Here is a 70,122-nt window from a genome sequence, read left to right as displayed (position 1 = left end):
TCAGGGGATGCTGCAGATGCTGTAATGAGAAGACTCCACTCTAAAAAGACGCGGGAGCGGTGCTGGACCCGGGACACGCAGATGTGCCGCTGTGCCTTTGCACTCTGCCTGGCCGATGTCACAGGCATGCAATGCTGCGGGGCCCACTGGGCAGCAGGAGGGAGGCACGATGCGGCCACCCCTGGTCATGCCCCGGGCCTCAGCCGGGTGCAGCGAGCCCAGGCCCTGTCTTACAGCCTGGGCAGCAGAGCGGCTCTGCCGGAGAGGCCTTTCAAGGGCACAGAAGAGAAGAGGTGTTTTCATCGGACATGAGGCTGGTTTGGTGGAGGCGGCAACCTGGCTGGAAACTGGCCCCCTCACAGTCAGGCTGCCAGAGCACCATGAGAAAATTAAAATGGCCTTTGAGTCACGGAAAGTAAACATGGAGCCTATTTGCGAAGTCTCCACACACGGCCGGCTCTCTCCGGGCTGTTCCTGGCCCCCACCTGCCTGCCCAGCCCAGCCAGCACCGCGCCCCTCCCACAGGCTGCTGCCCCTTTGTGCTGAGCCGTACTGGGCCCCCAGCTCCTGATCCACATGGGGAGGTGGTGACACTCACCATCCTATCCGAACAGCCCTGCCAGAGCAGACAGAATTGCCATGGCAGCACCGACAGAAGGGAAATTTGCCAACGTGTAGCCAACCCTAACGGGCACAGGAGTGACAGCGTCCCCGGGGGGCCTGCGGCACAGCCACCCACCCGACCCCACCCCCAGGACTGCTGCCTCCCGCTGAGGACCTTCCTTCCAGTGTACAGAGGGCTCCAGCGACAGACAGACGGGCCCCTCGGGAGTGCGCTCTGATTGCAGCAGAGAGCGGGGAGCAGCCTGGATGGGAGCCGTGGAGGCTGACTCAGCAGCCGCTGGGACAGCTAAAGGAGGCACGTGGCCCCCCAGCCAGCGAGGGCTGGGGGAGAAGGCAGAGGGCGAGAGTGGCCCAGAGAGAGCAGCCACGTCGGTGACAGGCCCTCCACGCCTGCAAAAGGATCCGACTGTTACGAGGATGTGAGGCCGGCCACCGTGAGCCACCCCCCTCAGCCGCCTTCACCTTCCGGGGCCTCTGTGATGTTCAGGACACTGTTGTGGACAGGAAATGTGTTGATTGCACCGAGCTCACGCCGCCCAGGCTCTGGGCCGGACCTGGAGTCCTCCCTGCAGCTGAAACAAATCCTCCTCCTGGCGCACATGGCAGTCTGGCCAGCTTGGCCACCCTGAGTCCCCTTCTGAGAAGCGGAGCTACCCTCAGCCAATTCACAAGTCACCTGTCTGATCCCGTAAGGAGACAGAATTCCTGGGCAAGGCTAAGGCCAGGCCAGAAGCCCCCATGTGGCTGCAGGGACAAGAGCAGGGTGACTTCTTGCAAGGGCTGCTGCTGTTCCACTCTTGGGCTTCAGACCAGAGAGCCACACGAAGGGTCCTCCATCGTCTGCACAGGAAATGGCCGAAGACCCTCCTCCCTAACGAGATCTGCCCACCCACGAGACACACCCCAACCTGAGCAGCAGGCTCCGCTCCCAGACATGAGGTTGCTCCAGAGGAACGCGAGGCCTCGACGTGGGACTCTCTGGGGGCAGTTTCATCAAACAGGCTGTGACAGTCTCAGACTGGTGACAGTCACACAGGGACAGCCCAGCAGGGCCAGGGCCAGGGTTTTTTGTATTGAAGAGATCCGGGCGTGTGGGGGCAGTACAGCGCTGTAGTATAGCAGGTAAAGCCACTGCCTGTGACACTGGCATCCTATATGGCAGCAGTTCAAGTCCCAGCTGCTCCACTTCCCATCCAGCGCCATGCTAATGGCCTGGGAAGACAGCGGAAGATGACCCAAGTGTTTGGGCCCCTGCACCCACATGGGAGACCCGGATACAGCTCCTGGCTCCTGGCTTCAGCCTGACCCAGCTCCGGCTGTTGCAGCCATCTAGGGAGTGAACCAGTGGATGGAAGACTCTCTCTCTCTCTCTCTCTCTCTCTCTGTAACTTTTTCAAAGTATATAAATAAATCTTCTCTCTCTAGAAAGTTTTGGAGACATTTCCAAGCGTCACAGAGAAACAGATCACGTTGGCATTCTCTGTAGTGGAAACGACATCCTGGAAACAGCCAAGTGCACAGTAATTAAGTGAGTTTCGGTACGTCTGTACAGTAGAACAGCACTCAGCCCTGACAAAAGGCCTCTGCGCTGTCCTGACGTGAATGCTAGTGGCTTGTTGCTGAGCAAACATGTAGCTCACACACGCTTGCAGGTGCACACAGGGTTGCGAGCTGAAGCTGCTTCTGAGAACAGGACTGGTGGGGTGGGGGCTCCTCCCTGCAGGGGAGCTGCCCCAGACCCCAGCAACAGCACTCGTGACCTCCGGCAATGCTGGGTTCTGTGTCCCCGTGAGCACAGCCCTCCCTCTCGGGGGCGGCAGCAAGGTTCACATGAGCTGGCATGCACAAGGCACGTAACACCATGCCTGGAGCATGCTAGGCAGTATATGAGGGTTTGCTGTTTCCAATTAGTACTATAAAAATTTTTTCACCACCAGTTTGAACAGCTGTTATAAGAAGCAATTAATACAAGAATCAATCACTTTTGCTAAATGTTCTCACAGCGTGTTTACTTGGAACTATGTCTACAGTACAGTCTACAACTGATATTCCCTTTATTTTTTTATTTGAGAGATAGAAACAGATAAATAGACACAAAGGAAGTACCAGCCACTGGCTCACTCCCTAAATGCCCACAAGGGCCAAGACTGGACCAGAACAAAGCCAGAATCTGGGAACTCTGTCCTGGTCTCCTACATGGATGGCAGGAACCCAACTACTTAAGCCATCACCATGCCTCCACCCATCTGCATTAGCAGGAAGGTGCGACCAGGACAAAGCCTGGACTAGAATCTAGGTACTCTGGGGCATGGGTGTCTTAGCCACTGGGTCAAACACCACCTCTGGGACTCCCTTGATGTGAGACGTACTCCAGCTGGGCACTGCAGGCCGCCCCTCCACCACTGGACAAGGATGCAGCATGTGATGGCCCTGGCCAAACAACTCCTGCCTCCTGCACATCCCCACTCTTCCTCTTTGCAACAGTCGGGTTCTCCTGGGTTCCAGCAGCCAACCTTGTCCCCGGTCACCCCTGACTTGAGCGAGGAGGCAGCAGGGGACTCAGGACTCTGTCTATCCCATCTCATCTTGTCCAGAGCCATAGTGTCCCCAACTTGAGGGCTTTGAGCTCCATGTATCATGGACACACAGCCACTGTCTACACTCATGGGGTCTTGTGGGGTTTCAGCTAGGCACAGGTTGAACCAGGGTCATATCAGGGTTCTCAGCGTATCCTTCCCATCCACCTGGATCCCTTCTTTGTGGTGAGAGCATTCAGGTCACAGTGAGAGGAAGCGTGAGTTCTGGTTCTATCACATAGTAGAGACTCTACAGTGAATAATAACATGGGTCTGTTTCACATGAGGGTTTTTGTGGACATAATCACTTTGCTCTCTTAAGCTTTTTTTTAAAAGTAGGGCTCATTAGGAACAATTTTTTAATTGGCAAAATGATGAAGTGAGCATTTGTTGCTTCAATCAAATTCCAAGGCATTAGAGCTATTCTGACATCCCTGGGAAACAAGAGCTTTGGGGGCTCCAAAAGCAGGCACAGCTTAACCCTCTGGGGGTCACCTGCAAGCAACCCCAAGGCCTGAGCTGGGCATAAGCAAAAATCCCCTAACCAAGAAGAATGAGACCCAGGGACAGAAGGCGACTCCGCTGACTTCAAGGTGGCATCCAAGCAGGCCAGCAGGAGACCCGTTTGGCTTTGATCAAAATTATGTCCCTTAGTTAGACAAGCTCTTCCTGTGGTCCTGAGAGAGAGAGACCCATCAGCCGACGTGGATCTCCTGCTGTGTGGGCCTCCAGAGAGCTTTAAGACCAATTCTCTGTTCAACTACAGCAAGCGTGCAGGACACTGCAGCCTAGAGGTCTTTATTTGTGATTTCCTGCAGACCTTCGTCCCGGGGTCTGCTCTGCATTTGCCTGGTTCTTGCATATCTATGGTGCTATTTACATTGGGAAGTGTCCATGCTTTCCACCAACTCCTTCCATTCATGCACCTGCTGCTTAGTCCCTAGAGACCATCTTCCCTCCCCACAGGTGCATCCCCACTCTCCTGCACAGGTGCATTGGATGCATCCCCCTCCAGGCACAGGCAGTCTTGCCAACACTTTGGGGAGTTCTTACTACACTGCCGTGGAATCAGTCAGTGGATCCCCCCCTCGTCTCCTAGAAGGTGGGGAAGGTGGGCATCAGGGGGAGCAGTGCCAGAACACACCTGGGTCTTACCACTGACGGGATGAGGGGGAGGCAGGCGGGAGAGGACGCTGAACAAAGGACAGAAAAACCTGCCCAACGGCCGGCACGCGCTTCTGCCTCCACTCCTCGCCGCGGGAGTCTTCACCAGCCAGGACTCCGCCTCCTCCGCACAGGGAAGCCCCGTCCACTGCATCCTGAGCTGCACCTCGGGACAGCTGCCCGTCGATGAGTAAGGGAAACCTACCCTGGAAAAGCCTCTGTTACCTGACCGCCCCTCGAGGCTCTGCTTGGCCAGCAGACGAGCCACGTGGAAAACGTCACCATAGCAGGGCAGTGCTCATCATCATGACAGGAAAGGAAACAATAATAATGATAACAGCGGGGGCGTCATCACCACCAGAGCTTCCCAACGTGTCTGTTGCTTTTGTCCACACCTCCGACCACCTGTGCATGCCTGGGTGAGCGCCAGCACGGCAGTTTCTGAAAGTTGCCCTGATTATAAAGCAGGATCCGAGAGTTATGGAGAAGGAAGGGTCATTTCAAGCTGTGCATAGATTTGTATGATTCACGTATTGGCCCATTCTGTGAAGGGTAAGCAGCTGCCTTGGTGGCCAGGACTCCTGGGTGCTGGCATGGTGGTCAGGCCACCCACACCCTATCATCCCCATCTGCAAGGCTTCTCAGCAAACATCTTGGCAGCAGGCAACATCACTAGACCTTCCAGGCTCGGGACAGCCAGGGAGAGCGTGTCTTTCCATTGTCATGCCAGGCTCATTCCTTCTCCTTCTCACTGGCTCTTTAATCAGTCTGAGCATCAGTTAATGATTCTTTCTGATCCATTTGATTAAAACACACAGTCGGTGAGGCAGCAGCAAATTGGATTTTTTCCCCTGGCCCTAGTGCATTGCAGTAATGAAATCCATGCCTCCCAACCTCTGCCAGCACAGAGCCGGCACGTAGGGTGGGAGCGCCAGGAAGCCTCATCTGTCTTGTGGCTCATTTCCATGCCGAGGGGCCCTCCAGGAGCTTTGTGTCTCTGCACCAAGCACTGTGCTGCCAGCGCTGAGGACAGAGCCTCCGCCCAGCATTATCCTCACAGCGGCAGAGAAGTCGTTTGAGATACAACTTCATTTCTCTAAGAGCAGCTGCAGCTTTTATTACTTGGATGAAATCACATCCCACACACTAATTTAATAATCTCTTTTAAGCTTAGACAGAGTCCCTGCCTGGGAAAGTGTGTGTCTGTGTGCCACTGGCCAGAGTACTGAATAATTCCCATCTATAACCCCAGGGAGAGAGAGTCGTGACGCTTGCGAACAAGGCGAAGCCAGCCACCCAGCAGGATATTCTGATCACACTTCACAGAGGCTGCCGGCCACACGGTGTGCTTATAGAAGCAAGGTGAGCATCCAAGCCTGGTCATTGCAATGCACCAAGAAAGCAGTCCCCGCTCCCCGGGTCAGGCTTCTGCCCCGAAGACCTCTCATCCTCTACCTCACTGCCTCAGGCCCCAAGGCTGCCAATCCTGGGCAGAGCCGGTCTTCTCAGAGCTCAGCAGTAGGTCTGCTAGGGGCGGTGGTTTGAAGTAGCTGCCCCCAGGAGGGCGGAGCCTGTGGCCCACCTATTCCCTTTTGCAAATAAGCGAAAGTAACAAATGGGTGCAATCAATTCCTTATAAGCAATGAGCTTAAAAACCCCTTATTATTGATGCTCTCAGAGACTGTTATGGGCTCATACACCTGACTTTGTATTTATTCATTCAACGAAAATGCATTGTTCTCTACCACGTATCAGACACCGGAGCTGCATGCCTAAAAATAGAACAGAAAAGAGCCCATCTCTCACAAGGCTTTTCACTGTATGATAAAACTATGCCCAACATTATCTAAAGTGACGCAGTGGTAGTTCCTTTGTGTGTTTGCAGTCTATCCTAGGGATAGTTAACCCACTGTGTCCTAGACAGCCACCCAGCTTCAGCACCACGGGGCGGACAGCTCCATGCAGCCACGGAAGTGCTTCTGATGAGCCGGAGCTGCCTGTGTCCCATTGCACCCAGGGAACTTACCACTCATCTCCCCTGTGTCCTGGGCTGCCCTTTCCATATTTGTACAAATGATACAAAAAAGTTCATATTTGGATGCAAGTGATTTCTAGTAAGTAGAGGCCAAGAATGCCGAAAATGCGTAGGACGTGCCGGCACTGTGCACTGTGGCGTAGTGGGTTAAAGCCGCAGCCTGCGGTGCCGACATTCCATGTGGGTTCGTTGCAGTCATTTGGGGAGTGAACCAGTGGATGGAAGGCCTCTCTCTCTCTCTCTCTCTCTCTCTCTCTCTCCCTCCCTCCCTCTCTGTAACTCTGTCTTCCAAATAAATAAAAATAAATTAAAAATAAAATAAAATTAAATGCACAGAACAGACCCCCACAACAAAGAATGATTTGGCCCCAACTGTCTGTGGTGCTAGATTTAAAGATCCCTGAGTATGAACAAGATCTCCCTGTAGAGCAAAGGTCAGGTGCCCTCAGTGCCCATTGTTAAGTGACCCGGGCCCCCTAAGCTCCGGCGTCTCCAGCTACAATGCACCTGCGGTTGTGCAGGCCTGCCTTGCCTCAAATTCACAGGACTTGGGCACAAGGAGAGCTGCTGTGCCTATTCAGTAAGTACCTTTGTCTCTGAGCCAGGAGTGTCGTGTCTCTCACCAGCATCCGTGAGACCCTGAGATTGTACGTAGGGGAGCGACTCGGACCTCTGCAGCCTTGACATTCCTCTGGAGACAACTCTGCCCTTGGGACCAGCTCTGTCAGAGCCCACTGATGTGCGCACTGCAGGGTCATTAGGTCTCTCACTGGGCCAGGGGGAGTCAGCTTTATGGCCAGGCTGCCTCCCAATCCCTCCACATTTACTGGTGACCCAAGCAGAGACAGGGCTCTCGGGGGCTAGGCCCAGTCCTGATGCAGGAAGGAATTCTGCTACAGCTCCCTCTGAAGCTACCAAAAAGCCAAATGAAACCAGAGCTGCCGTGGGTGACTACATCAGTCTCTGGAAGCCATCAAGACAATTCAATAACTCAGTGTCACATGCCCGATCTCAATTCATTTTTCCAACAGGCATCTGTTCCTATGTGAACTGGGAAGAGGGAATTGGATAAGGCAAGCTAGCGCTGGGCCTTGTGTTAGCCATAAGCCAGGAAGCTGCAGCCCAGCCAAAATCCAAAACCATGCACAAGGGTTCAAATGCATGGACAGGTTTCCACTCTTGAGTGAAATAAAGGATACATCAAGAGGTACAAAGCACAACCGGAGGAAAGGAAGATTATAACATGCTGAATGTTCAAGTGATCCAAGGGGATCCATGACACATTCCAGACCAGAAGTGCGCAAACCAGGACCCCAGGGGAAGATGTGGCCATGCTGTCCACTGGCCTCTCTCACTGCGGTAGCCAGGCGGAGTAGCTGAAAGACTGGAAATGTTTTCCCTGTGGCCCCTTTAGGGAAAAGCTTGCTACAGAGACCAGACTTACCATGTCCCAATTCATGGTCCACAGGTGGGACAAAGTGGGCCTGCAAGCCACAGACCTTCAGTAGGGTGGGTGTGGGAGAGGCAGGGGCAGGCACGGAGATCCCAGAGCCCCCTCCTCACAGCGGTGCTGGCATCTTTGTGGTCTCAGGAGTAACTGCCGGCAGAGCAAGGCTCTATGGCGGCAAAGCACAAAGACGCCGCCTGATGAAGGGCAGCTGTAAGAGCTCATCAGGCTCACATCTTCCCAGAGGAGAAACCCTCAGGAGAGGGGAGTCAGCACCCAGGCTGGAGTGGAGCGGAGTGAAGAGGAGAGAGCAGGAGATGCCCGGAGCAGGTGGGAGAACCACAAAGAAGCTGAAAATAAACTTGACCTTCTCTTGAATGTCCGTAAATTCCCAAACCCTGGGATGAGGGTTTCCCAAGAGACACCCCACGAGGTCCCAGACTTCCAGGTCAGTCCCAGCAGCTGGAACCGCGTGAGCAGGGTGTGCCTTCTGGAGATCCACTCTGGATTGTAAAAGCCCTCCGGCAAGTGCTGCAGCAAAGCCCGGCCAGCCCAGGGCTCCCCACCCAAGTTCGTCCAGGAAAAGGTGGACCTTAGTGCCAGTTGCTGTCATTTGCAACCCGCACTTACGTGCCTGACCTGATCCTTTGGGGCACTACTTTTTAGCCCCACCCACTCCCTCTGCAGACAGGACAAACCCCTCATACCTCGCCACACCTCCCAGTCTACACGGCCCAGCCATTCACAGAGAGGGGCTGACCGTTGGTGGGAAGAGGAGGCTGGACACCAACACCAATGAGCTCAGGAGTCCCACCTCCAGGAGCAAGCACCTGTGTTCCAAGTACTCCAGTGTCAGCAAGATGATGACACTGTCTAAGCTTTCAAGTGGTGACAAGTGTCAGGAAGCCACACCACCATCCAGGACTCAGTTCTGCCATATGTCCCTGCCCCAGAACCACTTCTGGTCACCGTGTCTCCAGCTGAGGACAAGAAGGCAGTGAACAGGGTGTGGAGAGGCAGTGAGGCTCACTCTGGTCCCCTTTCCGCAGGCCGAGAGATGGCTGATATTCATCGTCACCAGACACCTGCCAAGCCGCAGGCGCTAGGGGTCCCAGGTGTGAGCTGTGGGTCACAGCTGATGGGGCCCTGTGCCAGGAAGCAGGCCACTCAGGCGGGGCGTGGGGAGGCCTGTCGATTTCCACCATCACAGGCAGTCGGCTGCTTGCGAGACTCCCTTTATTAAACAACAACGGTGCGGAAGCAAGTGAATTAACACCTGTACCTTGTCGTGGGATCTGCCCTTCTGCGGATGTCATTCTGCTTCGGAAAGGATGTTTTTAAATTCTGCCTGTAAGGAAATTTTGTTAAATTGCTTTTATTTTCATTGAAAGATGGTGAATGCAGATTTTGAAAAGAGTAAAAACTTTGCGGAAAATAATTTCTCAATTTCTCTCCCATCTGCAGGTCTCCCTCCCCCCTCCACCATGTGAAACAAAGACTCTCACCAAGTTCTACCATATTTCAGGTCACCCCTAAAAAACAATGAATCCGACTACTCGTCTCAGGAAATGTTTAGTTGGGGGAGGAACAAGGAGCCAAGGGCCCTTTCAACCAATGTGCACATCTCATTTCACCTCACAGTGATGATGGTAGGATTCCCTCTACAAAGAGCCTGGGGGGTGCTGGCATTGTGACAAAGTGGTTAAATTGCCGCCGGTGATGCCCGTATCTCATTTGGGCACCGGTTCAAGTCCTAGTTGCTCAGCTTCAGATCCAGTTTCCTGCTAACACCCCTGGAAAAGCAGCAGCAGATGGCCCAGTGCTTGGTCCTTGCATCCACCTGGGAGACCTGGGTGGAGCTCCAGGCCCCCGGCCTCAATCTGGCCCAGCCCTAGCCATTGTGGCCATTTGAGGAATGAACCAACAGATGGAAGATTGCTCGCTCGCTCTCGCTCTCGCTCTCGCTCTCTCTCTCTCTGCCTCTCCCTCTCTATCTGTAACTCTGCCTTTCAAATAAATAAACACATCTTTTTAAAAAGAGCCTGAGGCCCTAACATTCAACTGTCTCTGATCTCTTCATCACTTGGCTTTTGTTCCAGTAACGAAACACCTGCAACTAACTGTGGCTCCCACAGTTCCACATCGTAACACTCACACATCTGGCCCAGCTGTCTCCCCAAATCTCCCCAAAGCCTAGGGACTTGAAACATCATTTATTTATTTTGTTTTGCCATTTGGACAATGCTCAGCAGGGACGTTTGTCTTGGCTCCAACTGGGGTGGCTCAAATGGATCCTCTTCCAAGTTGGTTCCTGAGTCTCCTCCATGTGGGCCTCTCCGTGGGGTGGCTCAAACTTACTCAGGATGTGGTTGGACTCCCAAACTGAGTGTCCCAAGAGACAGGAAGCCAAGTGCCCCAGTCTCCTGGACAGCTGCTGCCCTGTGCTCTGTTGGCGGAGCACTCCGGAATGCAGCGGGGCCACAGGTGCCCCGCTGTGTGGAACGACTGTCAGAGAATCTCATGGCAACATGGTTCTGCACTTCCACCATTGTTAACACCAGCTATTCACTTGCCATATTGTTTATTTCTCCATTTATTATTTAAAGATTGTGTTGAGCATTATTAAAATTCTCACTCACTGCAGATGTAACACTTGGAACCTGTTCAAATATTAGCAGGAGCAGCTCTGAGAGATATGCAAGAAGACAGATGAGAATTCTCCCAAACGCCCGTCCCAGGAGCTTCTGGGTGGTCACTGAGAAAAACCCGCTAGCCTGCTGGTCAGCTTGACCCTCCGCAGGTGAATTAAGAGCCCGCTCTGTTTGCTCTGAGTTTGGACACACAGCTCAGCACTTCGCATCGCTTCTGAAATGAGCTGGAATCAGAGAAGCTGGGACTGGACCCGCGGACCCCGTCGCAGAAGGGATTCCAGGTTCCAGACCTCCCACGACCTAAGGGCCGTGCCCTTTGCTGAAGCAAACCCTCCACAGCCTCGGCTCAGGCATCGGCACTTCCTTCTCGCAGCCTCGGCACCTACAAGCAAGCAGGTGTGGCTGTCACAGAAACGCAGAATGGCTGTGCACATCTCGGCCGGAGAGAGCCCACCAACGCTTCAACCAGATGCAGGTCCACAGGCACCTGACACTGCTCCCGCTCAGAAGGGCGCCTGAATCTGTTTGCAGTGGCTTTAGAGGACTACCTGAGTGGGGTGGGCATGGGCCGCGTGGGAGAGCCAGTGGCCACGGTGCCCACATCCCACGTCAAAGTGTCTCGCTCTGATGCCCACCTCCTGCTCCTGGCTCCGGCCTCCTACTCCTGCAGGCCCCGGGGAAGCAGCGGAGATGGTGCAAGGAGTTGGGACCCTGCTGCCCACACTAGGTGGGAGGCCTGGCTTGCGTCTTCAGCACCCTTGGCTGTTGCAGGCAACGGGGGAGTGGGCCAGAGGACGTGATCTGTGTGTATGTGTGTCTTATTCTGTCTCTCAAGTGAACAAACAAGTTTTGTGAAAAGTGCCTGAGACCGGGGGGCTTATTTAGAAGAGGGGTTTGTCTCGGCTCCCAGTTCCGGGGTCTAGGAAGCCCAGGAGCACTGCACTGGCACCTGTGTGCACTCTGGCAAGGGCCTTGGGCGGTCTCGAGTCACGGCAGAGAGCAGAGGAGCAGGCGGGCACCTGCGGAAGGAAGAAAAGGAGCCAGGCTCCGGGGACCGCTGGCCCAGTCTCCAGAGAAAAGCACTGATCCCCTCAAGGGCACGTCACTGCGTGACTCGAACGCCACCCACCAGGCCACCCCTCCCAGCACCCCTGCACTGAAGAGCTTAAGTGTCTGCATGAGCTGCCCCGGGACAAACCACGCTGAAACCACAGCTCAGAGAGCCGTCCCCCTCCTCCCACTTGGAATTCCCTGCACATACACGAAGGAGGCACACGCGGGCACACATGCACACACACATGTCCCGTACACAGATACAGGATCACACGTGTGTGCACATAGACACACACAGGAGGCACACACAGGGACCCACGCGCACACGCGCGCGCACACACACACACACGCACACTCGTGCTGCCGCTCTGCACTTTGACCCTCACCTCTGTGCTTGTGACCAGGGGGTCAGGCACGGAAGCCAACCCAGGGGGCCTTTCCCCAGGCTGTGGCTGAAGCTCTGCACACGCAGATCTGAGTCACGGTTTACTGCAGGCTTCAAGCTCTGTGTGGTGGACGTGTGGGTGCTTGTGGAGGGATGGGAGACAGGAATAAGGAGGGAGAAAGAGTGAGATCGGGAAGAGCAGGAAAGAGTGAGGGAGAGGGGCCGGCTGTGCAGCATAGCAGATAAAGCCGCCGCCTGCAGAGCCAGCATCCCATATGGGCGCTGGTTCGTGTCCCGGCTGCTCCACTTCCAATCCAGCTCTCTGCTGTGGCCTGGGAAAACAGTGAAGATGGCCCAAGTCCTCGGGCCCCTGCACCCGCAGGGGAGACCCAGAAGAAGCTCCTGGCTCCTGGCTTCAGATCAGCTCAGCTGCAGCCATTGCAGCTAACTGGGGAGTGAACCAGCAAATGGAAGATCTCTCTCTCTCTCTCTCTCTCTCTGTCCCTCCCTCTCTCTCTCTGTCTCTCTCTCTGCCTCTCCTTCTCTCTGTGTGTAACTCTGACTTTCAAGTAAATAAATCTAAAAAAAAGAGAGCGAGGGAGAGAGAGAACCACAAGCACACCGGGAGCAGGTGGCGAGCAGGGCTGGTGAGTGATCTCCCGCTGCCGTGATGCACGGCGGCTCAGGTCTCCAGACTTGCCGAGCATTCTCTTTGCACGTGTCGTTGACACCATCAGGCACAAAGCAAGTCACCACATACATTAAGTTAGTGACGGGAATTCAGCCCTCGCGTCAGCTCCAAGTGCAAAGAGCTGGCTGCTGCTGCTGCTGTGTTTATTAAACCAGTGGCGAAGCGGAGGAAATCAGTCGTCTTTATATTACGAGGTTTCTCGGCTTTTTATGCTGTGTCTATTCTCTTTTAACGACAGTTATCAAAAGTCACTCGCAGGAAAGAGCTTTGAAATTAAATCGAAAACGTCTCGCACATTTACTTTTTCTGAAATTCAGATGAGATGCTCGCGACACCCGAAAGGCAGCGTGCAAGCCTCAAACCCTCTCTGGGGAGCACGGACGGGGCTGGCTGTGTTGGGAGGCACCCAGCAGGGACCCAGTCCAGGGATGCAGCCCAGCGGGGTCTTTAAGAGTCTCACCCTGGACAGGGCAGCCCCACAGGGCAGCTGGGAGGAAGGCCAGCACCGAGCAGGTGGGCTGTGGCCCCTCACGTCCATGAAGGACCCAAGTCACGGAGCACAGCAGACTCTGGGCCAGGAGGTGGGTGTTGGTGGGGGGGCAGGAGGGGGCGGCAGGTGGTCAGGGTTCGGGACCAGTTCCTCCTGCAGGGGAAGCCTTGGCCAGCTCTGCAGGTGATGCGGGACATGCCCTGCCTGCTGGCCCTCCAGCCTGCCTCAAGGATTCCACCCACTGCCCGGAGACCAGCCGAGGGATGCTCTGCCTCTCCGTGTGGCTCTGCAGCACTGGACACACTGCACCAGCCCTCGGCCTCTCCATTTCCTCCCCAGCAGCAGCAGAAGCGAGTGTCCAGGCCCCGGCCTGTGGGGGAGGCGCCCTCTGCACATCCCTCCCTGGGCCACGGGGAGGAAACAGTGTCACCCACGCAGGGAACGGGGACCAAGTCCAAATGTGCAAGGCCGGAGCTTCAGGGCGGAAGATCCCTGGGGCACCCTGCAGCCAGAGCGAGGCCTCTGACCTGCCCCCGGCCCTGGTACCCCAGAGTCCACCAAGGCCCTATGTGAACAGGGACCCCACAGTCCCCTCAACTCACTCCAGGCACAACTAAGAGCAGTTCTGCCCATGACCTGGAGCCGGGGGTGGCCGGGGCCGGAGGGTGAGTTCAATCTCAGGAGAAAGGGCTCAGAAGCGGGCTGAGTGCAGAGCCAAGGTCAGCGGGGCCGCATTAAAATGCCCCCTGTGGATGCCTGCAACACAGCCCCCAAGAGGAGGCGTCAGGGGTGAAGTGGGAGGAGAGAGAGAAGTGAGAATCTTTCTTCCCCACTTTATCACTGTCCGGCCCCCTCCCCCATGCAGTCCTCCCACTCCTCAAAGTGCATCTAGGACCCAATCCCAAGCCCTGCCTCCCCCCAACCTCCATCGAGGCTCTGGAAGCCCCCTCCCCCCGCTCCGCAAGCCCCACCCCCTCCCCAAGCCCCGCCCCCCCCAAGTTCGGCAAGCCTCCCCTCTGTTCCCCCCAGACACCTCTCTTTCCTTGGTCCCGGCAAGAGCCATGGTGTCAGCTCTCTAACTGCTGCCCCCAGTGACGCACGCCCACCATCCTCCCAGGACCCCAGCACCCACTTGAAGGGCAAGACTCAGGAGGGGGCACCACGCTGATCTGAGGGGCAGCCCACCTCACCTGCAGGCTCCTCTCACCTTTTAGAACAAGCCCTGCGGCCCAGCCAAGGACGCGGCTCCCGGGGCAGGGGTCTGCTCCGTGGCTGATTATGGAGCAAACTCAGCAGGCATCGCTGCCTGCCAGGCCCCGGGCGAAAGACTTCACAGACGTCCCTCTCATGGGCTCTGCCCGGGACAGTCCACAGGTGTGACAGATGACAGGTCACACGGCTCATGGGAGGTGGAGCTGGGATCAGAGCCCATCCAGGCGGCCCCAGAGCCTGTGCCCAGGCACGGCAGGTGGCCTCTGCTCCCTGGCCTGGGGTCCCCTTGCCTAATTGCACGTGAAGCTTAACCCGAGCTCAGACAATTGTGAGGTAAGAACAGGTGCTGTTGCAGTAGCCACAAGAGACGGGCAGGGAGCAGAGTCCACGACGCAGTGGGAAGGGCAGCTCCATGGTCAGAAGAACGGCTCCATATGGCTGCCTCAAGGCTGTGCGACCTGGGCGACGTGCTCAGCCTCTCTGAGCCTCCTTCTGCTTCTGAAACACAGCCTCTCCTCTGGGACCACCACTGGTGCCCCTCGCGCAACACGAGTGTGGGTTATTTTATTGACCTGCAAGGGGCCGGAGAGGGAAAGTGGTGAATTTTTTTTAAACCTGGGACAAAAATTGTTCATTGTTATCAACTTATACCTCCCATTAATGCCTAGCCAAAAAAAAAAAAAAATTCTTGAGTTTCCACCAACATTGCTTTTCGATAATCCTTGACCTGCCTTTAAATCCAGGAAATGCGCCACCCCCCCCCCCCCAGGAGGCAACCAGGAAGCTGGGGAGAACTTCGCTGAGTCCTGGCAGATATTCCAGAAACAGAACCCTGGATCCATCGGAGCCTCAGGAGGACACAGACGGGGCCCAGGTTCGGCCTCCAGGGACACCACGGGAAGCCGCCTCCACGGGCAGGCGGCACAGCCGGCCGGAAGTGGTTGGGCCTTCCTGCCATGGGGACCACGGTCACAGAAGCCCTGATGTGCCTGCAGAAGCCACCGTGCTTTCCTGTCCGCCGCTGAACACTAGAATTTGTGGACATCTCGTGGTTGGGAAGGCACCCCCGGCAGAGCACGGCATCGTGTCAGGAGCAGGTGCACCTGCTGAACCCCGACATGGGGCCAGACCCCAGGTGCCCAGCTGCTTGGTCATGGGGCACCGCAGCGCCTGCCTCACAGGGATACTGCAGTGCAGGCTGGGAAGAGGCAGAAGTGCCTCGACCGCCGTCTTCCCGCCTCTCACCTCCTGATGCTGCTGCCGGCTGCCCCCTAGGGCAGGGACGGGTCCACCATCACTGCAGGGTCTTCTCTCACCCCATAGCACATCAGCCACTCCACTGCTCCCCTGCTCCCCGTCTACACGTTTGCCTAGATGGTGAGGTTTTGGAAGTACCTGAGTAGCAGTAATTCTCCTAGGAAACACTGGCATTTGTTCAGCCTGCCCAGGCTGGGGCTGCCCAGGCCTCCCCACCCTTGAGCCAACCCCACAGGAGAAGGGAGGAACTGGACACCGAGAGATCAGAAACAAAGCAAACACCAAGCTGAGCCCTGTGGCCCGACGCCCAGGGAAAGCACCTCCGTGAGCGTAAGGCCTGCTGCAGAGACAGCGCTGCCAGGGCCTGGAGGGGGCATCAGTGCAGAGACCCCGAGACAAAGATGAGCCGGGGAACCGGGCGAGGCCTGGGAAGGCAGTGCAGCTGCAGAGGGCGGGAGCTGGGAGCTGTCCAAGGGACAGGCAGCACTCACCCATCAGTCTCTGAAGCCACGGCAGAACGTCTTCTACCCTCGCTGAGAAGCCAATGGGTGGATTTAAGCAGGGAGTGAGTGGGCTGTCTGCATTTCGCAGTGTTGCTTTTAGAAGGCGCTGGCTGCTGTTTGCAGGATTACGTGAAAAGCCATAGAGAGAATAACATTTCCTGGTGACAGCAGGTGCGGTGTGTCCCAGGTGGGCTGTGGTGTAGGTAGAGAGAGGAAGGCAGGCTTGGGGTGAGTTGAGAAGAGACAGGCAGCAGCACTTGATCAACTGGGAGGGGCCAGGTTAGACCGAGTCCTTTACCCCTGTCCATTCCATCCCCGCCCCCAGGGGGAGCACATGTCCTTCCCAATTCACCTTGGACTTGGCCCACGGACGTGGATGAAGCAGAAATATGCCCGAGTGCTGGCTTGGAAGGCAGCACTTGTTTGTGGGGCCATTGCTGAGTTCTCCCCTGCACCAGCGTACCACACACCCGAGGCAAAACAGCTCTGAGTGAGAACACGCAGTGTCCCAAGGGGAGCCCACCTGAGCCCAGTGCGGAGCAGCAGAGCCCAGAAATCCATGGCCGGGCTTCAGACCTTGAGCGAGAGACAGAGGCTTGCAGCGAAAGCTATAGAGATTTCACCTGCAGGAGATGCTAACACGACAACTGGCTAGACTGCATCATGGTTCTTTTTTTTTAATATCTATTTATATCAGAGAGAGAGAGAGAGAAATCTCCCAACCACTGGCTTCTAGATTTGGGTCTTGGAAGACCCGCAGGTTCTGTGCATACAGTGGCTCAGTTTACTGATTTGGGAGTGTGGCAAGTGGGAGCAGGAAGCGAGAATCAACACCGAGTCTTGGACGTTGAACTAACAGGAACACGGACTACAGTGCAGAAGCTACAGTTCAGCTGTCCCCTCCTGGCACTTGGAGAAGAACCTGATGGTTTGTGCCTGGAATTTAACAAGTCCAATAAATGTTCAAATCCTTCCCATTCAACCTGTTGTCACACGTTTACCCCCAGGAATTGGTGGATTCATGTTCACTCAGAAGGAAACGCGGGGACAGACATATGGCACAGCAGTTGGGTCGCTGCTTATGACGCTCCCATCCCATAGCTGAGTACCTGTTGGAGTCCGGGCTCCTCCGCTTCCAGTCCAGCTCCCTGCAAAGGCACATCCTAGGAGGCAGTTGATGAGGCTCAAGTATCTGGGTCCCAGCCACCCACATGGGAGATACGGATGGAATTCCAGCTCCTGGGTCTGGGTTGGTCCAGCTCTGGTTGTTTCGGGCATTTAGGAGTGTGAACTAACGCATGGGAGCTGTGTGTGTGTGTGTGTGTGTGTGTTGTTCAGATAAAAATTAAAATGAATAATTACTTTTTTAAAAAGAAACCATATTTAGAGTAAAATGCACTTTCTCCCGAGAGGTTCTAAAGAGCTTGGAGACAGACGCGGGACTGAGGACGGTTGGCTCCTCCCACTGGGCTCCTGTTCATGCCGGTGGTTCTGGGGGCGCACACCCATGAGCCCGGGGAGGGAGAAGCTCTCCGTGTAGTCCCCCAAATCCCCAGAAGGAAGGAGCCTGCAGGCACGGTGCCGAGCAGGCACAGCCGTCTCCCCAGGAGAGCTGTGCGTCTTCCTTCCCGGCGGATCAGAACGAAAACACCTGACCGGGAGGAAGAGGCAGCTCTGTTTGGGAAGGCTGGATCTGGGGCAATCTCACTTGCCTGGTTTTGCTTGCGGGGTGAATGATTTTGTGACTATTTTAAAAGCACTTTACACGACTGAAGGTGAACGTCTTCTCATCTGATGACTGGGCATAGCCGGTGCCTGTTTCCCTGCTGTACTGTGGTCTTTGTAAATTTTTACTTGTTGAACTCTTTACTAGATCCATTGAGCCTTGGACTACAATGTCAATTAAAACTATGCCATCACTAAAACAAACTGTAAAAACAGCCCCTCTGCCTGGATGGGTGTTCAGGGACACTTTTCCATCGCGCTCCATTCGTTGGCCATCATTCCCCACGTCATCACATCACCTCCACGTGAGCATGTTAATAGCTGCCGAGTGATGAGACAGGCCACTGTCAATTTTGAATCTTTTTTGTGATGCAATTGCTCCTTCCAAAAAAAAGGTAGACACCTATGGAAATTAGCTAAGGATGCATTGTTAAGAGAGAAAGGCAAAATCTGCAGAGTACTGTCCTTTGTGAGATACCACTAAAAGGCAATGATGAGCGATTACACACAGATGTGTTCATATTCACCCTGGACACAAAAACAGTAAATCGTAAACAGAAGGTGACACTGTGGGCGTGGGTTTTTTTTTCACTCATTTTTACATCATCTAAATTTTTGATTTATTTATGTTGGTTTTGACGTACAGGCAGATGAAGAGAGATTTTCCCATCCACTGGTTCAGTGCCCAAATGTTGGCAACAGTCAGGGCTGGGCTAAGCCAAACCCAGGAGCCCAGAGCTCAGCTCGGGTCCCCCACGTGGGCAGCAGGGACACAAGTACCCGAACCCTCACTGCTGCTTCCCAGGGTGTACGTTAGCAGGAAGCAGGCTCAGAGGCTGAGCAGCCGGACTCGAACCAGGCACTCAGAGAGGAGATATGGACATCCCGAGAAGCAACGGACCTGCCGCTCACTCACTCCCCATTTAAACTCTTTGTGATGAGCACATGGTTTTTCTGTAATTAAAAAAATCACAATAGCAAAGATAGTTGCACATAAGAAGTATGAACGTATCTTTTTCATTCCAGAAAAGCCGGAGGAACGCAGCCTGATGCTACTGCACTGCAGCTAACAGAGTTGGGGAGAGCATCAGTAGCAGGACTTGGGTCCATGGGAAAATGAAGACTCCAGCTTCATTTTATTTATTGTTTTATTTATTGTTTATTTTACAACCCAGCAAATCTCCTGGCACTTGAACACACCCTTGCTGCTGCTTATTTTACTTTAATACGGATACAGTATTAATATTTTATGTTCTTCCTATTGTTCCTCTCTGTTTGTATCTATAGCTTGAATAAACAAAGCACCGACCAGAGACATAAAAGCACACAGCTAAATCCATGTTTCCTCTTACTGTCAGAATCACGGGTGCCTTCAGAAAGGATGGCTGAGGAGGGAGGCACACGCCATGGCTTTGATCTGAGCCATTTCCACATTCAAAGGACGCTGTGAGTGTTACTCAGGGGCACATCGTGGTGCTGGGAGCAGAAAGTACTTAGTGCCAAGGGAACGCTCGGTCGAGTCGACTGCAGACGCACAGGGCTGTGTCCCCGACTGGTGGACCTAGCCTGGGGTCCCCGGGGTGCCAGCGCAACGACCCGCTGGGAGTGGGCTATGCAAGGTCTGGGAGGTGCCGCCCAAGCTCTGCACATGCGCAGTGAAGGGAAGGGCCTCCCCTACCCCCGTCCTGGGGCTGCCTCTCCTCCCCACCCACCCCGACCCCCACCTCACTGGAGGCAAGCAAGGCAAGCTCAGCCCTGTGCTGGGTGCCCCCCCCCAACTCTGCCTTTGGCACTGGAGTTTGAAACCAAAAGGTCACCCAGCGCTTCCGGAGGAAGTGCTGAGTCTCACTGGCGGCTGAGTCAAAGTCTCCCGATTTAGCCCAGCGCCCTCTCCAACGCTGATTCACCGCGCTTTGCGCTGGGTGCTGCCAACAAGGCCGGCTGGCTGGCAGGGGAGGCGGGAGCAGATCCTCCAGCCTTGCCAGCTTTTGCCTCCTTTCGAGCCTTGAAGGACTGGGAGCTTTGCTTAAAAGAGACAAGGACGAGGAAGGGCTCCCAAGGGCCAGGGCCACCTCTCCTTTTTGACAGCATCTCCCAGACCAGCGTTACCCTCAGGGCAGCCCACCAAGAGCTGCCACTCGGGCCCCACGGCACCCTCTCAACTCTCCCGGCTGGCGGCTGGCTCTGGAGTTGCTGTCTAAAAAAGACTCTCCTTCCAGGTTGGCTCAGAAAGATTGGTCTTCTATTTCGGGGGCCTTCAAGCTTGGAGTCGGTGCCTTCTGGCGCTTTTCTGTAACTCGTTCTCTGTTAATGGGAAACACCCAGAGAGGTGCGTGATTAAACATTCCGGAAGCAGCCTCCACCAAGCTGCTTGCTCGGCAGCCTAGCCGTGTCCCCAGGCCATGAGGGGACACCTCAGCCATCATTTCATGAAGATGACATGGAGGAGTCCTGTGCCCAGAGCTCTTGGCAGAGGCGTATTTGTTGCCACGGCCACAGCGGCAGTTCTTTGAACCAGGAGGCTGAGGCCACGCCCAGATCCATAGCAGTAGAAGTCCCACAGGGGGCGGTAGCGCTGCCATGCGGTCAGCTGCTTCAGGACCCTGGTCAGTGGCGACGCTGCCATTCACCTCTGTCCTGGTGCTGTAGGCTCCATCCTTGGGTTCAAGGTGTTGGGCCAAGTAAGCAGGAGATTAATTTCGACTTTGCAGAGTGTGGAACCTCACTGGAGGGCCCCAGGTTCTAAGGGCTAATTGTAGAGAACGAATGTGAGAGTGTGGGCCCAGGAGAGTAAGACGAGAAAAGTAACAAGAGGAGGCTTATGCAACACAAACCCGCCCGGCTGGGAGCTCCCCTGTGCCCAGGAACACAGGAAAGCCAGAGCAGGCAGAAGCCACTTGGTTTTCCCGGAAGCCAGCAAGAGTTGGCTTCCAGCCACGTGCAGGGCACAGAGCTGTGTTCTCGGGCTCTCCTTGAGAGGGAATCCGAGCATTCAGGCTCTCGTCTGGGTAATTGCCTTTTTGTAAACTTCCATCAGATAAAGCCACATAATTGAGAACCGAAAAGAGTGTTATTTTCTTCTTAAATTATCTGTGTAACTACTTTAACGTGCCATTTCACTTTGCGTATACAACTGTCACTTCACTTTTTCCTTTTGCACGGTCAGCATGAGCAAATTTTCCCCTCATAATCTGCAGCATTGAGCTATTGCTGCATACGCAAGGCAACATGACTGGTATGGGGAGGAACGGTGACCAACCATCAGAAGCACACTTGGGCAAGTGTCCGGCCTCCGTGAGCTCGCAGCCTGCTCCTACACGAAGGAAGCTCACAAGATCAGGTGGGAGAAAGGTTGGGGATGGAGGACAGTGCCGCATGGAGGAGGGAGGGGGAGGAGGAAGAGCAAGCACCGTGCAGAGACCGGAGACAGAAGTGCCGCCGTGCCGGGAGGGTCACGTGAGGGCCTGGCTGATGGCAGAGTAAGGAAGAGGGACCCAAGTGGTGGTCCCGGGCTGTAAGCAGAGAGCTGGAGCAGCCGGGACTCACACCGGCACCCACATGGCATGCTGGTGAACAGGCGGAGGCTTAACCTACTACACCACAGCGCTGGCCCTGCCACTTCCTTTACTGAAGAAAAACATTATTTATTTATTTAATTACTTATTTATCTATGTATTTATTTGAAAGATGTGTGCTCCGGTGCCGCGGCTCAATAGGCTAATCCTCCGCCTTGCGGCGCCAGCACACCGGGTTCTAGTCCCGGTCAGGGCACCGGATTCTGTCCCGGTTGCCCCTCTTCCAGGCCAGCTCTCTGCTGTGGCCCGGGAGTGCAGTGAGGATGGCCCAAGTGCTTGGGCCCTGCACCCCATGGGAGACCAGGAGAAGCACCTGGCTCCTGCCTTCGGATCAGCGCGGTGTGCCGGCCACAGCGCGCCGGCTGCGGTGGCCATTGGAGGGTGAACCAACGGCAAAGGAAGACCTTTCTCTCTCTCTCTCTCTCTCTCTCTCTCTCACTGTCCACTCTGCCTGTCAAAAAAAAAAAAAGAAAGATGTGTGCGTGTAGCAGCTCTGGCTTGCAGAGGGCACAGGACGGCACTGGGCTACGGCTATGATGCTGGGCCGTGCCAGGGTCAGAGAGGCGGGAGCTGATTGGCCAGGCCATGGTGGCGGTTGGGGGTGGAGGGGTGATGGATGAGGCTCAAGAGAGCCGGTGCCCAGCCAGGGCCCCGCTGCTGTCACGACCTGGTCCATGGGCACAGTGGTGCCCAGGGTACCTGAACGACATCACGTTGCTCTTCCAGGCCCAGCAAGAAACTGCCATGAGCTGGGTGGCTAAAACAACAGGTATTTGTTCTCTCAGCGTTCTGGAGGGCTCCAGTCCAGAAGCGAGGTGTGGGCAGGGATGAGCTATGTCAGGAGGCCGGAGGGCAGGTTCTGAGCCGGGTCTCTCTTCCTGCCACTGCTGTGGCTGGCAGACGCGTCACCAATCCCCACCTCCGGCAGCACCCGGATCCCCACTGCACCTTCACACGGTCCTCTCTCCCCTGTCAGGGACACTGATCATTGGAGCAGGACCTCGTCGAGACTTGGTGACACCGGCCAAGACTCCATGTCCAAATATAGCCACACGTGCAGGCCTGTGGGTCACGGTTTCAACTTCTCTTTTTGGGGCATGTGACTCAAGGCATAGAAGGTTGGTGCTGGGCAGTCTGTGGGAGGTGGGGGCAGAGGAGAGCTGCAGCCATGGCTGGGCTGGCAGAAGCTGGGGCCTCATCTCCATGGGGCTCGGACAGCGGGCAGCACCGCACACAGCTCTGGGCTGCCAGCAGCCGAGGAAGCGCAGGGGACGGCTGGTGCTGCACCTGCTGCCCGTGCTGCTTCCTTCTGTTTCCCAGAAGTCCTGGCGGCTCCCGCTCAGCCCTGAGAAAAGGGGGTCCCTGCCTGAGCTCCTGAGGCTGAGTCCCAGAGTGGAACTGAGGCCATCTTCCCCTCCCTTCCCATGGGACAAGTCCCCAAGACGCATGCCTCAAATCAAAAGCCAACAGTCTCGCCATTCTCTCTCTCCCTCTCTCTTTCTCACTCTCCCCCTCTCCCCTCGCTTCCACTTCAGTCGCTCACCTCCTGCATGACGCCTTTGAGCTCCCACATGCGACGCCGCTTGCTTCCCAGCCGTTGCTGGAAGCAAGGAGGCCAGGCTGTGCCCCTCAAAACTCCCAGGTACCACAGTGGCCACGTGGTGCCACAGTACACGTGGGCAACAGCAGGCCCTCAGTCTGCGTTTCTGTCTTGCAGTTTCGTGTTGCTGATTGCCTTGTTGCATACGAGCTTCTAGGAGCAGGGAAGTAGAACAGATTTGCTGAAGCATTGGAGGGGTGTTCAATAGAACTAGCCAGCCTAACACCCGCACCTGGTCCCTGCACAGACTGGCCCTGGAGTTAAGCGTGCTGGGCAATGTTGACAGTTGAATTAAGCAATGTTAAAATATACAATACAGGCAGTCAGTGCTGTGGCATAGGGGGTAAAGCCACTGCCTGCGGTGCCAGCATCCCACATGGGCACTGGTTCGAGACCTGGCTACTCCTCTTCCAATCCCGCTCTCTGCTGTGGTCTGGGAAGGCAGTGGGAGATGGCCCAAGTGTGTGGGCCCCTGCACCCTCGTGGGAGACCCAGAGGAGTCTCCTGGCTCTTGGCTTCAGATCAGCCTGACTCTGGCCATTGTAGCCATTTAGGGGGTGAACCGGCAGATAGAACACCTATCTCTCTCTCTGCCTCTGCCTCTCTGTGACTCTGCCTTTCAAATAAATAAATAAATCTTTAAAAATATACACAACACATTGTTATTAACGGGTGGTCACACAGCAGAAGTCACCAAGGCTTACTTCCATCCAGTCTGAATGAAATTTGGGTGACGGACATGCTAACTATCTTGACTGACTCTTTCTAGAAGATACGAATATCGCATTGTATCCCATAAATACCCAAAATGATTAGCTGTGAATCAAAAATTTAAAAAGAAAAAAGTATAAGAAAGTGAATGCGTTCTCTCTGGCACGCGACACCTTTATGTAAGGGACACGGCTCGTCTGTGTAGCTTCAAAATCATGGCACTTGCTAAACTGACCAGTTAATAATGGCAGAATAGGGCTGCGTGGCGCAGCAGGGAGTCTGTGAACTACTCAATGCTTTGATCTCACTTTTGCTTTCAAAATACTTCTGACCGCACGGCCGCCCTCTGACGAGCCACAGCCGCGTGGTGAAAGTGCCGTCCTCTGGCCAGGATCTGCCCGTCACTAACGCAGGAGCTTCCTTCCGGAACTGGGATTCCGAAACAGCCTCAGCAACCGGCGGAGGGGACGGAGGGAGAGGTGGGGAGCAACGCAGACTTGGGAAGAGCCAGGCAACGTGAAGGGGCTGTACTCCGCCACGGGGGTGGCTGTGCCTGTGGCTGCGGGTGCTGTCGTGGTTACCGCTGTCCTCACTGCTGTGCCTGTGCCTGTGCCTGTACCTTTAGCTGTGGCTGTGCCTGTGCTGTGCCTGTGGCTGTGCCTGTGCTGTGCCTGTGCTGTGCCTGTGCCTGTGGCTGTGCCTGTGCTGTGCCTGTGCCTGTGCCTGTGCTGTGGCTGTGCCTGTGCTGTGCCTGTGCCTGTGCTGTGCCTGTGCCTGTGGCTGTGCTGTGCCTGTGCTGTGCCTGTGCCTGTGCTGTGCCTGTGCTGTGCCTGTGCTGTGCCTGTGGCTGTGGCTGTGCCTGTGGCTGTAGCTGTGCCTGTGGCTGTGCCTGTGCCTGTGGCTGTGGCTGTGCCTGTGGCTGTAGCTGTGGCTGTGGCTGTGGCTTTGCCTGTGGCTGTGCCTGTGGCTGTGCCTGTGCTGTGCCTGTGCCTGTGGCTGTGCCTGTGCCTGTGGCTGTGCTGTGCCTGTGGCTGTGGCTGTGCCTGTGGCTGTAGCTGTGGCTGTGGCTGTGGCTTTGCCTGTGCCTGTGCCTGTGGCTGTGCTGTGCCTGTGGCTGTGGCTGTGCCTGTGGCTGTAGCTGTGGCTGTGCCTGTGCCTGTGCCTGTGGCTGTGCCTGTGCCTGTGCCTGTGCCTGTGCTGTGCCTGTGCTGTGCCTGTGCCTGTGGCTGTGCCTGTGCCTGTGCTGTGCCTGTGCCTGTGCTGTGCCTGTGCTGTGCCTGTGCTGTGCCTGTGCCTGTGCTGTGCCTGTGCTGTGCCTGTGCTGTGCCTGTGGCTGTGCCTGTGCCTGTGGCTGTAGCTGTGCCTGTGGCTGTGCCTGTGCCTGTGGCTGTGGCTGTGCCTGTGGCTGTAGCTGTGGCTGTGGCTGTGGCTTTGCCTGTGGCTGTGCCTGTGCCTGTGCCTGTGCTGTGCCTGTGCCTGTGGCTGTGCCTGTGCCTGTGGCTGTGCTGTGCCTGTGGCTGTGGCTGTGCCTGTGGCTGTAGCTGTGGCTGTGGCTGTGGCTTTGCCTGTGCCTGTGCCTGTGGCTGTGCTGTGCCTGTGCTGTGGCTGTGCCTGTGGCTGTAGCTGTGGCTGTGCCTGTGCCTGTGCCTGTGGCTGTGCCTGTGCCTGTGCCTGTGCCTGTGCTGTGCCTGTGCTGTGCCTGTGCCTGTGGCTGTGCCTGTGCCTGTGCTGTGCCTGTGCCTGTGCTGTGCCTGTGCTGTGCCTGTGCTGTGCCTGTGCCTGTGCTGTGCCTGTGCTGTGCCTGTGGCTGTGCCTGTGCCTGTGGCTGTGCCTGTGCCTGTGCTGTGCCTGTGCTGTGCCTTTGCCTGTGGCTGTGCCTGTGCCTGTGCCTGTGCTGTGCCTGTGCTGTGCCTTTGCCTGTGGCTGTGCCTGTGCCTGTGCCTGTGCTGTGCCTGTGCTGTGCCTTTGCCTGTGGCTGTGCCTGTGCCTGTGCCTGTGGCTGTGCCTGTGGCTGTGCCTGTGGCTGTGCCTGTGCTGTGCCTGTGCCTGTGCTGTGCCTGTGCCTGTGCCTTTGCCTGTGGCTGTGCCTGTGCTGTGCCTGTGCTGTGCCTGTACCTGTGCCTGTGCCTGTGCCTGTGGCTATCTCTGTCACTGCTGTTCCTACCGTCACAGTTGCTATTGTGCTGTTGCCACTGCTGTCACTGTTCTTGCTGCTGTGGGTGTCCTGGTCACTGCTGTGGGTGTCATGGTCACTGCTGTGGGTGTCCTGGTTACTGCTGTGGGTGTCCTGGTCACTGCTGTGGGTGTCATGGTTACTGCTGTGGGTGTCCTGGTCACTGCTGTGGTTGTCATGGTCACTGCTGTGGTTGTCATGGTTACTGGTGTGGGTGTCATGGTCACTGCTGTGGGTGTCCTGGTCACTGCTGTGGGTGTCATGGTTACTGGTGTGGGTGTCATGGTCACTGCTGTGGGTGTCCTGGTCAGTGCTGTGGGTGTCCTGGTTACCCCTGTGGGTCATGGTTACCACTGTGGGTGTCATGGTCACTGCTGTGGTTGTCATGGTCACGGCTGTGGTTGTCCTGGTCACTTCTGTGGTTGTCCTGGTCACTGCTGTGGGTGTCATTGTCACTGCTGTGGGTGTCATGGTTACTACTGTGGGTGTCCTGGTTGCTGCTGTGGTTGTCCTGGTCGCTGCTGTGGGTGTCATGGTTACCGCTGTGGGTTTCATGGTTACTGCTGTGGGTGTCATGGTCACTGCTGTGGGTGTCATGGTCACTGCTGTGGGTGTTGTTGCTGTGGGTGTAGCTGCTGTGGTTTGTGGCTGCTGCCACTGCCCTTGCTCTGTCTGTGCCTCCCTGGACAAGATGACCGAGGGTGTCCCTTAGCAGGTCCCAGGGGGTTTCCTAGCAGGATGCCCAGGTTTAACAAACATGCTCAGTGCCTTAATGACCACCAATCATGTCAACTCCTTGTGGGGAAGACTCTGGCCTGCGCCTTCCTCCCCAGGGAGACTGAGGGACGGAGGTCCACCAGGGCAGGAGGAGGAGGGGGGAGCAGAGGTTGGAACTCAGTAGGGGAGGAGCTCCGTGGGGTGAAGAGCAGGGTGCGGCCCCTCAGTGAGAACTGAGGGCCACAGGAGCCCAGAGCTCAGCGGGGCGGGAGGGAGCTGGGTAGCGAGAGTCCAGGAGGGCTTGAAGCTGCCAGAATGTGTCTCCTCGCCTTTCTCCCGCCCTCTCACTACTCCCTTAATGACCCACCCTAGGAACCACAGGAAAAGTGCGGCCAGCCTTGAAATGAAAACAAGACAGAGAAAAGGAAGGGGCAGTCCCCAAGCGGTGGGCTCAAAGGACAAGCCACGCCTCCATGGCCCCTACCTCCCACCACTCAAATTCAATTCCAGAGAGAGTAAATCGAAAGCTGGAAGGATAAAGCTTTATGAGAGGGAAGAAGTGCTAAAACCACAGCAGGAAAAAGTTGACAAACCGGAAGACTTGGACGTGAGGACTTTCAGTCCTCCAAAGATACCCGTGACAACAGGACGGTGGACACATGGAGGGAAAGGTACTCCCAACACGGACGTTCTGTGGAGGTCTTGTATCCAGCATGGAGACAAAACCACACGTCGATAACAAAATCCCATCAAACCCAGACAATCCCACTCAAAGAAACAGGCAGGTGGCTTGGCCAGGCAGCGCAGCAGGGGGCAGCCCCGTGGCCAGTGGCCCCATGAGGGCATGGTCAATGTCACCCACAGCAACGGAGCACTCTCCGCACGGCAGAGCTGCCACGGTGAGGATGCTGACCCCGGCTGTGGATGGAAGGGGACAGCGTGGCCATTACAGTGTACCACCAGCGTGCACGCATCTGCTCGGGCACAGCGGTCAGCACCATCCCCTGATACTGCCCCAGCCCTGGGCGTTCACACACAGCTCTGAGCACGTGTGTTCATGGGGTGCGAGTCCTCACATGGCCTAGCAGGGGCCCAGTGCCCAAGCCACAGTGTGTTGTGTGAGGGGACCACACCACAGTGAGAACAAACGCACCCAGCTGACCACGACCAAAGGGACTGCTCCCACAGCTCAACAGTGCGCAAAGGGGCTGATGCTCCAGGGCACACACAGATGAGGCTCAGCGCCCGGCTGTCAGGAGCTGGACCCGCGGGACCCTGTGGAGGGCAGTTGTGACCCACAGGAGGACTTCCGAGAGGCGCTGGAGGTGCCGTCTCTTCACAAGTGATTTGTGGACCTGTGTGTCCAGCGTGCTCCGTGCATAAGATTTCTCCATTTCCCTGACACCTGTTTGCAGTGGGCTGACCCGTGGCTCCAGGGTAGCTCAGCCCACATCTGAGTTCCAGGAATCTTGAGGGGCAAAAGACCAAACGCTGCCCCACGTGGCAAAAGTTTGGCACACGGGTGCTGCCGATGCTTCACTGAGACGGAGATCCAGGGAGACACTCGGCCTCCTAAGTCCCCGGGGACAGGCCCTGGGGGGGAGGGGTGCAGAACTGGGCGGGGCAGCCCAGCCGGATTTTCAGGCCGCAGAGACCCTTGTGGGGTGGGCAGCCGGGAGTCTCAGAATGGGAAGGCAGCTGGCTGTGTAATTCCCTCCTGCTGTGCTCAGCCACTTGGGCCAGATGGGTGGAGCTCATCGGAGCTGGGATGTTTCCAAGCAGATTATAAAATACAGGGGCGAATCGAGGCTGCTTGAAAGCAGAGACTGTGTGACGCACTGCAGAGCCCTAGCCGGGGAGGAAGGCAACCAAGGATGGGGGAGCCGGGCGGGGCAGTGTGGTCAGAGGAGCGAACCAGGGGCCCCGTCCAGGGCATCACCACGGGAGACAGCAGTGGAAGCAGGAAGCCAGGCACTGGGGGGCCCCGGGAGAAGGTGGCCGAGGAGGGGCGGGGGTAGAGGCCACAGGACAGAGACCAGGATCCCCCAAGAGCCCAATGATGCAAAAGTGGCACCAGGAAGGGCAAGAGAAGGGACTCTGCGACCCGAGCCCGCATCTGAGGGGCCGCTGTGTGCTGGAGGGGGCTGTGGGCATTGGGGGGGGGGGCAGCGAGCAGGGGCCTGAGCGGATTCCTGGGGAAGCAGCTGAGGACACAGCAGCACGACCGGCACCCAGGTCTGTGTTCCCTAAAGAGAAGGGCGCCTGGGCGGACGCGGGCTACTGCACCTGCTCGTCCTCCCCCGGCCGAGGGTGCCCCTGCACTGCCCGGGGAGACTCCCGAGCCACATTCTCCCGGCCCCACCCCCAGCAGCCTTCCTGGCTTCCAGCCCCGGGTCCCAGAAGGCCCCTGCAGGTGAGGTGCAGGCGGGGAGGGCTGCGGGTGCTTTAGCTGCTGTGTCTGGGGCCAAGTTGGGACGGGGTGGATTCTGTGGCTCGGCTGGGCCAGGCTGAAGGATGCCCGGGTGGGTGCATGTGGGAGGGCCCTTCCAGGAGAAGCCGGCCTTAGCAGCAGCTCAGGGAGTATGGGTGAGCCCCACCCGCGTGCACGGCGTTGTCCCCTCCACGGAGGGCCTGAGCGCAACAGGAGGAGAGGGGACGCGCTCTCTGCTTGGGGGAGGACAATCGTCGTCCCCGTTCTCGCACCTTCAGGCCTGGGCTGGACCACACGGGCAGCTTCCTGGGCCAGCGGCTTGCAGTCTGCAGATCAAGGACTCCTGGGCCTCAGCCTGAGTGTGGGGAACCCGCTCCCTCGGACCCCCACACCACGGAAAAGGACAAGTCTGCAGGCTGGGACCGGGCGTGGGTGTGAAGGCTTCCTGCCCGGCTGTGGCACAGGGTTTGTGCTCACAGAGGCGCCGTGGGGCCAGAGCGCTTCCTCCACGGTGTCCCCGCTGGGTACCCGCTCTGTCCTGGCTGGGCTCACCCCAGCGTCTGCCCTGGGTTAGCAGTAAGTGTTAGCTTCCTTCTTCCCCACCTCGCTCTTTCCAGTCTGCCACGGAAGCCTGACTCAGGGGGTCTCTGAAGTACAGGGATGGGGCGGGGGGAGCCGGGGAGGGAGGAGGAGGAAGGGGGGGTGAAGAAGGAGGGGAGGGGGCAGGGCATCAGAGATAATCAGACATGATCCGCCAGGATACAACAGTGGAAGAGTGAGGTTGCTTTGGAAGCTCCTGGATGGGGCTGTACACTTTCTCAGCACAGGTGAGTGAAAGTCTTCAAAACGCAAGACGGGAGGTGTTGACACTCGTCTTGTCTCGTTCCTGGACAAAATGACCGGGCCCTTGCTGCCAGCGGCCAGACAACCATTCCACCAGCAACGGAGCTGGTGAGAGGAAAGTCTATTTCCAGGAGCACACGCCTGCCCCAGGGAGGACCGCTGAAGCTCTTTCCCACCCAAAAAAAAAAAAAAAAAAAAAAAAAAAAAAAAAAAAAAAAAAAAAAAAAAACACCAGCAAATGGGTTTTTTTTTGGTTTTTTGTTTTTTTTTTTTTTTGACAGGCAGAGTGGACAGTGAGAGAGAGAGATAGAAAGGTCTTCCTTTGCCGTTGGTTCACCCTCCAATGGCTGCCGCGGCCAGTGCACTGCGGCCGGTGCACCGCCGATGGCAGGAGCCAGGTACTTATCCTGGTCTCCCATAGGGTGCAGGGCCCAAGGACTTGGGCCATCCTCCACTGCACTCCCTGGCCACAGCAGAGAGCTGGCCTGGAAGAGGGGCAACCGGGACAGAATCCGGTGCCCCGACTGGGACTAGAACCCGGTGTGCCAGCGCCGCTAGGTGGAAGATTAGCCTATTGAGCCATGGCGCCGGCTAGCAAACGGGGTTTTTGAAGGGAGGGGGAAGCTGCAAGAGGAAGCTGGAAGCCCAATGCGTCCCTCCATTGGTGTCAAGCAGGGGCTCGGGCTTCATCCTGTGGCCCGTCGGCATGGAGGGACCTTGATGATGGAGCTCACTGTCTGCGCCTGTGGGCTGCACACCCCCTCTCCCCCCCCACTAAGTAGGTGTGAGGTCCGCCTGTCCAAGTCCCCTCCCCTCAGCAGGTCCCCCGTTCTCCAGCACAGGTACCTCACATACCAGCAGCCGGCCCTCGACGGCCACAACAGCAAAGGCGGGGGACGACAGCTCATTCCCCTCCGCGGTCTGACCCCGAGTTGGCCCAGCACACTGGCCAGCCGGCACTGCCCAGCCCCTGCAGAGCGGAGCGTGCACCAGTGTGTACGAAGCGACTTGAGCTTTTGGAAGCGGAAGCTGCCCGAGCCCGAGCTCCAGATGTCAGGTGTGCCTGGGAGGACGTGTGGGTTAACCAGGAGTCGGGCTGGGGGCTGGGGTCCGGGCAGCACAGAAACCAACACAGACGCTTAATGAGAGCATCAGCCAAACAGGCGCAGGTCGCTGCTGGGTGAGCCGCGCTGGGAGCACCTGCCCCAGGGAGGACCGCTGAAGCACCTCCGGGCCATCGTCATGACAACGGCTGGCTCCCCCCCCCCCGCCCCCCAATCCCCTGCCATTCCTCTCCCTGTGGGGCTGGGCCACACCCGGGCCAACAGGCAGGTTTGCAAAGCCGTCAGCCCACCGCCCACAGCCAAGGGCCGCGCTGTGCGCCACTCCGTGCCTTAACATCCAGCTCCGTGGGCAGCTGTGTCAATGACCCTTGGGGACACTGAGGCAGGCCAGAGCATGCCCACAAGGCGATAACCACCAGGGCACAAACAGGGCACCGTAAGGCAGCTGTGCCTTCCTCTGATGACACCGCAGCCGCAGAGGGAGAGGGGGCAGAGTGGGGGGAGCCATTCCCCAGCCCCTGCGTGAGGGGGGAGCAGGTGGGGGGGGTCACAGACAGAAAGAGGAGGCAGGAGGGCTGCAGCCTCTCTGTGCCCATGCAGCTCCCCAGCCCTGGGGGAAAACCTGCAGACCAGGAAGGCAGGAGCAGTGGAGGGCGGGCAGGCGGGCGGGTGAACCTGGGGAGAGCTGGAAACAAAGGAAGTGTTGCCCTAATGAGGCCCCTGGCTGTGCCGGCGCCAGCTGCCCAGGCCAGTGAGCACTGTGGCTCCCGGATTCACCCAGCTGGGCCTGGGGAACCCTCCCCCGTGGCGGGCCAGGGCCACCCCTGCTTGCTTTTCCAGTCTGACTGCAGGTGGGGCTGAGCCGCTTCTGGGCCCTACATCAGACCTCTACAACAGACAAGGGCATGCAGGAGCCAGCCAGGGAAGGCCATGTCCAGGCCTGGGATGGGGCCGTGGACAAAGTGACTGCCTGCAGCCCAGGGACTTGGCTCCAGGCCTTGCCCCTGACCCTGTCATCACCACTGTTAGGATCCAGCCTTCCCAGAGCGGGGTCATGGCGTCACCAACTCCTCAGTCCCCCATCTGTGCCGAGAGTGGGAGGCAGTGCAGCCCATGCCTCGGGCTCCCCCCGTCAAAGACCCCCACAGAACCCACTCACAGCGCTGCATGTGGGACACGTGGAATCCGCAGTCAGCCTGAAGCTATTCCTGCAAGGACTCCCGTGGGCTCTGGGCGAGTGGGACCCCAGGCCGTCCTCCCTTGCGAACGCGCCCCAGCGGCCCCGCGGCCGGTCTGACAGCTCCACCTGCAGGGCCCCTGCCTCTGCCTGCCCCTGGGCTAACGGCTGCCTCTGTGGTCAGCTTCTCGCCACCCTGAGGGAGGCCACTTCGTTGAGAACAGGGGCTCGCGTGGCTCACAGCTCCAGACGGGCGATGGCCTCGCAGCTGGCAGAGTCCCGAGGCGGCAGAGGGTGTCACGCGCAGGAGGTGCAGGCACCAGTCCCACCTGCAGCTCTGCGGTCCCTGCCCCTCCCGATGGAACCAGCAGGATCCAGTCACAGGGGCCCCACCCTGACGTCTGATCTCAGCCCGCCAGGCCCCCCTCCCCCCGGAAGCATCCACCCTCCTCCCGCGTTCACAGAAGACTCTGGGGGCTGAACTCCTGCCTGAACGCGGGGGCAGACCAGCCTCTAACCCTAGCGGACTGCAGGAGCCGATCCTGGGGTGGGGGAGCACGAGACCCTGCTCTGGCCGATGAGATTCCAGCAGGTGTCCTGGAGGGAGACGGCCCTCATAGAATAAGATGGCAAAGGCTCCAACGAGAGCCCTGTGTGTGCCCACCGCTGTCTTTTCCCCTCCTGCCTGCAAGGCAGACACGATGTCTGGAGGTGCAGCAGCCATCCCGTGATGTGAAGACAAAGCCACTGGCCAGGAAGGCAGGTGAGCGTGGGTCCTGATGGATGCGAGTGAGGAGCCACAGCTGTTCTGGGCAGCCAGCTTCGATTTGCTGCCCCAGGAGAGAAATTAACCCCGTTTTCTTTTTAGCTCATTGTTAGCTCATTCTTCCCTAATTTGCAGCCAACCTACACAAAACAGTAAGGGACAATAAAGATTGCAACAAAAGCATACTCACACCTCCTCCTTGCACATGCACACAGACACATGCACACCACACGGACACAGATAACTATTTTCAGTGTGCATTAAAGTTACTAAGTGAGATAAGTTATGTGAAACTGTTTTTAAATGTTAAAGTATTAACAAGACCCCATGGAAGACTGTTCTCTCCAGAAACCATCAAAACTTCCAAGAAAGGAACTATGCTCCAGGCCGGCGCCGCGGCTCACTAGGCTAATCCTCCGCCTTGCGGCGCCGGCACACCGGGTTCTAGTCCCGGTCGGGGTGCTGGATTCTGTCCCAGTTGCCCCTCTTCCAGGCCAGCTCTCTGCTGTGGCCAGGGAGTGCAGTGGAGGATGGCCCAAGTGCTTGGGCCCTGCACCCCATGGGAGACCAGGAGAAGCACCTGGCTCCTGCCTTCGGATCAGCGCGGTGCGCCGGCCACACCGGCCATTGGAGGGTGAACCAACGGCAAAAAGGAAGACCTTTCTCTCTGTCTCTCTCTCTCACTGTCCACTCTGCCTGTCAAAAAAAAAAAAAAAAAAAAAACACACCAACTGTGCTCCCGAGTGCTTTGTGACAGATCCTAGCCTGTCTCGTGCACGGCTCCTTAACTCCTGGGCAGGAAAAGGCTTTGCAGGACGTCACTCGGTCACAGAACCCACAGGAGCCAACTGCAGGAGCAGGACAGTCAGCAGAGGGGTCAAGAGCAGAGCAGGAGGGGCACGAGGAAGGGAGACAGAGGGGACGCGGGACAGCCTGGGCAGCGACTGGAACACGAGGGACCTGGCCCAGCCGCCGCTTTGCTGGCTTCGGATGCTGAACCAGACGAAGCTGTCTACAGAGCCAGAAATAAATCCCGCGTAGGCGCAGCCCTTGCCTCCCCCGCCCCCTCTGCGTGTTCAGCCACCCTTGTCGCCTGGCTGGGCAGCACCCACATCACGGCCGCAGCCTCCTTCCTGTCTTGAGTTTGCGTTTGTGCAGGGAAAGTTTACAACGAGAGAATGACCCAAGTCACAGGTGCAGACCCTAAGCCGGGGGCCCCGTGTCCTCTGCATGTGTGTTTTGGGGCCCGTGGAGGCTCCTCCCCACTGTGCTCGGTCTCACTTCACAGAATCGGTGCTCAGGGTCCGTCCGCGAAGATGTGCTAGGAGGCGTGGAATAGAGAAAAGGAGAGAGACGCCATCTGGGCCCATCCATCGCCAAAGCGACTCAGTTGATTGACGGCTGTTGACTGATTGATTGCTTCCTCCCCCATGTCTCGGCAATCCAGAGAGCAAACCTTGTCCCCATCAGCCCTGCGTGGGGAAGATGCCCCAACCAAGCGCAGCCCCAGGCAACACAGCAGGGAGCTGGCCACGTGGGAATCCACACGGAAGCCTGTTGTTCTCCAGGCCGAGCCCAGGCTGCCCCCTCAGCAGACAGCTCTGGTCAGGCCTCAGGACCCTGGGGGTCTCAGTGGGCGACTCCCAAGTCAGGGCAGGGGGTGCTGCAAGGGGGATGCCAAGCAGTGACTCAGCGAGGGGCCCATGACTCAGCAGGAGACGGGGCCTGCCTGGGCGGGTGCGGGGAGGGCGCCTCCCCCAGTGCAAGCCCAGGAGGGCAGGGCCCGGCTGTTTCTAACCTGGCACCTTGGGACGCCCCTGCCTGACCATCCAAGGCCTTGGCTCCTGGTCGCTTGGCCCTCTCGAGCCTTCTCCAGCCCCACAGTTCATCTCGGACAAGCGAGCACAGCCGAGTGGTTCAGCCCCTGTGCTGCGGTTCTGGAACTGCAGAGTTCTGAAGCCCAGCACCGGGCGTGGACAGTGCTGAGACAGAGGGAACTTGGTGCAGCCCGGTGCTCGGGAGGCATGCCTCGCTGGAGGTCCTCAGGCTCAGGCCAGGGGTTGGCTGAGCCGGGTGGGCCTGACTGCTCTCCCTGCTTCCTCCCGGCTCGCCACAAACCCCTTCCTCTGCCCGTGCTGTGCCACTGCCGTTGCCACCGTCACCAGAGGCCAGACTCACGAGGCCACTGACCTTAGACTTGGATCTCCAAAACCATGAGCTTCATAAACCTCTTCTCTTCTTGAAGGTAGCTGCCTTGGGCATTTTGTTGTAGTAGCAAAAACAAAACACAAAAAACTAACACACCAGAAAGGTTGAGTTTCTATTCTGACAACCCTGATGACTTGCCATCACGTTCATTCTGCAAAATCCCTGAGGCAGGGATGCGCTGTGGATGGTCAGGGAGAGCTGGACCCGGAGCCCCCGGCAGCAGCCAGGGGAACACTGCACTCTGCCTCCACCTGAGGGGGGGTCCCAAGGCACGAGGGCTGTACAAAAGCTCGGACTAGAACATACACCTGCACTTCCATCCTTTGTGTCTGGCAGGTGCTGACCCCAAGAAACAGCCCCTGGTACTGGAAGGGGTATTCTGGTATTCCTGAAGTGGCCAGCCAGAGCCCGCGGCTCATGCTTCCTGCAGAGCCCTGTACTTCCTCGCTCACAAGCAAGGCACCGAGCTCCACACGCAAGCATCAGCTCCAGGGAGCAAGTTCAGTGCTCACGGGACTGTCCCCTGCAGGGCTTTGCTGAGCCCACGAGATGGCGAATGCTCCATGCGTCCCCACCCATGGCCCCCCAGGGATGCCGCCGTGCCCATCTACGTGTGGCTGGCTGCCTCCTTGTGCTCTGCCTGATCATCCCGCTCATTGCAGCTGGTCCTGCCCTCAGCAAATCCGCACTAATGAGGCGTTGACTGACGAACGTAAGTGTCAACCCCCCACACACACAAAGAGGCCCCACCTCCTCAGATGTGTGACTTCTGCCACTACCCAAGATGTCTCCGCCTTATCCCCAAGTGACAGGCCGGGTGTCTTGTTTGTCCCTTGTTGAGACATGCAAGTCTCTTCTTCCAAAAAGCTGAAGAGGGTCCTGTAGGGCAAGCGAGATGAGCCTGGCTCCCGTGTCTACTGCCCCCACAATCCAGTGTCTGCTCCAGGCCTGGGTCTCCACTCCTCCCCACCTCTGCTGGGTCGCAGACACGGGGGGTGGGCAGTGGGCCTGGGAGATGGGACGCTGAGCTGGCCCCTCTGCAAGGCCAGACCTGCTCCAGGGCCGGGGTGCTGGGTCAGCCAGCTGCTCCCCGAAAGGTGTGTCTGCCCGAGACCTGTGAACGTCACCTTACTTAGAGAAGTGTCTTTGTAGATGTAAGTGGAAGCCTCGAGATGGGACCACCGTAGGTTTTCTGAGTGGGCTCGGAGTTCAGTGACAAGTGTCCTTACAAGAGACCCAGAGGGGAGGAGAGGGCCACGTGAGGACCGGGGCAGGGAGTGGCGCAATGCAGCCACAGGCCAGGGATGCAGGAGCCCCAGGACAGCAGGAGGCGGAGCCTACCCTCCCCTGGAGCCTGCAGACGAAGCCGACCCTCTCCACACCTGGATTCCTGACTTCCGGCCTCCGCAACTCAGTGCTTGTCTCAGCGGCCCCTGGAGACTCCCACGCAGCGCCACGCGAGTCCTTCCCATTCCGAAGGTTCCTTCCGCAGAGGATGACCTCTGACCTCTGATGAGGGCGACGGGAACCCTCCTGGAAGTCAGAGCAGAAACTGGGTCATCAGATAGTCTCTTAAATTTACTTTCCACAGCTGCTCTGCAAACTGTTTTGCGGGAGGATGACATTGTACCTGCAAAGTATTTGAAGGGTCTTGGATGAAACAGAGCTACCAGGATTGAGGGCCGAGACATGGCATCTTTGAGGTCCTTTTTCTGCTGACCACAGTTAATATGACAAGTCAGGGACACGACAGGGACAGCATAATAGGAAAAGCGATGGAAGACAGCACATTAGGGTAAACTGAGAGAAATACACTGAGTGTGAGGGCAGAGCTCAGCCTTGTGCCGGTCGGTTAAGTGCTACTGAGGATGAAGCCACGAGGCTGGTTCCAAGGGGCCTCCCGACACAGGCAAATGACCCAGTGGCAAATCATGCATCCATCCGGCCTTCCACAATGAGGACAACCTTGGGGGCTCTGCCCATGGTTACTCTGGTGGTCCCATAATGTGCCACACCTCTCATGGTCATGGGCTAGCGCCGACCAACAGGACAGCAGCAAGTGAGAGGCAGGCAGGAGCCTGCTTACCACGCTTGCTTTTCCAGATAACGCGCTCCTGGGACTCTCCTCAGAACCCAACATTCTGGAGACTCCTGACCCGGCCACTGAGCAGGCGCACAAGCAGGGGAACCACCTTGCCGCCAGGGGAGCGTGCCCCTCGGAGGTGCCAGCCCCACGGTGGGAGTCCCAGGTGAGGCTGGAGGAGCACACGGCCCCACGCAGGCCAGACCACCCCAAGGGGTCACAAACAAACAGCGAGTGGTGTGTAAGCCACCGAGGCTGGCTTGTCTGCCGGGGAGACAGGGTGTGGCACAGTGAGAGATAACAGAAGTAACCACTTTCTAACTTCTCTCCTGTGGCGGGGCTCAGCAGAGCGCCTCTCTGGCTACAGGCAGCTGTGGCCAGACCAGGCACTGAGGCCCCACTGTGCAGAATTCAGTCTCCCATGTGGCCAGCAGCAGGACGAGGGTGCACAGGGCAGCTCCTCACTTGGCCCTGCCCACACAGGCCAGCCAGACTGTGGGTGAGAGAAGCATCTTCTAGCTGAGCTTTATGCTGGGCCTCTTACAGCGGTTTTGTTTCTACTCTGATAGAAGAACTATTTGACTTGTAATTTTTTGTAAGTAATACAAGAACATGCATTTAAAATTCTTTAGGTGTCGGCACTGATGTACAGTGAGTTAAGTCACCATCTGCAGTGCCAGCATCCATATGGGCACCAGTTCAAGTCCCAGCTGCTCCAATTCTGATCCAGCTCCCTGCTAATGCACTTGGGAAGGCAGTGGAGGATGGCCCAAGTGCTTAGGCCCCTGCCCCTGTATGGGAGAACTGGATGAAGCTCCTGGCTCCTGGCTTCAGCCTGGCCCAGCCGTGGCCATTGCTGCCATCTGGGAAGTGAACCAGAGGATGGAAGATACATCTCTCTCTCTCTCTCTCTCTCTCCCCCTCCCTCCCTCTCAAGGAAATAAATAAAGCTTTAAAACAGATTTTTTTTGTTAAAAAGGCAATGAAAACTAGAAGTACAATAAGCCAATGATGATGCCTGGTATATAATATTCTGTAGTTTATAGAGGCCTGGAACAACTGGTAAATAGATTCCTAACTAACTAACTAACTAACTCATGATAAAGAGTCATTTTAAGGCCAAATAAAATGAGCACATGGCTGTGCCCTTTGTGGGCCAGCAACATTCTTCCCATAATAATAGGCAATAGTAAATGCATATTCAGATTTTCTGGAAACAGCTGGAACTTGGTCAGTGACTGTGCTGAGGCCCCGGACAGAAGAGGTGGACATGCCCACGAGCACGTTCCCCACCCGGGAGGACCTGGGTGAAGGCAAACGGGGTGGACCAGAAGCCCTGCAAACAGCCTGCCCTCACAGGCTCCAAACAGGCTGAGGACCGAGGACGAGGATGGGTGCGCAAGGCCATTCAGAACTTTGTTTCATCTGCACTGAAACCTGCAGGATGGTCTGGGAAGATCTTTTTAGAGTCAGTGTCAGTCAAGATTCCATCTGCTGAGCTCCCAGCCCCCAGAATTCCCGGTGACAGAGCAGAGCCGGGCCATTTGCTTAGTTTCATGAGCGCGGAGCCTGGGTGACATCAGGAACTTCCAGGTGGACACACTGGGAAGAAAGTAAAAGTGAGACTGCAACCTTCAACTTCTGTCTGGTCCCCAGATCGCTTACGATCTTTCCCTCCATCACAACTAGATCGACGGAAGACATCTCAAATACCCAGACTTCCTTGCTACGTAATTTGAGGCCAAATGCGTGCATCTGTTGGCTCCGTAACTGGCTAATCGCTGACATCCCCTGTTTTGTCTCAGGCAGAGTGGCAAGTGGAGGGTAGGTGCGTGAACAAGGCTGGTCAGGCCTGGCTCCTGGCCACCACAGTACTGGAGGCAAGACTTTTCCCCTGTAACTCTCGGTGCTTCACACTTAATGCCAAAGGCAAGATGGACAAAAGGACCAGTGCTGGTGCTCAGAGAAACCCCCTGTGCACCACAGCCTGAAAGACAGGGAGCAGGTAAGGAGGGGAGGTGTGAGCACAGATTTCTGGGAAGGAAGGCACCAGGTGGGCTGGGAGAATGGCTGGGACTGCCTAAAAGGGTGAGGAAATGGAGTAGTTAGGAGTGGCCGCAAGGGACAGGAGCAAGGACGGGGCAACCGGGAGGAGGGTGGGGCTGCATGCTCAGGGCAGCGGGGTGGGTAGACACAGGGGGTCGCTTGGCTGGGAAGGACAATGAGTCCAGCCACAGGCACGCTGTTCTGATGCTCCTGGGGGTGGCCACGTGGAAACAGGGAGCTGGGTTGTGCACGTGGAAGGTCACGTAGGACTGTGTGGGTGGGGGTCAACAGATGAGCCTGCCCAGGCAGAGTGAGAACGGTCCTGGCCGCTCTGTGGGAGTGTGCTGTGCACTTGTCGAGCGAGGCAGGACCCACGCAGCTGCTCAGCTGGGAGGCGGCCCAGACTCAGTGTTTGCACAAGGAAGGTTGCCAGTGTCCTTCAGAGATGGCCTTGGAGAAACCTCCTCCAGGTAACAGCTTGGGGAACGGAGACCTGGACCTAATGTTACTGAACAAACTTTTTTTTTTTTTTTTTTTGACAGGCAGAGTGGACAGCGAGAGAGAGAAAGGTCTTCCCCTTGCCGTTGGTTCACCCTCCAATGACTTCTTTTTAGAGTAATGTTTCTTGGTCCTCTTTCATTATCAACACAGGCAGATCTGCATTCTCTTATTTTTAACCACTGCGTAGGAACTAGCGAATGAATGCACCATAATTTATCTAAGCACTGGCTGGAGCTTCAAGTTGCTGCCTTTCCTGTCTTTTCTCTTACTATACACAATGTAGCAATGAACTTACGATACACAATGTAGCAATGAACTTATTATATACAATGTGACAATGAACGTATTACACAAAGGTGACAGTGAACGCAGCCCGGCTTCTACTGTGCACCTGGTTCTTATTTGTGAAGGCAGGCACCTCTGCTCAGGGAAGTAGCCCTTAGCCACCTGTGTACTAAGTATTCTCTTAGTTTCTCTTTCAAGTGGATGATTTTTTTAAACTCATATTGGTCCTTTTGTGCCCTTTTTTTTAAACGCTTCTATAACCAAGTGTATCAATCTTTTCCATTGGAATTTCTTGGGTTTGTGGCACAGCTAACAAGTTTAAAGAGTAGCACACCTGCAAGCGGACATGGGCTGTCCATCACAGGTCTCCCTTAGAAACAGCAGCTCTGACGACCACCACCCCCAGGACTCAGATTGCTGTCATCCTTATGTTTTTAATTAATTTTTATGGAATACAAATTTCATAAGTGCAACTTTAGGAATATAGTTATTCTTCCCTCCCACCCATAATCTCATCCCTCCCCCTCCTCCTGCTCCCCTTCCCAGTCCTATTCTCTGTTAAGATTCATTTTCAATTAACTTTGTACACAAAAGACCAACTCTTTACTAAGTAAAGATTTCAAAAATTTGCATACACAAAAAAAACTGCTTGAAAACAAGTTTTACTGTTTCTTGTTTTAAGATTTTATTTATTTATTTGAGAGGTAGAGTTACAGGCAGTGAGAGGGAGAAACAGAGAGAAAGGTCTTCCTTCCATTGGTTCAGTTCCCAAATGGCCACAACGGCCAGAGCTACGCTGATCCAAAGCCAGGAGACAGGTGCTTCTTCCCAGTCTCCCATGCGGGTGTAGGGGCCCAAAGACTTGGGCCATCTTCCACTGCCCTTCCAGGCCACAGCAGAGAGCTGGATTGGAAGAGGAGCAGCCAAGACTAGAACCAGCACCCTTAGATAAATTCCAGGGAGTGGGATGGCTGGGTCATATGGTAGGTCTATACTCAGATTTCTGAGATATCTCCAAACTGTCTTCCATAATGGCTTTACTAGCTTACATTCCCATCAGTAATGGATTAGGGTATCTTTTCCCCCACATCCTCACCAGCATTTGTTGTTTGTTGATTTCTGTATGAAAGCCATTCTAACTGGGGTGAGGTGAAACCTCATTGTGGTTTTGATTTGCATTTCCTGACAGCTAGTGATCCTGAGCATTTTTTCATGTGACTGTTGGCCATTTGGATTTTCTCCTTTGAAAAATGTCTGTTTAAGTCCTTTGCCCATTTCTTCACTGGATTATTTGTTTTGGTGTTGTGGAGTTTCTTGATCTCTTTATATATTCTGGTTAGTAATCCTTTATCAGTTGCATAGTTTGCAAATAATTTCTCCCATTCTGTGGGTTGCCTCTTCACTTTCCTGTTTCCTTTGCAGTACAGAAACTTTTCAATTTGATGTAATCCCAGTTGTTAAATTTGCCTTGACTGCCTGTGCTTCCAAGTTCTTTTCCAAGAAGTCTTTGCCTGTGCCTATATCTTGCAGGGTTTCTCCAATGTTCTCTAATAATTTGATGATGTCAGGTCATAGATTTAGGTCTTTAATCCATGTTGAGTGGATTTTTGTGTGAGGTGTAAGGTCAGGATCTTGCTCCATACTTCTGCATGTGGAAATCCAGTTTTCCCAGCACCATTTGTTGAAGACACTGTCCTTGCTCCAGGGATTGTTTTTAGCTCCTTGGTCAAATATAAGTTGGTTATAGATGCTTGTATTGATTTCTGGTGTTTCTTTTTTGTTCCACTGGTCTATCCATCTGTTTTTGTACCAGTACCAGGCTGTTTTGATTATAACTGCCTTGTAGTAAGTCTTGAAATCTGGTATTGTGATGCCTCCGGCTTTGTTTTTGTTGTACAAGATTGCTTTAGCTATTTGAAGTCTCCTGTGCCTCCATATGAATTTCAGCATCATTTTTTCCAGATCCGAGAAGAATGTCTTTGGTATTTTGATTGGTATCACATGGAATCTGTAAATTGCTTTGGGGAGAATGGACATTTTGGGGCCGGCACTGTAGCTCACTTAGCTAATCCTCTGCCTGTGGCACCAGCACCCCAGGTGCTAGTCCCAGTTACTCCTCTTCCAGTCCAGCTCTCTGCTGTGGCCCAGGTGGGCAGTGGAGGATGGCCCAAGTGCTTGGGCCCTGCACCCACATGAGAGACCAGGAGGAAGTACCCGGCTCCTGGCTTCAGATCGGTGTAGTGCCAGCCGTAGCGGCCATTAGGGGAGTGAACCAACGGAAGGAAGACCTTTCTCTCTGTCTCTCTCTCACTGTCTATAAATCTCTGTCTTTCTCTCTCACTGTGTTACTCTGCCTGGCCAAAAAAAAAAAAAAAAAAAAAGAAGAAGAAGAAGAAGAAGAAAAATGGACATTGTGATAATATTGCTTCTTTCAATCCATGAACATGGAGGATTTTTCAATTTTTTGTATCTTCTATTTCTTTCTTTAATATTTTGTAATTCTAATCACAGAGATCTTTGACAACCTTGGTTAAATTTATTCCAAGGTATTTCATTTTTTTTTCTGCAACTATTGTGAATGGGATTATCTTAGAAGTTCAATCTCAGCCTTGACATTGTCTGTATATACAAAGGCTATTGATTTTTGTGCATTGATTTTATATCCTATTTTACCAAACTCTTCTATGAGTTCCAATAGTCTCTTGGTGGAGCCTTTTGGATCCCCTATATATAGAATCATGTCATCTGCAAATAGGGATAGTTTAACTTCCTCCTTCCCAATTTGTATCCCTTTGATTTCTTTTTCTTGCCTAATGGCTCTGGCTAAAATTTCCAGTACTATATTGAACAGCAGTGGTTACCGTGGGCATCCCTGTCTGGTACCAAATCTCACTGGGAATGCTTATAACTTTACCCCATTCAATAGGATGCTGGCTGTGGGTTTGTCATAAATTGCCTTGATTGTGTTGAACGAATGTTCCTTCTACACCCAATTTTGCTTAGTTTTCATCATGAAGGGGTGTGGTATCTTGTCAAATGCTTTCTCTGCATCTATTGAAATAATCACATGGTTTTGTTTTTCAGTTTGTTAATATGATGCATTAAACTGATTGATCTGCAAATGTTGAACCATCCCTGCATACAAGGGATAAATCCCACCTGGTCCGGGTGAATGATCTTTCTGATGTGCCATTGGATTTGACTGGCTAGAATTTTGTTGAGGATTTCTGCGTCTATGTTCATCAGGGAAATTGGTCTGTAGTTCTCTTTCTCTGTTGCGTCTTTTCCAAATTTAGGAATTAAGGTGATGCTGGCTTCATAGCAAGAATTTGGGAGGATTCCCTCCCTTTCAATTGTTTTGGACAACTTGAGAAAATTGGAGTTAGTTCTTTAAATGTCTGGAGAATTCAGCAGTGAAGCCATCCGGTCCTGGCTTTTCTTTGTTGGGATGGTCTTTATTACTGACTCAATTTCCGACTCGGTTATGGGTCTGCTTAGGTTTTCTATGTCTTCATGGCTCAATTTAGGTAGGTTGCATGTGACCTGGAATCTATCCATATCTTCTAGGTTTCCCAGTTTGTTTGCATACAACTCTTTGTAGTAATTTCTGATGATTCTTTTTATTTCTGGGTGTTTGTTGTTACATTTCCTTTTTCATCTCTAATTTTATTGATTTGGTTCTCCTTTTTTTGGTTACTTGGGTCAATAGTGTGTCAATTTTATTTTTCAAAAAACAGCTATTCCTTTGGCTGATCTTTTGTATTTTTTATTCAATTTTGTTGATTTCTTCTCTAATTTTAATTATTTCTTTTCTCCTACAAATTTTGGGTTTGGTTTGCTGTTGTTTTTCTAGATCCTTGAGATGCATTGAGAGCTCATTTATTTGGTGCCTTTCCTATTTCTTAATGTAGGCACAAATTGCTATAAACTTTCTTCTTAACACTGCTTTTGCTCTATCCCATAAGTTTTGATATGTTATCTTGTTTCCAAAAAATTTTTTATTTCTCTTTTGATTTCTTCTATGACCCACTGTTCATTCAGGAGCATGCTGTTCAATCTCCATGTGTTTGCGTATGCTCTAGGGATTCCTGAGTTGCTGATTTCCAGCTTCATTCCATTGTGGTCCAAGAAGATGCACAGTATTTATATTTTTGAATTTTCTGAGATTTGCTTTATGGTCTAGTATGTGGTCAGTCCTAGAGAAAGTTCCATGCACTGGTGAGAAGAATGTGTGTTCTACAACTGTAGGATGGAAAGTTCTGTAGATATCTGTTAGAACCATTTGGTCCATAGTGTCAATAAACTCTGCTGTTTCCTTGCTGATTTTCTGTCTGGTTGGTCTGTCATTGCTGAAACCAGGGTATTGAGATCCCCCATTACCACTGTACTTGAGTCTATGTCTCCCTTTAGGTCCTTTGTCAGTTCTTTTAAATACCCAGGTGCCCTGTAGTTAGGCGCATTACGTTTATAATAGTTACACCTTCCTGTTGAATTGACCCCTAATCATTACATAGTGCCTTCTTTGTCTCTTTTAACAGTTTTTGTGTTAAAGTCTATTTTATCTGATATTAAGATGGCTACATCAGCTCTTTTTTGGTTTCTGTTGGCATGGAATATTTTTTTCCATCCTTTCACTTTCAGTCTGTGTGCATCTTTTTTTGGTGAGATGTGTTTCCTGTAGGCAGAAAATAGATGGGTTTTGTTTTTTAATCCATTCAGCCAGTCTGTCTTTGAAGGTTTAAGGTCGAGGCCATTTACATGCAAGGTGACTATTGATAAGCAACGACTTTGCACTGCCATTTTTCCAAAAATATTCCTATTTTTTACTTTGAATTTCCTTTAAATTTTGGGAGGTGTTCCTCCTTTACCTTCTTTTGTAGTGATGACAATGTTTCTGTATTTCTTTGTGCAGCACATCCTTAAGTATCTTTTGTAGGGCTGGACAGGTGGTGACAAATGTTTTCAATTCCTGTTTGTTATGGAAGATCTTCATTTCACCTTCATTCATAAATGAGAGCTTTGCAGGGTATAATATTCTGGGTTGACAGTTTTTTTCTCTTCAGACTTTGACTGTATCTCACCATTCTCTCCTAGACTATAGGGTTTCTGATGAGAAATCTGCTGTGAGTCTAATCAGAGATGCTCTGAAAGTAATCTGGCATTTCTCTTGTGCACACCTTAGAATCTTTTCTTTGACTTTGGTGAGTTTGATTACAATGTGTCATGGTGAAGACCTTTTCTGGTCATGTCTATTAGTTCTGTGTGCTTCCTGTACTTGGATGTCCCTTTCTTTCTCCAAATTAGGGAAGTTTTCTGTTGTTATTTCACTAGTAAGGCCTTCTAATCCTCTCTTTCCACGCCTTCAGGAACTCCTAGAACCCGTATGTTGGGTCGTTTAATGGTATCCTGTAGATTCCCAACAGTGTTTTTGGTTTTCTAATTTCTTCTTGTGTTTGGTCTGACTGTATACTTTCCTGTGCTTTGTCTTCTAAGTCAGATATTCTTTCTTTTGCTTTACCAGTGCTGTTGTTAAGGCTCTCCACTGCATTTTTTTATTTGTTCTATTTAATTCTTAATTTCATTTTGATTTCTCTTTAAGATCTCAATTTCGTGGGAGATTTTCTTTCATGTCCTGTACGGATTTCAGTAGTTAGTGCATTTGCTTCTGATTACTTCCATGTAATCTTATGATCAATTTTTGAATTCCACCTCTTGCATTTCTTCAGTCTCATCATCTTCACAATCTAGTATTTAAGTGTTGTGTTCTTTTGGGGACATCATGTTGTTTTTCTTACTCTTGTTTCTTAAATTAGCGCATTGATTATTCAGCATTTGTGGAGATACTCGTTGGTTTCTTTGTTTTTTTTTTTTTTTTTTTTTGCTGTGGTGGCTTTTATCTTTGTGCTATGCCTCTGTAGATAAGTGGAGTGAATGTCTAGAGGCATGAGGTGGGTGTGGGCATGGAGCTCTGTTCAGTTCTCCAGGGTGAAGGGCATGTCTAAGGTGACACACTCAGTTTTGGCACAAGTCTTTTTTCTTTTTAATCAGAAGGGAGGTTTATTCTGCTCAGTTGCGCTCCTCTCCTCCAAGGAGACCAGTTCCTGAGCACTAACCGCAGTGGGTATAACAGTCGTCCACTCTGCCCCAAGGACCACACAAAGGGTCTGTGCAGTCTTCAGTGTAAGCTCAGATTCCCCAACAATGTCCCTCTCCAGGTAGCCAGGATGCCCTGAGCATGTGGAGTGGTGAGTGCCCAGAGTTCCAACCACACCATGAGTCCTCCCACCAGCCCCTAAGTTCTCCCCACCAGAGTCAGGAGTCTCCATTCAGCTGGTTGCTTGACGCAGACACGAGCTGGCTCAGAATTTTATTTTATTTATTTATTTATTTATTTGACAGGCAGAGTGGACAGTGAGAGAAACAGAGAGAAAGGTCTTCCTTTACTGTTGCTTCACCCTCCAATGGCCACTGCAGCCGGCGCGCTGTGGCCAGCACACCGCGCTGATCCAAAGCCAGGAGCCAGGTGCTTCTCCTGGTCTCCCATGCAGGTGCAGGGCCCAAGCACTTGGGCCGTCCTCCACTGCACTCCCTGGCCACAGCAGAGAGCTGGCCTGGAAGAGGGGCAACCGGGACTAGAACCCCGTGTGCCGGCGCTGCAAGGCAGAGGATTAGCCTATTGAGCTGCGGCGCCGGCCTGGCTCAGATGTTACATCGCCCAAAATGGCACCTGCTCTATCAGCTTGTTACAGGACACTACTGTAAGGGGATCAGGGTGAAACGTGTCCCTCTCTTTGTCTCCTCTAGTTTGGCAGGTACACTATCCTCCATGGGACTCCAAGCCAGGTCCCCTCCGGGCTCTTCCTCAGCTTCATCACCAGTGGCTCGGGCTGCTGCAGTCTGGTCTCACCTCACTCTCCAATGCTGGTGTGGAGGCTCTCGCCTGCTGGGGTCCTGAGTTCTGGGCATCCGCACCCTCCCTGTAGGTCCACCATGTCCCTCTAATTAGCATAGTTCCCTCTGCTGTTTTCTCTCTAACTTTCCTGAGACTGCACTCTCTCCACTTTTTTAAAACTATCTTCTAGACTAGAGCAGTGAGCTCCCTCCCTAATCCACCATCTTGAAACTCTCTCCAGGTGTCATCCTAAAGAGACAACAGGGAGGACACAGCACAGAGGTGGCTACCTGTAGACCTCAGAAGAAACCAACTCTGAAACTACCTTCCCCTGGACTTCCAGCCGCCACAACCATGAGCAAGTAAGTCTGCTGCATGAGCTACCCACTCTGTGACACCGTCACAGCAGCCTCAGACCAAAGCAGGCCCAGAATCGCTGGGAGGCAGCATTTAACAGGGCGGATTCCCAGCCTCTGACTCGGAGGTTCTGGATGGGCACCTGCCCATCTAAGGAGCCATCATGACGCAGGGGACTGCAGGTCAGCCCTGGGATGCACTGTGCCGGCACCAGCTTGGGCTCAGAAGCAACGCGGCTCTCAAGTTCCCCCAGCCCTGCTCAATCAGGAGCTACAGCTGAGCAGAACCCGTTGTCCACCCCAACCTGTAAGGCTGAGTTCTTCAGCATTTGTTACAGCCTCTACAAAGAGGTTAGAGGAAAAACCAGAACGTCGCAATGTGCTTTAACCTCTTCTTCTTAAATGCCTGGAAAAGAAATTGTGCTATGAATATTTTTAAAAAATTTATTTATTTCTGGAAGGCAGAGTTAAAGAGAGAGAAAGGCAGATAGAGAGGTCTTCCATCCACTGGTTCACCCCCCAAATGGCCACAATGACCAGAGTTGTGCTGATCTGAAGCCAGGAGCCAGGAGTTTCTTCTGGGTCTCCCACATGAGTGCAGGGGTCCAAGGACCTGGGCCATCTTCTACTGCTTTCCCAGGCCACAGCAGAGAGCTGGATTGGAAGTGGAGCAGCCAAGTCTCGAACCAGTGCCCATATGGGATGCCAGCGCTTCAGGCAGCAGCTTTACCTGCTTCGCCACAGCGCTGGCCCCGCCTATGAATCTTACTAACACTCTGTAAAGGTAGTAATCGACTGTGTTTATAAGATACACTCTACTTTCCTGTAAAAATGCTATACAAATGATTACACAGAATAAGCCAAGTAAATACTTCAGGACTTTATTATATGATAATCTCATTGAAATCATGAAAACATGGCTGCAGTTAACACAGTCTTTATGCACCACCTTTGAAAAAGTAAACTACAAAGCCGACTGAAGTACTTCCCACAGTAAGCCCACTTTTTTTTTGTTTTCAATTTTCTCTTTTCTTCTTTTCTTCGTCTGGTTTCCTGACACCATCACAGAATGGAACAGAAAGTCCACAGAGAACAGCATCAAGTGGAAGCTTTGATTTTCCAGTCCTAGCAACTGCAGGGCGCCCCTTCCCGTGCCCTGCGTGCGCACAGAGAACCAGAGGTCGCGCCCCGCGAGCAGGAGCCACCAGGCTGAGGGCTGCAGGGGCAGCGGGGGCTCAGGCCCTGCCCTCCTCTAGCCCCACCATCCCACAAAGGCAAACGGCAGGGACGGAGAGGCCAGGGGCAGGGCTGGGGCCCAGGCCCCGGTCGCAGCCACGGCTGGTCCACAGGCACGGCGATTCCGAGGTCTCGGAGGGATGCGCCCCGAGGGCACGAGGCACTTAGGAAGGGGGGTGATCCTCCCCCCGGATGCTTCGATACTTAGCCATGTCCTCCGGAAATACTTTAGAAAGCTCTTGAATCAACAGGCTTTTAAATTTCTATGAAGAAAAATACACACTGTCAAAATATCTTCGCTTAGGACTCCTCATCCGAGTTACAGACCAGTGCACCCCTCCTCCCCAAGGAGCCCGCCCACTCAACAAGACCCCCTACAAGAACGGAAGCCAGGCTCCTTCCACTGGAGCTGAGGTTCCTGGCTGCCTGCTCACCTCGCCTCGCCTCGCCTCCCACAAACGCTAACCGAGGTGAGCCCAGCCCAAGATCACACACAATCGTGTTCAGGGCACGTGGGCAGCTATCTGAAACAGGAACACGCGTGTGAAAACAGCTTCTTTCCTCTTGGCCCAAGTGAGAAGCAGCAAGGACCTCTTGCAGAGAGCCAGCCACACAGAGGGAAATGACCTTTGTGGGCAGCGTGCACAACAGGACTTAGCCACTATTAACGGAACCACCACGAGCTCACTGTGCCACAGCACTCCCTGGAAAGCTTTCTCTACTCCCAATGCCAGAGCTCCTACCCTGCTCGACCCCAGCTCAACGCCTGCCAGCACCACAAACCTTGTTTCTCATGCGCCATCCCATAAACACACAGTACAGACGGAGACATGGAAACGTGCAACATTGCAAAGGGGCTCCTCCCTCCAACGCGACACAGATACTTAGGTTCAACTGCCTGGCCCACCAGGCAAACGTCAGCCACAGACTGCGGCGGGGGACCTTCCCAGACCTCTGATGTGCGCACCACTGCCTGCCGGGGGGCCCTGAGCTTGGCGAAACCTGGTGGGACTGAAGCCATGCACCTCGTGGAGCGACCACTGTGCTCATGGACAAAGGTGGTTTCCGCTGGACACAGCTCACTCGTCTTCCTCGGCCACACTGAAACCATCAACAGCTTCACAACGGGTGCCGCTGAAAAGCTCTCGGACACCCTGAAGGTGAGGCTGAGTTCGACAACTGCTCAATCCCAAAGTGAACAGGAGAGATGAAGCCACAGGTGCCACACGGCCGACCTGGACAAAGCATCCTATGCAGGGCCTGCCAGTTGGCACCTACAGGACGGCCGGGCGGGGCCCTGGGAAGCCCTGCCACTGTGCAGGCCCTGCCTACACAGCAGACAACACCGAGCACACCCGTCTGTGCCAGCCTGGCCTGCGGACATGAGCCGCAGACACCAGCAGAACACCCAAGGTCCTGCTGATCCAGAAATAGGTGGCCACGGGGAATATAGGACAGATAAAGAAAGGAAACGGGGGAGTCTGACCAGCACTGCCCAGCGAAGCAGCAGCAAAGGCTGGTCAGAGGCCTTTCACCCGAGGGTAAGACCAGCGGAGCCTAGGAGACAGCACACTGTGAGCCTAGGAGACAGCACACTGTGGCCTGGCTGGGCAAGTGGTGAGCTCTGGGCGGGAGAGCAGGCGAGCCCCCTGCTGCAGGCCGAGGTGCAAGTCAGCCTGGCGACGGGCCATGGAGATGGAACAAAGCGAGAAAGCAGCAACCTGAGCCTCACGCGGGTCAAGTTTAAAAAGTGACGTCTCTCACACACAGAGTTCCTCAAGTCTCCTGAAGACCAAACTGGAGGAAGCTGTCTGGAGACAGGACAAGGGAGCGGGCAGGTCAGATGCGAGGGACGGACAATGGAGAAAGGCAAGAAAATAAGCCTTCCAGAACCACCTAATCAAGTAACCATGATTACAGAAAAGCTTTCAACCACAGGAATCAATAAAGAAATACAACAGAAACCACCAGTACAACCCAATGCCAACCTGAGACGTCAAATAAACGGAAACAGCCAACGGACACTAAGTCACACAAATTAACCTGGATCTCCTTAAAAGCGAGGCTACCGTTGGTCATGCTTCTGATGCTACCACACGGCCGACAACTGAGCTTCATTAATCACCCAGGACAATTCAGGACTCTCGAGCGTGGGATGTCATAAAGAAGGCGATGTCCGCCCAAGCGTGGGAAAGGACAAAGTCATTTGGCACAGCTGCCGAGCGTCTCTTCAATGCGAGTCTTACCTTCATCGTGTCAATCTTGCCTTTAACTTGTTCATTTTTGGCTAGAGCCCTCTCCAAGCACTCTTTGGTGTAGAGCTGGGGGTTTCGACCTTGATCTATATATCTGGAAACATGAAATATCTCAATTAACACTCTCCTGGCTGACACCTCCTCTCACAGTTTTCTGGAAACAACAGCAAAAAAACACGAAATACTCATAGGCTAGCTACCTATAACCTCACATGGGCCCACTCTGGTGAAACTGAGTGTAAGAACCAGGAAAATTAAGAGCCCTCAGGGTCGGCGCTGTGGTGCGATAGGCTAAGCCTCCACAGGCAGCACGGGAATCCCAAATGGGCACCGGTTCATGACCCAGCTGCTCCTCTCCCAATCCAGTTCTCTGCTTAAGGCCTGGGAAAGCAGTGGAAAATGGCCCAAGTGCTTGGGCCCCTGCACCCAACTGGGAGACCAGGAAGAAGCTCCTGGCTTCTGTTCGGCTCAGCTCTGGCCATTGCGGACATTTGGGGAATGAACCAGCAGATGGAAAACCTTTCTCTCTGTCTATCTCTCTGTCTGCAACTGTACCTCTTAAATAAATAAGTACATAGAGCCCTCATTTAGAGGCTGGCATTGTGGTACAGCAAGTTAAGCTGCAGCCTGCCATGCTGACATCCCATATGAGCATGGGTTCAAGTCCCAGCCGCTCCATTTCCAATCCAGCTCTCTGCTACTGTGCCAGGGAAAGCAGAGGATAATGGTCCAAGCACTTAGGTCCCTGCCACCCATGTGGGAGGGAGTTCCAGGCTCCTGGCTTTGACCCAGCCCAGGCCACCACAGCCATTTGGGTAGTGAACCAGCGATGGAGGGTATCTCTCTCTCTCTCTCCCTTTCTACTTTTTAAAGATTTTTAAAGATTTATTTATTTACTTATTCATTGGAAAGTCAGAGTTACAAAGATAGGGAGAAACAGAAAGGTCTTCCATCCACTGGTTCACTCCCCAAATGGCCACAATGGTCAGGGCTGGGCTAGACTGAAGACAGGAGCCAGGAGTTTCATCTGGGTCTTCCACATGGGTGCAGGGGCCCAAGCAGTTGGGCCATCCTCCACTGATTTCCCAGAAACATGAGCAGGGAGCTGGATTGGAAGTGGAGCAGCCAGGACTCAAACCAGTGCCCACACACAATGCCAGTGCTGCAGACAGTGGCTTACCCTGCTGCACCACAGCAATGGCCCCTAAACAAAGCCCTCATTTAAGTACAGACCATCTAACCTCATGTTCTCCTGACGGCTTGCTTCACAAGCCGTTCCATTCCATGTGTGTTGGCATTTGTATCAGTCAACACGCCCTCACGCTACTGCTTTCTGATGCTCTCATACCCTGTAAGGGAAGGCAGCTCTCAACCAACAGAGAAACTAAACGCGGGCCACGTTCGGGGCCTCCACAGTCCGCACCCTGAGCCTGGGTGACACGGGAGGGCCCAGGGAGGACGTGGCTTCCCCTCCAGGGACCCCATCACCTCGAAACCCTTGGTGCAGGAGCTTCCTGGGCTGCAGAGGGGAAAGCGCAGAGGAACCACAGGCAGACTTGGCCCAGCCCCCGGGGGCCCAGCACTGTTTCACAAGACAGTCCACTGCTTTAGAAGAGAGGTGCGAGGCTCGACACCACTCTACCCAGTCTAGCTACGTGACCGCAGGACAACGCTCTCCAACTGTTTAACAAGGACACAGCTGCTTCCTGAAATGTTCAACACTTCTACCCAAAACAGGCACATTATCCTCAAGATTTCATAAAACACACTGCCTAGAGCAATAAAATAACTTTGTGTTACCAAAGGTAGGCCACTTGCCCACTTCTGTACCCTACAGAAAACTAAAATTATGACTGAGCTAGAACTCAATTATTCATTATAAAAAAAATGTTAAACCACAAAGCCCAATTTATTTGGAGTTTTTTGCTGAAACAAAAAAAATCATTTCATTTTACATATTCTGTTAGATGACTGTAAATTGTATGAAAATTTGACAAAGAGCAAAATAAATACATCAAAAATTCAACAAATGCTATTTTATTCTGATGTTTTTGAAATGACATGATGAAAGAAGCAAAATGACAGTTAATTTTTGTCCGTTTCTTGAGAAAAACAAAAAAGCTGACAGGCTCAGAGGCCAGGGTTAATCCTCTGATCACCAAGGCCCGGGCTCCTCAAAGGCGCAGAGCGAAATCCCCGGGGCAGGGCACCAGGGTGTGGCTCTACAGTGTCTGGGAAAGCTCCTGCCAACAGGGCCCCGGGGGCCCGGAGAGCCGTCCACACTGAGCACTGACCCCTCCACTGCGCACTGACCCCTCCACACTGCGCACTGACCCCTCCACTGCACACTGACCCCTCCACACTGCGCACTGACCCCTCCACTGCACACTGACCCCTCCACTGCGCACTGACCCCTCCACTGCACACTGACCCCTCCACACTGCGCACTGACCCCTCCACTGCGCACTGACCCGGGTCTGCAGCGGAATCCAGCCGCGCCTGTGGGGACCGCGCGTGCACCCATCTGTCCCTTCGCCCACCCCCTCCTGTCCCTAAGCAATCCCTCCTCCGCCCCCCGCCCCCGCCCCCTCCCAGGCCTCAGGGGTCCCGGCACCCGCCGCCCGGGAGATCAGGAGCGACACTTACTCGAAGACTTCCAGAGGCACGGTGATGTCGTGCAGCTGCTGCCTGCACTTGTCGATATCCTGTAAGCCAGTGACAATGAAATTCCTAGGGCCGGGCGGAAACGGGGGCTTCAGGCGCGCGCCCCACCCACGGCGGGCCCCTCGCTCAGCCCCGGCCGGCTGCGGGGCCCCCACACCCTCCCCCGTCCACACCCGCCATGTGCGGCCCCCGGGGGGCACCGACCACCCCGAGACTCTGAGCTTCGTCTCACGCCCCCCTGCCTCGGGCGCGCCCGGAGCTGCAGGCCGCGGCCCAGCCGGCCTGGCGTCGCTCGCTCCCGCCGCAGCCTCGCCGGGCGCCCGGCTGGCCCCACGGCGCTGCAGCGGCCATCACCGCAGGGCGCCGCCTCCCCGCCACCCCAGCCCGGGTCCCCCGCCACCCCAGCCCGGGTCCCCGGCGCGGGCCGGCGCGGCAGGTGTCTCCGCGCGCACGGCCACGGCTCCGGCCAGGTGGCCCAGCCGGCGCGCAGGCGGCCCGGGCCGGCCTCCCCGCGCCCCGGGCGCTGCTCACAGCTTCTGGTTGAGCCCGGCCTGGCTGCTTGGCTGGAAGTCGCTGACGATGATGCCGAGCTGCCGGATGTTCTCCACGAACTTCTCCAAGTGCTCCTCCAGGTGATCAAACTTCTCCGCCATCGCCCCGGCCCGACCGCCACTCCGCGCCCTCGGCCGGCACCGCCCCGCAGCGCCCGGCTCGCCCACTTCCTGCTTCCGCCCGAGTCCCCGCCACTTCCGTTTCCTCCGCGTCGAACGCGCGGCTTTCGGGGGCGGGGCCTGAGTGCTGGGGCGGGGCCGGCCGCCGTGGGCGGGGCAGGCCCGCCTAGATGGGGCGGGGCCTCGGGCGTAGGCGGGGCGGCCCGCTTTGAGCCTGGACTGCAGGTGCAGGCTGCGCCTCGCGTCCTGTGGGCTGTGTGGAGCCTGGAAGTGGGAAGCCGGCTTGGGCAGCCTAAATGAAGGCTTCAGTTCAAAATATAGTCAGTGGATAAATAAGTGATCAAGAAATCGCATGCCCCAGAAATGTCCAGAAAGGAGTGAGGCGGAGAAAGAGGGTGAAAGCGAACACGGTGCCATTCCTTCTCCGGCTGCACTGGGAGCTGGGAAGATGAACCAGAGAGAAGGCTGGGGATTGAAAGAGGAATCCGGCAGACGCGCCCGCCCGGGGCAAGCCCCCTGCGTTGGCAGCCAGAGCGGGACAGCAGTGAGGTTGCAATGAATCCTGAGACGCCCAAAATCCAGCCTGAGAAACACCAGGACAGAATGAATCCCAGACTTGGAGGAAACTAGCCAGGGGGGGCTAGAGAGAGGCGGGAGCCCCGGAAGCTCCCGACGCTCCTTTCTGTAAATCACTGAGGAAGGGATTCAAACCGCACCAGAAGCTTCCAGAGGCCAGAGAAATAGGAAACAGCCCAGCTCGCTGCGAAAGGGGAGCGTAACTTGGATGTGAACAGACAAGGCCAGTGCAGGAGAAAATATAGGTCACCATCCCTCATGAGAATAGATGCAAAGATCCTAAATAAGATATTAGCAGATGGGGCTGGGTGTCCAGGCACCGTGGGTTATATGCTGCTTGGGATACCTGCAGCCAATATAGGAGTGCTGGTTCGACTCCCGGCTCCTCCACTTCTGACCCAGCTTCCTGCTAATGCATCCCGGGAGGCGGCAGGTGCTGGCTAACGTGCCCGGGCCCTTGCTACCCATGTGGGAGACCTGGGTGGAGTTCTGGGCTCCTGTATTCAGCTGTGAGGATGTCTGGGGGAAGGGCTCCGTCTGTCTGTCTTGGAGTGGGTTCTGCTGCCTCCTTTCACCGGGCATAGGCTCCGATTCTCAGAACGGGTTACACTGAGATCTTCTGCACTGCTGTGCCTGTCCCCCGGGTTGTCCCCTCCTGGGTCTTGGCTCCCTGCGTTCGTCGAGGTGGGCCCCTTGTGTCGGCTCCGTGAGGATGCTGTGATGGGGCCACAAACCCAGAGGCTGGCCCAGCACACGTACGACCTCAGGGTGCCTCACCCTGGAAGGCCAAGGTCGGGTGTCAGCTGTTGGAGTGTGGGCTGACCTCTTCTGCTCCAGGGCCCCCCTGGCTCTGGTGCTGCCTGAGACCCTGGTGTTTCCTGGTTTGCAGAAGCATCGCTCGGTCTCCACCTGCCTCTTCGCGTGGCTTTCTCCCTGGATTCATGTCTGTGTGCAAATTTCCCTTTTTATAAGCTCTGACTCATGCTGGGTTAGGGTTATTTTGGCTGGGTTACCTCCAAGAAGACCCTGTCTCCAAATAGGGTGGTGGGGTTTGGGGCTCCAACACGGCTCCACCGGTAGCTCCCAGCTCAGGAGCGCTGGCACTTGGCACACGCGCTGTGGCCACAGGACCAGGTCGTGATGAGTGTAAGTATGGGACGAGTCCCTACACCCTCGTGATTTGAGGTTAATCAGCTCCAATCATCATTTCCATCAACTTGCCCCCTATTGTCACCAGCCAGAGTGAGAAGAGAAACAGAAGGTCCCAAAGCCTTTTATTCTTTTTAAGATTTATTTATTTGAAAGGTAGACTTACAGACGAAGAGTGAGAAGCAAAGATCTTCCGTTCTATGGTTCACTCCCCAAATGACTGGGACTGGGCCAGGCCAAAGCCAGGATCCCAGAACTCCTTCCAGGTCTTCCATGTGGGTGCAGGGGCCCAAGCACTTGGGACACCTTCTGCTGCTCTCTCAGGTGCATTAGCAGGGAGCTGGACTGGAAGTGGAGCAGCCAGGACTCCAGGCGCCACTATGGGACACTGGTGTCTCAGGCGGTGGCTTAACCTGCTGTGCCACAGTGTTGTCACCAGGGAAGTCCGACTTTCAAAGCCATCGCCAGTGGAGCCACTGAGGTCCCCTGGGCACACAAGGCTTTCCAACCACTTATAAAGCACTCGTCTCCCAGTTATCCAAAACCACGGCTCCGCGGACTATTGTCCTCTCCTGAAACCAAAGCATTTCAAACCCACTTAAACCAGTGTTGAAATTCTCTGTCCACCCTCAAACAGCTAAGTGGTGCTACTTTTTCCTTTAGTTAGCATCCTAAACGCTGTCGGCTGGATTGGAGAAACACTCGACAATTTAAGCACTCCAGGGCTGGAATGTAAATGAAATTAAGCTGGAAAATCCCAGCAGGTCAGAAGGCATTGCTGCTAGGAAGCCGGGGGCAGCAGGCCGGCAGAGCAGGCTGACCGTGTGCCGGTCACCTTGTCTCCCCTGCGGCACTGGGACATTGCCGCCCTTGTAACGCTCGTGACCTTGGACTCCAGGCTGTTTCCCTGTTTTTTCTTCATTTTCATTCCCATCATTATTGCTCTGTCAGCACCCAGAGCCCTTCATGATGCATTTGAAACATGTTTTTGCCATCCAGTCTAATTTATTCTAAGAATCAGATTCAGCTTAAGTCTCAAAAAAATGCAGCCACCCTCAGAGAGGGCGGAACAGCTGCTTTCTGCTTTTCACTTTGTGTTTTTTCAGCACATTAGCGGTTCCCGCCGACGGGAAGATCTGCAGCTCTGTCGCCTAGAGGGGATGGTGGTGGTGAGGAGGAGGAGGAGGACGATACTGACATTTTTCTGAGCGTATTATATAGATTACCTCATTGACTATAACCCTAAGAGGAAGCCGCTATACTTTCTACCACATATGGTCAAATGTAAGCCAAAACTGTTTCCCTAAAGAGAGGAGCGGGAGGCAGGATCACTCCTGCTCGTAGAGAATGCTGACACTGGTTTTCCTCAAGAGCCACACTGTCCCAGGGATGTCCTACGTTAGCTTCCCTGGAGGGGTCTTCAGCCTAGTAGCTAAGACACCCCGCGTTCCTGACCAGAGTGCTCGGGTCTGACTCTCAGCCCTGACTCCCAACACCAGCTTCCTGCTAATGTGGACCCTGGGAGGCAGCCTTACGTCTCAGGTGACAGGGTTGGTGCCATGCACCTGGGAGACACGGGTTGAGTTCTGGTCCTGGCTTCAGATACTACACTTGATACTACACTTGATCTTAGCCAAAAGGCCGAGAAGCGATGGTGCCTGTCTTCAGGCATTCGGCAAGTGAACCAGCAGGTGGAAGTGTGCTTCTGTCTCTCTCTCCTTGTCTCCCTCTCTCTAATAGAAATGAGGTTTCCCATCCATTCTGTTACACTGACATATAAAAGCACATGACTTGTGCAACAGAAAATAAATTATGTTTATTATTATATTATAAAATTATTATAATTATAAAATTATTATGTTGTTATAAGAACAAGCATTGAGAAACAGCGACATTTCTATTTCCTCTTACACATGTAACAGCTGTAACTGTACATGGAGTTCTGTGTAACGTGCCTGTGTGATCAAGATTTCAAGTGCAAACAGATGAGATTACCTTACTGCCTGCATAGCGGCACATGAACCAATCACATGCAGCTGACTTTTGCTATCAAGTTTTGCTTAAAATTTGCCACAAGTTCAAAAGACAAAGCAGACTAGCCTTACAGAAACAGGGGTGAGATGAGACCGTGAACTCCTTGCAAGCTATGTGCACAGAGAAGTACAATCAACTTTTTCAGACTTCATAACCATTTTCGCCTTGCTGGTTCCTCCAGCTCACTCGTTAAGTCCTGGTATCTCACAGCCCGTTAAGTCCTGGTATCTCACAGCCCGTTGTACAGTCAATGACGTTCAGCTGAAACTGAGATTGTGTTCAGAACCCCCGAGGGAAACGAGCCGTGCCCGAGTGTGCTCTCCTCATTGTGATGATTCACAAAACAAAGTCTTGCCTTGCAGAAAACCGCGGAGCGCGTGGGTCTGAACACCTGCTCTGGTGGTGATCAGGAAGACAGATAACCAGGAAGCCATCCAGCAAGGAGCATCTGAAATAAGCAGAGAGAAAGCAACTTGTGCCAGAAAACTAAATGAGAATGTGCTGAAACTGTTCAGCCTGGAATCTCACAGGGACCGTGATCCAGGTCTACGCTGCCCTGAGCAAAGACGTGGCTATTAACGTCCAGGTCATGGGAACTTGGTTAATTTCCTTCGCATTCTAGAAGGGGCTGTGGTTGTGTTTGTCCACGACCCAGGAGCAGCAGATCTCAAAATGGGATTAAATGTGCAAGGCCTTTTGGGAGAAATACATGTGAGAGAAGACATGGAGGGAGACAGAAGAGGCTGGAAGAGGCATGGGACAAAGACGCAGATCTCACCCCAAGGGAAGGTGAGAGACAAGGAGGAAAGCAGGGAGTGGGAGGTGGATTCCAGGAGCATGTTTGACTGCAGCCCGGTTCTGAGACCCCTGAGGGGCACTCCAACCAAAGTCCCTCACTGGCAGAGATCCTGGGATTGGCCACGTCTTAATACTCCTGCGTCACTAAGTCATTGGCTGGGAGCAGCCCTTGGCAGCGAAAAGTCAATTTCAAAGTAGAGCCCCGAGGCCCTGGGCTAATTCCACCCCTGGTATCAGAGACCGAGAGACACTTTCCCATGGGTGCCACGTTAAAACCAGCAGTAGTGCTGGTGGTGGTGGTGGTGGTGGTGGTGGAGGTGGAGGTGGTGGAGGTGGTGGTGTTGGAGGTGGTGGTGATGGTGGTGGTGGTAGCTGATGGTGATGGTGGTGGTGGTAGTGGTGGAGGTGGTGGAGGTGGAGGTGGAGGTGGTGGTGGTGGTGGTGGTAGCTGTGATGGTGGAGGTGGTGGTGGTGGAGTTAGAGGTGGTGGTGATGGTGGTAGTGATGGTGGAGGTGGTGGTGGTGGTGGAGGTGGTAGTGGTGGTACTGGTGGTGGTGGAGGTGGTGGAGGTGGTAGTGGTGGTACTGGTGGTGGTGGTGGTGGTGGTGGTGGAGGTGGTGGTGGTGGAGGTGGAAGTGGAGGTGGTGGAGGTGATGGTGGTGGTGGTGGTGGTGGTACTGGTGGTGGTGGTGGTGGAGGTGGTAGTGGTGGTGGTGATGGTGGTGATGGAGGTGGAGGTGGTGGTAGCTGTGATGGTGGAGGTGGTGGTGGTTGAGGTGGAGGTGGTGGTGATGGTGGTAGTGGTGGTGGTGGTGGAGGTGGTGGAGGTGTTGATGGTGGTGGTGGTGGTGGTGGTTGAGGTGGAGGTGGTGGTGGTGATGGTGGTGGTGGAGGTGATGGTGGTGGTGGTGGTGGTGGTGGAGGTGGTAGTGGTGGTACTGGTGGTGGTGGAGGTGGTGGAGGTGGTAGTGGTGATGGTACTGGTGGTGGTGGTGGTGGAGGTGGTGGAGGTGGAAGTGGAGGTGGTGGAGGTGATGGTGGTGGTGGTGGTGGTGGTGGTACTGGTGGTGGTGGTGGTGGAGGTGGTAGTGGTGGTGGTGATGGAGGTGGTGGTGGTGGTGATGGTGGTGGTAGTGGTGGTGGTACTGGTAGTGGTGATGGTACTGGTGGTGGTGGTGGTGGTGGTGGTGGTGGTTGAGGTGGAGGTGGTGGTAGTGGTGATGGTAGTGGTGGTACTGGTGGTGGTGGTGGTGATGGTGATGGCGGTGGTGGTAGCTGTGATGGTGGAGGTGGTGGTGATGGTGGTGGTGGTGGTGGTGGTGGTGGTGGTGGAGGTGATGATGGTGATGGTGGTGGTGATGGTACTGGTGGTGGTAGTGGTGGTGGTGGTGGTGGCGGCAGCGGCAGCAGTGACAGGACAGTGATGCTAGTGAAGTGCTGAACAGGGCGTCCGACCCAGGTAAAGCAGCCAGTATCCATAACCATTATTAGCTGATTTGAGAGAGAGAGAGATCCATCCTCCATCTGCTGGTACACCTCCCCAAATGGCTGCAATGGCCGGGATGGGCCAGGCCAAACCCAGGAGCCTGGAACTCCATCTGGGTCTCCCTCGTGGGTAGAATCCCATGGACTCAGGCCATCTCTGCTGCAAATTCCAGGAGCAACAGCAGGGAGCCAAATCGGAAGCACCAATACGGGTCGGCAGCGTTGCAAGCAGCGGCTTAGCCCGCAGTGCCACATGCTGCCCCTGTGGCTTCTCCTTGTCCCTCAGTGACTGCACCGGAAGACGCTCCACGTGTTCAGGGAACTGAAGAACTGACGGCTGCAGGGTCAGCTCACCTGATGGCCCAGCTCCTCAGCCGCTGAGGTGCTGCCCTGAGGCCTGCCCTGGCTGGCAAATCCCAGTCCCGGAGCCCTGGGATGGCCCAAACAGGGGCTCCAGCCCTGCTGCCCAGGCCCTCCCCAGGGACAGCAGCTGATGAAAGCACTCAGCCCAGCTCGGAGGCAGCCAGGATGGCCCATTCCAGGGAGCCCTGGGCAGGAGGAAGTGTCAGGATCACTCTCAACAACTGCACTTACTGGGGGGCACTGGGGTAAGTGGTGGCCAGCGAGTGGGTCTCGGGGGCCTTGGCTGACCCAGCACTTTGCCCTGACTCCCACAGGCAACTTGCTTGTCAACAGCAGTGTGACAGGTGGAGAGGAGGACCTGCCATCTAACTGGGGGCAGGGTGCCGGAAGGGGAGCTGGGCGGTCTTGACGGCCAGGGGTGCATCAGAGGGCGGGAGCAGAACTGCGCTCCAGCAGGCGTGGGCCCAGGGGCCAGGCATGGTAGCACGGCTGTGGAATCCTTCGCTTATGTTCATCACGGTCTTGAGAGGACTTTGGGGCAGGAGGGAAATGTCTCTGCAGGATTCCCTGTGCCCTCGTAGCTTACGGTCCAGTGGGAAGGGTGCGTGAACAGTGCAGTCTCTGCTCAGAGCAGGTGGGACAAGCCCCAGTTGAGTACCGTTTATCCCACACGTGGGGTGCGCTCCAGAAAGCTCAGAAACACACCAGGCCGGGGAAGCACTTGGAGAGGGAGGCGTGAGGTCCGGCGTCAGTGCAGGTGCAGCTACGCGGTCGCTGGAACGAGCCAACTCACCATCCACTGCGGGCGAGGCCTGCACACAGGGGCGGCAGCTGGGCTGACATCCCCCAGCCTGCAGACAGTGGCGCAGCCCCCGTCGGCATGCGTTGGTTGGGTGTGTGGGGCTGGTCCCGTCCCTGAGTCTCGGGGTGGCAGTGCTTAGGGAGTGAAAGGGGGCGATTACAGCGGAAAGGCCTGTGCTTCCCAGGGGTCTTGGCTTCCTTTTCCCCCCTCGGTAAAGGCAGAGAAGCCTCGTCTCTGACGTAGTGGAGGAGAAGCGTGGTCACGCACACCTCTCTGTGCCCAGCCGAGGAAAAGGGAGGAGGGGAAGAGGGAGAGGAGTCCCTTCAAGGCGGTTTGAAGTCATGGACGTCCATGCCTCTGGATCCCTCAACACTGGGCACAGCAGTTCCTGCAAGGGCCGCTACGCAAGCAGGCATTATGCAGTGCAGTGACAGTGTGTTTAGGTTGTCACAACACCTAGTGACCTGTCTCAGCCCCCTATTGCTGCTGTAACGAATGATTCCAAACACCACGGCTTCCCACAGCACAAACGTGTTCTCTTCCGCAGGCTGCAGGGAGCCCTGGGGGCCGAGAGGGAGGCAGGGCAGAGCCGCACTCCCTCCCCTTCCCCAGCCTCCAGAGGCTGCCTGCACGCCGGGGCTCGCGGCCCCTTCCTGCATCTACCCCGCACTGCTGTCCTCACGCCCGCGTCCCCCTCTCTGCATTTGCAAGGGTCCGGGTGGATGGAATCGGCACACTCTCCTATTTCGAGGTCACTGATCAGCCATGCTCATTCCACTCACTGAGGCACACGACACCGACGGGTCCTGCCATGAGCCCACCTGTGCAACGTCCTGGGCATGTGCCAGACAGGGCCTCCGGGGCACTCAGGGTTTCGAGCCAGCCCCACACGAGGAGAGGCCCCTCTCACAATGCCCTATACAGCTGGAGTCCTGCACTGCCAGGTGCCTCCTGTGTGGTGAGACATTGGGGGAGGGGGGGCTTGGATTCACATCTCAAGTTTCCCTCCAAATCTAGAATGACAGCTACTAAAAAAGACAAAGAGGGAGAGACGGGGAGAGAAAGGGAAGGGGACGGTCCCCTGCCACACTTGCTCCCCGGCAGGAGTCAGGAGTCACTGGCTCCCCCCGCCACAAGTGCTCACGCAGGGTAGGAGCCTGAAGTTGAGTCCTGTAGGGAGAACCTTGGAATCCTGGGGGCCTCCACACCGCTGGGGCCCCGCCCGGGGGGAGGGCAGAGCTGCATAGCTGCACGTGTCCCCACCTCCCCCAGCAGCTCAGAGGCAGGGCTTGGGGCTCGGAGCTGGGCCTGAGGCGTCCGTAGGAGTTCATCCACCTACTCCCCTGGGTTTGATCACTGTCCATACGCACCGGCCACCACGCATTCACACTGGACACTGATGGATTTGAGGTCCCTGCCAGAGGCAGTGAAGGGGTGGTGGCCAATTTTTCCCTGTGTCCACTGGGATCTGTAGGAAACACAAAGTAGAGAATGTGATATTTGAGAGTAAGATAGATCACGTCAGCCAACCCCTCGTTGTTCCCCGGGGCTGTGGGTGGAGTGTGCCCCCAGGGTTCAGGGGTCGGATGCTTGGGCCCCCATGCAGTGGCATTGGGAGGAGGGGCATTGGGAAGAGGTGATGAGGGGACTGGCATTGTGGCATAGCTGCTGCTGGCATCCCATTTGGGCACCGGTTCGAGTCCTAGCTGCTCCACTTCTGATCCAGCTCCCTGTTTAGGGCCTGGGAAAGCAGCAGAAGATGGCCCAAGTGCTTGGGCCCCTGCACCCAACTGGGAGACCTGGCTGCAGCCTGGCCCAGCCCTAGTCATTGTGGCCATTTGGGGAGTGAACCAGCGAATGGAAGACTTCTCTCTCTCTCTCTCTCTCTCTCTCTCTCTCTCTCTCTCTCTCTGCCTCCCCTTCTCTCCCTCTCTCTGTAACTTTGCCTTTCAAATAAATAAATATATTTTTAAAAAATAGGTGATTAGGCCACAAGCCACTGCCCTCACCATGGGCTAATGCCTGCATGGTGGGAGATGAGCTCTTTATGAAATATTGATGACCTGGTGCTGTGGCATAATAGGTTAATCCTCCACCTGCAGTGCCGGCATCTCCTATGGGCACCGGTTCTAGCCCCGGCTGCTCCTCTTCTGATCCAGCTCTTTGCTGTGGCCTGGGAAAGCAGTAGAAGATGGCCCAACTCCTTGGGCCCCTGCACCTGCATGGGAGACCGGGAGGAGGCTCCTAGCTCCTGGCTTCGGATCAGTGCAGCTCCAGCTATTGTGGCCATTTGGGGAGTGAACCAACAGAAGGAAGACCTTTCTCTCTGTCTCTCCCTCTCACTGTCTGTGACTCTACCTCTCAAATAAATAAATAAAATCTTAAAAAACATAAATGTTGAGTTCAGTCCCCTCCTCTTTCTCACCCACTTCTGCCTTCTGCCCCCTGCCCTGTGGGTGACACAGCAAGAGGGCCCTCACCAGAAGCTGGCTCCTCAATCCTGGACAGCCCCGCCCCCTGGACTGTGAGCCCAATAAGTCTCTGCTCATTGTAAGGCACCCAGCCTGTGCTGTTCTGCCAGTCACCCAAAACCGGCAAAGATGCCCAGCAAAAAGCAAACTCTTTTTTTTTAACTTTTATTTAATGAATATAAATTTCCAAAGTACAGAATATGGATTACAATGGCTTCCCCCCCATAACGTCCCTCCCACCCGCAACCCTCCCCTTATCCACTCCCTCTCCCCTTCCATTCACATCAAGATTCATTTTCTATTCTCTTTATATACAGAAGATCAGTTTATCATACATTAAGTAAAGATTTCAACAGTTTGCTCCCACACAGAAACATAAAGTGAAAAATACTGTTTGAGTACTAGTTATAGCATTAAATCTCAGTGTACAGCACACTAAGGACAAAGATCCTACATGAGGAGTAAGTGCACAGTGACTCCTGTTGTTGACTTAACAAATTGACACTCCTGTTTATGGCATCAGTAATCACCCTAGGCTCTAGTCATGAGCTGCCAAGGCTATGGAAGCCCCCTGAGTTCACTGACTCTGAACGTATTTAGACAAGGCCATGGTCAAAGTGGAAGTTCTCTCCTCCCTTCAGAGAAAGGTACCTCCTTCTTTGATGACCCATTCTTTCCACTGGGATCTCACTCGTGGAGATCTTTCATTTAGGTTTTTTTTTTTTTTCCCCCAGAGTGTCTTGGCTTTCCATGCCTGAAATACTCTCATGGACATTTCAGCCAGATCTGCATGCCTTAAGGGCTGATTATGAGGCCAGAGTGCTGTTAGGACATTTGCCATTCTATGGGTCTGCTGTGTATCTCACTTCCCATGTTGGATCATTCTCTCCCTTTTTTATTCTATCAGCTAGTATTTGCAGACACTAGTCTTGTTTATGTGATCCCTTTGGTCCTTAGTCCTATCATTATGATCAATTGTGAACAGAAATTGATAACTGGGACTAGTGAGATGGCATTGGTACATGCCACCTTGATGGGATTGAATTGGAATCCCCTGGTATGTTTCTAACTCTACCGTTTAAGGTAAGTCAGCTTGAGCATGTCCCGAATTGCACATCTCTTCCCTCTCTTATTCCCACTCTTATATTTAACAGCAATCACTTTTCAGTTAAGTTTCAGCACTTAAGAAGAATTGTGTATTGATTACAGTATTCAACCAAAAGTATTAAGTAGAACAAACAAAAAAAATACTAAGAGGGATAACATATCAAGTTGCTCATCAACAGTCAGGGTGAGGGTTGATCAAGTCACTGTTTCTCCTAGTGTTCATTTCACTTTAACAGGTTTCCTTTTTGGTGCTCAGTTAGTTGTCACCTATCAAGGAGAACAAGTGGTACTTGTCCCTTTGGGATTGGCTTATTTCACTCAACATAATGTTTTCCAAATTCCTAACAGGGATCACTTTTCAGTTAAAATTTAAACACCTAAGAATAATTGTGTGTTAATTACAGAGTTCAACCAATGGTACTAGAACAAAAAAAAAATACTAAAATGGATAAAGTATTACATTGTACATCAACAGTCAGGACAACAGCTGATCAAGTCACTGTTTCTCATAGTGTTCATTTCACTTCAACAAGTTTCCCCTTTGGTGCTCAGTTAGTTGTCGCCGATCAGGGAGAACATATGATATTTGTCCCTTTGGGACTGGCTTAATTCACTCAGCATGATGTTTTCCAAATTCCTCCACCTTGCAAATGACCGGGTTTCGTTGTTTTTGACTGCTGTATAGTATTCTATAGAGTACCTGACCCATAATTTCTTTATCCAGTCTACTGTTGATGGGCATTTGGGTTGGTTCCAGGTCTTAGCTATTGTGAATTGAGCTGCAATAAACGTTAATGTGCAGACTGCTTTTTTGTTTGCCAATTTAATTTCCTTTGGGTAAATTCCAAGGAGTGGGATGGCTGGGTTGAATGGTAGGGTTATATTCAGGTTTCTGAGGAATCTCCAGACTGACTTCCATAGTGGCTTAACCAGTTTGCATTCCCACCAACAGTGGGTTAGTGTCCCCTTTTTCCCCACATCCTCTCCAGCATCTATTGTTGGTAGATTTCTGAATGTGAGCCATTCTAACTGGGGTGAGGTGGAACCTCATTGTGGTTTTGATTTGCATTTCCCTGATTGCTAGTGATCTTGAACATTTTTTCATGTGTCTGTTGGCCATTTGGATTTCCTCTTTTGAAAAATGTCTATTGAGGTCCTTGGCCTATCTCTTAAGTGGGTTGTTTGTTTTGATGTTGTGGAGTTTCTTGATTTCTTTGTAGATTCTGGTTATCAACCCTTTATCTGTTGCATAGTTTGCAAATATTTTTTCCCATTCTGTCAGTTGTCTCTTCACTTTCCTGACTGTTTCTTTTGCAGTACAGAAATTTCTCAATTTGATGCAATCCCAAATGTGAATTTTGGCTTTGACTGCCTGTGCTTCTGGGGTGTTTTCCAAGAAGTCATTGCTGGTACCTATATCTTGCAGGGTTTTTCCAATGCTCTCTAATAATTTGATGGTGTCAGGTCGTAGATTTAAGTCTTTAATCCATGTTTAGTGGATTTTTGTGTAAGGTGAAAGATAGGGGTCTTGCTTCATGATTCTGCACGTGGAAATCCAATTTTCCCAGCACCATTTATTGAATAGACTGTCCTTACTCCAGGGATTGGTTTTTGATCCTTGATCAAATATGAGTTGGCTGTAGATGTTTGAATTGATTTCTGGTGTTTCAATTCTGTTCCATTGGTCTATCCATCTGTTTCTGTACCAGTACCATGCTGTTTTGATTACAACTGCCCTGTAGTATGTCCTGAAATCTGGTATTGTTTTTGTTGTACAAGATTGCTTTAGCTATTTGAGGTCTCCTGTGTCTCCATATAAATTTCAGCACCATTTTTTCCAGATCTGAGAAGAAGGTCTTCGGTATCTTGATTGGTATTGCATTGAATCTATAAATTGAAAAAGCAAACTCTTAAACTATGAACAAACAAGAAAGGCTTCAACAAAATGATCTGTATTCTTCAGCTCCGCTGGGCAGCAAACAGCCTCCCCATTCGACTGGCTTGACCACAGCTGTTAGCCCAATGCCCATGAGATGCGGGGGAGGGGGCAGCCGTGACTCAGCGGGTTTGGCTGGTTTGACTCGGCTGGGTGTAACCTGTTTTCTCCCAGGCCCAGGCTGGAGGGGGCGCCCACTCTGGTGCCGCTCCCACAGTAGACAGGGCTGGAGAGCTGGGGCCAGACCCAGGAGCACACAACAAGCCTGGCTCAGCGCGCAACCGTAACCAAAGCTCCGGCTGCGCACAGCCTAGGATGGGGCCCAGCCACAGCCCAGGAAGGCGGGTGTGCACTCCCCGGGGGCTGCACTGCTGAGAAATGTGGCGGTGAGAGCCAGGTGTCCTCCCGCTGCAGGCAGGAGCACGGTGGCTGGCCGTGGCTACCAGGCACGCACTGTCACAGCAACTACCCTGCAACAGCACCCACCCCTGCTAGGGGCCCCCCCACTCTGCTTAAGCCCCTAAGAGGGGGACCTGCCTCTCACATGGCCCAGGAGCATCCCCTTACCCTCTGGTGCCAGCGTCTCCCCCATGGAGCGCTTGTCCTGTTCCAACCCAGACAATAGATGGGACCCCACAGAGGGACACACCTGCACACAGAGCAGCCATCTCTGGCCTCTTGGCTAACAGACTCTTCTAGCCTGCAGGGTCGGGGAGGGGTCTTTCTGTGAAATGACATGCGTCTATGAGGACAGCCCCAGTGGCCCACATCTAAGGCCAACTACAGCAGGGGCGTGGTCTCTCTGACCCTCAGTGGTCTCTGAACCCCAGCACAACACATGCGGCAGGACGTCCTGGGGGCCTGGGTGAGCTGGGAGCGCAGACCCACATTCTGTCACACAGCTGCCCCACCCCATGCTCCCGGAGCCCCAGGGTGAGCGTGCTTGCCTGGCGGGAGAGTCGGCTCCGGACGGACGACACAGCTCCTACGCTCCCCTTCACGCCCCTGAGCACCGTGTGTCTTCATTTCTCGGCCACATAAGGGAACAGATTTGGCTCCTGGGGCGCCCCCACCCCCACATACTGTACACTGTCTTTGTGCTGTCTTACTAGTCAGGATTCTGCTGAGAGGCAGAACCAATCGGATGTGCACGAGAGCGCATATATACATATACATATATATGCTCATATGTGAACACATGTACATATGTGCCTGTACACATAGGTAGCTGAGAGAGGGAGAGAGACTGACTTCAAGGAATTGCTCATGCAGCTGTGGGCACTGGCAAGCCCAGCAGGCTGGAGATGCGGGAAGAGTAAGGTTGCAGCTGGGGTCTGAGGGCAGGGTTCCTCCCTCCTCCCTGGGGGAGGCAGTCTCTGTTTCCTTAGGGTCTTCCAGGGGTTGCATGAGGCCCACCAGCATGGGGGAGAGTGGTCTGCTTATTCAAACTCGACTGATGTTAATCTCATTCTTAAAATACGCTCACAGAAGCGTCTAGAATGCATGCATGGTGTTTGACCAGATATCTGGATACCATGGCCTTACCATGTTGACACATAAAATTGACCATCCCAGCCTTATTGACCAGAACAAGCCAGAAAAATGCCGACACAGGTGTGGGGCCACACCAGGGTCTGAGCCAGCATGGTGGTGCCTACCCAGCAGGAGCAGGATGAGGGTGAGTCCTGTGAGGGGAGGACTGGTACACCCTTGCCTATGCCCAGTGTGGGGCCTCTGTTGGTGTGGCCAGGGGTGACCATGGCCTCTTCCGAGTGCGGCATGGGCCCTGGCTACTGCTCGAGTCACGTGGGAAGTGGGAAGAGTGTAGCTGAGACACAGGCCAGGAACAGATGGGAGAATGCTTCAGGTGGGAGTCGGCTGGATGAGAGAATGAGGGAGCAGGTGCACAGGACTCCGTGGTTCTGGCCTGAACGTCTGGTGGAGAGCGGAGGGGCGGAATGCGATGGAAGATTCTGGGAGGAGAACTCGAGGGAGTGTGATGTGTTTTATCACACGGAGGCTGAGTCAAGAGCTGGGAGGCGGGGCGGGGGCAGGAGCAGAGGCTCCCACCAGCAGCAGGCACGGGGACGGGACTGGGCCTCGGGGAAGCAGCAGGATGGAGGCAGGTTTAGAGCACCTGCTGGGGGTGGAGCCTGAGCTTTGTGGGACAGCTGGGAGCTGGACTCTTCTCCAGCACCACGCGGGCACCTGAGCAGGGAACAGGGCCCCAAGGGCGATGCAGTTTGCCAGGTCTTGGAACCAAACTATGCACACCACACATACCCATGCCCTTATCCCGGGCTGGGAGATTAAAAGCGAAACGAACACCCCACAGAGCTGCTGTGGACCGGGTTCCCCTGTAATCCCTTCCTGCACAACCCCCAAGTCCCCACAAGCTCACTGCGGCCGTTACTGTTATCCCTACTCTGCAGACAGAGATGGCCACAGGCTGCAGGGCCAGGGGAGACCCTGGCTGGGGTGGAGCCAGGACCCTGCCCACAGTGTCATCCCTAAGACACCCATTCTGCCCACCACTAGGGGGCTCTTTAAAACACCATCCAAGGATCCCACCTCCAGGGCTTCCTGAGTGACTTGGGTGAGCCTTGCCTTGAAACAAATGGTGGCCCCCAGAGATCTGCCCATTGTCCTGGTCCCTGTAACCTATGGATATGACCCGGTGGGAGGTGGCGTCTTTGTGATGTGATTAAGATAAGGATCTGGAGCTGATAGCATCCAGATGGCCCCAAGTCCAGTGAAAAGTGTCCCTGTAAAAAGCAGAAGAAAAACAGACACATGGGAGGAAGCCATGGGCAGATGTTGGAGTGATGCAGCCACAGGTCAAAGAATCCCACCAAAAGGGGAAGAGGCAGGAGGCGTCCTCCCCTAGAGCCCGCCCACAGCTCCTAGGGCCTTCACTGACTTTGGGGTCCTTCTAGAAGGAGGAGGCAGGTGTTGGACTGCAGGGGCTTAAACCAGGGCTTGGGGCGCCTGCATCCCGCATCAGAGTGCCAGTTCGAGTCCAGCTACTCCATCTATGATCCAACCTCCTGCCAATGTGCATCCCGGGAGGCAGCGGTGATGGCTCCGGGGCTGAGACCCTGCCACCCACGTGGGAGACCCAGATGGAGTTCCTGACTCCTGACCTTGGCCTGGTCCAGCCCCAACTATTGCAGCCGTCTGGGGAGTGAACCAGCAGATGGAAGATCTCCCTCTCCCTCTCCCTCTCCCTCTCCCTCTCCCTCTCCCTCTCCCTCTCCTCTCCCTCTCCTCTCCCTCTCCCTCTCTCTCTCTCTGTCCCTCTGTCTTTTAAATAGACAAATGAACAAATCTATA

General features: G+C 54.5%; 1 protein-coding gene and 1 pseudogene across 1 annotated transcript; both read right to left on the bottom strand.

Moving 5' to 3' along the window:
• Positions 1 to 48,102: 48,102 nt before the first annotated feature.
• MED10 (mediator complex subunit 10) lies at positions 48,103 to 54,144 on the bottom strand. Its single transcript, XM_051853405.2, has 4 exons — positions 53,928 to 54,144; positions 53,379 to 53,462; positions 50,724 to 50,826; positions 48,103 to 48,740 (listed from the first exon to the last, which is right to left on the bottom strand). Exons 1-4 carry the CDS (start codon positions 54,047 to 54,049, stop codon positions 48,642 to 48,644), a joined length of 408 nt encoding a protein of 135 aa, XP_051709365.1. The 5' UTR covers positions 54,050 to 54,144; the 3' UTR covers positions 48,103 to 48,641.
• Positions 54,145 to 57,371: 3,227 nt separating this feature from the next.
• Positions 57,372 to 57,445, bottom strand: LOC138845269 (U2 spliceosomal RNA; annotated as a pseudogene).
• Positions 57,446 to 70,122: the final 12,677 nt, after the last annotated feature.

Source organism: Oryctolagus cuniculus, chromosome 14 (genome assembly GCF_964237555.1).
Source record: "Oryctolagus cuniculus chromosome 14, mOryCun1.1, whole genome shotgun sequence".
Lineage (NCBI taxonomy): Eukaryota > Metazoa > Chordata > Mammalia > Lagomorpha > Leporidae > Oryctolagus > Oryctolagus cuniculus.
This window is presented reverse-complemented; position numbering and strand designations above follow the sequence as displayed.

Coding starts and splice junctions, on each gene's coding strand:
- MED10 (XM_051853405.2), bottom strand. CDS start 54,049: ATGGCGGAGAAGTTTGATCACCTGGAGGAGCACTTGGAGAAGTTCGTG. Junction 50,827..53,378: donor GTGCCTCTGGAAGTCTTCGA/GTAAGTGTCGCT, acceptor TCATGTTTCCAG/ATATATAGATCAAGGTCGAA. Junction 48,741..50,723: donor GCAAGATTGACACGATGAAG/GTAAGACTCGCA, acceptor TTTTCTTCATAG/AAATTTAAAAGCCTGTTGAT.